Source organism: Aplidium turbinatum, chromosome 14, assembly GCF_918807975.1.
Source record: "Aplidium turbinatum chromosome 14, kaAplTurb1.1, whole genome shotgun sequence".
NCBI classification, from domain to species: domain Eukaryota; kingdom Metazoa; phylum Chordata; class Ascidiacea; order Aplousobranchia; family Polyclinidae; genus Aplidium; species Aplidium turbinatum.
In genome coordinates this window covers 10,896,379-10,957,326 of record NC_137485.1, presented here as the reverse complement: position 1 = coordinate 10,957,326, position 60,948 = coordinate 10,896,379, and the positions used below count along the sequence as shown (strand labels likewise).

At 38.2% G+C, this 60,948-nt stretch overlaps 3 protein-coding genes across 4 annotated transcripts in view; 2 read left to right on the top strand and 1 right to left on the bottom strand.

The window, feature by feature from the left end:
- The first annotated feature begins 295 nt into the window (after positions 1 to 295).
- LOC145783701 (uncharacterized) lies at positions 296 to 40,563 on the top strand. Its single transcript, XM_082595590.1, has 15 exons — positions 296 to 413; positions 7,264 to 7,355; positions 13,765 to 13,868; positions 28,075 to 28,139; positions 28,882 to 29,072; positions 30,000 to 30,065; positions 30,725 to 30,910; positions 31,343 to 31,460; positions 32,410 to 32,561; positions 32,979 to 33,326; positions 33,770 to 33,995; positions 35,126 to 35,243; positions 35,673 to 35,892; positions 36,284 to 37,397; positions 37,743 to 40,563. The coding sequence occupies exons 1-15, from the start codon at positions 351 to 353 to the stop codon at positions 38,880 to 38,882; spliced, it is 4,203 nt and encodes a 1,400-aa protein (XP_082451716.1). The 5' UTR covers positions 296 to 350; the 3' UTR covers positions 38,883 to 40,563.
- Positions 40,564 to 53,377: 12,814 nt separating this feature from the next.
- Positions 53,378 to 56,996, top strand: LOC145782718 (peroxisomal carnitine O-octanoyltransferase-like). Its single transcript, XM_082594473.1, has 2 exons — positions 53,378 to 55,657; positions 56,583 to 56,996. Exon 1 carries the CDS (start codon positions 53,398 to 53,400, stop codon positions 55,261 to 55,263), a length of 1,866 nt encoding a protein of 621 aa, XP_082450599.1. The 5' UTR covers positions 53,378 to 53,397; the 3' UTR covers positions 55,264 to 55,657; positions 56,583 to 56,996.
- A 214-nt stretch (positions 56,997 to 57,210) lies between these two features.
- LOC145782719 (testin-like) overlaps positions 57,211 to 60,948 on the bottom strand; it is an 8,132-nt gene continuing 4,394 nt past the window's right edge. For both annotated transcript variants that reach the window (XM_082594474.1, XM_082594475.1), the window contains exons 5-8: positions 60,307 to 60,537; positions 59,818 to 60,033; positions 59,212 to 59,391; positions 57,211 to 58,557 (exon numbers count right to left, since the gene is read on the bottom strand). In XM_082594474.1, coding sequence (XP_082450600.1) covers positions 58,372 to 58,557; positions 59,212 to 59,391; positions 59,818 to 60,033; positions 60,307 to 60,537 — 813 coding nt within the window. In that variant the 3' untranslated portion in view covers positions 57,211 to 58,371. The remainder of the gene's footprint in view (positions 58,558 to 59,211; positions 59,392 to 59,817; positions 60,034 to 60,306; positions 60,538 to 60,948) is intronic.

The following is a 60,948-nucleotide window of genomic DNA, read 5'->3' as shown; positions in this document are numbered from 1 at the left end:
GAGAAGATTGACACACTTAAGCAGGAAATTAAACGAGCAACATTTCCAACATTATGAACACTCAGCTAATCTTATTTGTGGAAAATATAATAGTTAGCCTATTTAATAATATATATATCTTATCTAATATACTTAATAGGCTAACTTAATAATAACATACAAGTGGAAAAAAATTTCAGCCCCTGGCATCAATTATCTAAAAAGGTAAAAGAAGACCCTTGCCCCCAAAGCTCATCGACAACAGATAATTAAAGTCTGCTAGCTATTTGTTTGTATTTGCAGGATGATAACATACCATAGATTAGATGTAAGTTATATGCATGCTAGCTCACCAAATTGATTTTTGAGATATGGCACTTGCAACTGTTGAACAAAACTCAACACCAACTTCATCCGTTCCGCCTTCTATGTTGGTAAGTCATCACATATCTTTTTGTTGCAACTAGGCTGCCATGTCAGAAGATTGACATTTTATGTACAAAAGTTATTCTTACAATGCACTATTGGATCATGAACATTTGTTTCAATTGTCTCATGTACTAATGTACTTGCTTGTAAAATGAAGTTTTGAATGTTTCTATGTCATGCTGTTTATTTATTTATTTTTTGTGAATTGGAATTCATCTGTGTGTATACAGTACCGTACATCCTATTCCTTACCGGTGCTGTCGACTATTAGGAATATTAAAATGATTCAACTTTATATTGAATTCAACTCTTTCGGTAAATTGTATTTTGAAGTTTTGTATAAAGGTTTTAGCAAAGTTTTCTAAAATGAAAAGGTTGGTGCCTTTTGGTGGATAGGCTACAGCAGATTTTTCCTTGGTTTCAAAACGCTCAGATAATAGATAACAACAATAGCAAGTATCAGAGGTGACTGTGACAGTACTTGCTACTTTGGTTACCATACCAAAAAAATAATGAAGAATTAATACAATACAAAATATAAAGCAAATAGCAAACTTTCTAATAACAATTTTGCTGCAATCTATTTGATGTTTAATCAACCTTCCAAAGATTAATTATTTTTGTTACACTTTTAAGACTATCTCACAAAACACACAAGTTATCCAGGTGATGTTAACTTAGCAATTAAACTATTTGAGTTTGTCAGCTGTCTAAATTACCTAGGCCAGATTGGTTGCTAAAATAATGTAGAGTTATTCTTAAACGAAACTTTTTTACCGAAAAAGTTGTGGTGGAAGTTTATATGAGCTTCGTTTTTGCAGTTGTATTTTTGCGTGAATGTGGAAAACACTAAAATAAAATAAAAATGTTATGCTTTTGTTTAGAGATGTACCGATATATCGGTATCGGTGATATCGGCCATTTTTTGAGTATCGGCATCGGTATCGGCAAAATTTGACCGATACTGTGGCCGATACTAAACATGTAAAAAAAGGCGTTTGCTGCGGATTTTCTGCGGAAGCAAAGATATAGATTTTTAAAGTAGTAACTAACGTCACATTGAAGTAGAAAAATAACAACCTGTTCAAATTTTTGATACCTCACAGTCCCATGATTCCCATCATGCAGTCCCATCATGCGCGCACCTTTTGGCATTGTTTGCTTACAGTGATTCTTTCACTCAAACAAAACGTTTTGTTTCAGCAGTTTTGCGTTGTTCGATTCTTAAGTTGTGAAGGAGACTCAATTTCTCTAATATTTATCATTTGTGTTTTTTTTTCTTACTCTCAGCAGAGGATAAAACCAGGCCAAGACTACCCAGGTGGCGGGAATGTGTAGTTTTGCATCGTTTTTGCGTTGCTGGACGTTTGAGGGACTCGTGTGGCTTGGTTGTTTTTTGGTGGGCTAGTTCTGTCAGTTTGTGATTTGGTTTCCGCCTTTCGTTGTGGTGAACTCACCAGGCTTGAACAATGTTGTGGCGGAGTGGATGGGCTCGGGGTGGGGCGGTGGGACTGCAAATCCTCACTGAACTAATCAATAAGTAGTCTTGTTGCGCCTGGGATGACGGCCTCATTGTGGGGGGGGAGTGTCCTTCCCTGCTGTCGGCACGGGGCTGGGCGCTCACTGGTGCGGCGGGCTGTTGCGATTCGCTGGCCATAACGGTGTAGCTTCCACTCTAGCCATTTAGACCATCCAATCAACTATATGTTTCTCGGCAGCTGTTTTGTAGCAAGAATTGAAATGGCTAGTGTGGAAGCTGCACCGTTGTGGTTGGCGGGTCGCGGCAGCTCACTGTGCTGGTGAGTGCTCAGCCTTGTGCTGGTGGCCGGGGGGGGACGCTCCTTTCTTCGCAATGAGGTTGTCATCTTGGGCGCAACAAGACCATTTTGATTGGTTTGGTGAGGATTCGTGGTCCCATTGCTTTCTTTTTGGGCCTACTCATTCTGCCGTGACATTGTTTTGGCTTGGTGAGTTTATTGCGGCTAAGGGTGGAAGTTGAATCGCCGACTGGTGGAGCCGGCTTGCTGGGGGCAGCCGAGTTGCACGGGTTTTTAGAGCATTTGGCGGGGTGGGAGCGATGCAGAATTGTGCATTTTTGCTACCTGGGTAGTCTTGGCCTGGCAAAAGCTTTTCAACCAAACGACAAGCGCCCTTAGGTTGCACATTACTTGTCGAATAGTTTTTTGTGCGACTACACAAATCACTTGGTTTACATTTTACATCTTATTATTAATTATGATAGCCTATTTGGAGAGTTTGCGCAAACACTTTATTAATTTTTCAGAAACCCCAATTATGATGTAATGTTTCTTTCCTTATACCCCAATCATCAATTACGGTGGCCTTTCATTACTAAAACCTACTATTATGACACAACAATGCGGTTGAGATTGGATTCTTGAATCTTTAATAAATTATGCCAATTCAAAGCTTTTTTTAATAGTTTTATGCAAATAAGGTAAAACTTAGCATTTGATATAATTCCTTGCAAATACCAAAATTGCTTCTTTTTGTAACATCAAAGTATCGGCCAAAATATCGGTATCAGTATCGGTATCGGCCTAAAAAAGTGATATCGGTATCGGCCAAAATATTGGTATCGATACACCTCTACTTTTGTTTCATGCTCATCTTTATTTAAACATTTGAATAATGTTCTTTCTGACTGAACTCACTGGATTTTCCCACTAACAGCATTCATATAATTTTTAATGCAAACAAAACTGGATAATGGTATAAAATATCTACTGGTAGTCATTTTGTGAAGCTGTTTTATGCGTTCGAGTGATATATGATAGACGTGTTTAGTGTTTAGGCTACTGTTGATTCGAATCAGATTATCTTATGGTTTGGCACTTTGTTATCTTAATAATCAATCAATCAACCGTTTATTTATCAAAACACAAAAGCGACATAAAAAATGATAATACATGTACATATTACATACAATGTTTAGGTTTTGTTATTGATAGGGAAACAACGAAATAACCATACAGTCTACTAGTCAGTTGCCACCCTGGAAAGAATAATTTGAGTTATGAAACTTATCAACAATTTAACCAAAACGGTTACAATCAAAAAAGAAAACACAAACAAGACTAATACTTTGATTAGTAGCTTACATTGTCAGCTTCATAGAATTGTATATATATTATACGAGATTTTCCAACGAACAGTAATCATGAAAATCAGTGGACACTGGCTGGGTTTTTTTTCGGTCATTTATCGGTCATTGACCGATTTTTTAGCAAAATGACCGAAAAAAATATAGTCAATTCGGTCAAAATGTCCGACAAAATATATAGTCAATTGACTATATATGACCAAAAATGACTAAAAATGACCGAAAAAAATAAAAAATGACCGAATTTTTTCAAGTCATTTCGGACAAATGACCGAAAAGTCTAAGCGAAAAAATAAACCCAGGACACTGGACACCACGACAATAGACATTGTTGAATATTAGAGCTTCTAAAGACCAAATGAAGACCCGCTTATGAAGTATCATAACTTTGCAGAACTGATGCTTTGCTATGTTTTTTGAAATCATAAAAAGATAACTTTTTGAGATTGCTAGGCACCTCTGACCACACCACTGGTCCAAATGCTTGTATGGATTTTTTGCCAGATTCTGTATTAGTGCGATTAACAAAATAAGTATTGTTTGATTGATATCTAGTGTTATGGTTAGGGATGAGTGAAGAACTTGTGAACAATATATAATACAGTAGCCTAGGCAGACAGGTACAGGTTCATGCAGACTCTGAACATGTGTTTTTTTTATTTCTAGTGTGTCTTCCAGCTTTAAGATATTCATTTAAAAAAATAATAGACTGGTATGAGCTTTATAATCGCTTTTTGTAATTATTCTTATTATTTTTTTTTGCATTTTTCTGAGAGGGTCTGAGAGACAATAATGTGAAAAAGTAGCCTATTTATTTGTTTGGTACAATATTTGATTAGCTGATTCCGTCTGCATTGTACTGTACCATACACAGCCTTTACACTAGGATTAAATTACTGTATCTGAGTTTATGTTGTGATAGATTGTCTTCTGTATAAAATCTGTCATGAATATAAAAGTATTTAATTATTTTTTAAGCTCATAATACATGATATATAACTAAATGATTCATACATAAAAAAAAGTTAAGCTGGCTCCAAAGAATCTGAGGAAATGTTTGGTCAACTCTTGCAATTGCATACATTGGAAAATATCTAATAATTAACCATTCAAAATTGTATAAGATTTGAAAACTTTTACAATTCTGTAAAAGGTGTTTCTAATTGTTGCACTACAGCTCGCGTATCTGATCATATGTACCGATTTAGTCATGAAGGCTTGATTTGTCAATGACCAATTAACAATAAAGGACATTGTTTCTGAAAATACCTACTACTCATGCTGCTTCTTTATTTAAACTGATAAATTACTTGCATGAAATGGTGTGGAATGGAGTAGAAAAGATTGTTTGCTTTAAATTGTATTAGGTGTACGGTAACACTAGAAAAGATAGTTGGGCTGCATCAGTCAACGTATGTCTTGTGAGGTCAGGTCTAAACATATTTTGAAGATGAATCAAATATGTGTGTAATACTGTATATTATATTGAACATGTACACCTCGCCTTGTTGAAAAATAGAGTTGTTAAATAATGCAATAATACCAACCTAATATCTAATCGAAAGTACAGTACCTCATTTAGTTAAGTGCTCCCAACCTTTTTCAGATCGCGACCCACTTTTAATGCAACCCACCATGAGATATGACATCTTTATTATGGCTTCTTTACTACTGCCATATGTACTGAAATAGTTAATGTGACACAACACATCTAATTGTTACATTGTTGCATAATTGTTACGTAATGATAATACAATAATTTACCGATCTAATAGAAAACAGGGTGCACAACTGCACAATTCATGAAAATAGAAAGTCAATGAATGAAGCGAAGATAAGAGTAGCAATGACGAAGGCGCAGTACTGTTCAAAACCAAACTGTGGCTTGTGTGGTCCATAGTAATATCGGTATTTTTTAGAAAATTTTAACGTTCAGTAACATTCAGAAATGCTTCGCGACCACCAATAGGTCGCGACCCTTCGGTTGGTAAGCACTGATTTAGTTAGTGATCCACTTAGAAATAGTTCTATTCATATTTTCTGCCAGCTGGATCTTGCAGTTTGTTGTGATCTGCTCACAGTACTTCCATAATTATAACAAAGATTTTTTTTAATAGGCTAATCACAACTTATCAAGAAGGTAGTTCGTGCTGAGTGGTGACCTAATCGTCAAAAAATTTGCAGAATGTTGAATATTTTAGTTGCTGTATTCTGTGCAGATTTTAACTTGCCGTTTTAGATATACATACTTTGCTGTGTCAAGGGTGGATTGGGTGGTGTGTAGAAAAAAAATGTGCCACCATAGTTTTTTAACTTGGTAAATACTAATTTGTGGCAGAGCATATTATACACATAAACGATTGTCTAGTTTTTTACGCTGTAGAAACTGTTTTCTTGCCACCCATTTACGTGCATGCTGATTCATCACATTATATCCCAAGCTATAACACCTTCTCAATCCACTACTCAGGAAACTACAGTGTGGATATACTTTCCGCTCTTTCATGGCAAGGCCGACGTTCAATTATGAAGCAACTTAGGTGTCAATGTAGCAAATATTATACAGCTTGAACGTGCTTTGCCAAACCGAAGGCTAAAACTGTGAATCACATTCATGAAACCTAACACAATCACATCCATGGTTAAATATTACCATTGCTTTTCTAGTAGACTTGTTTTTATGTCAACTCGGTTTTCAACTGCTAGAATTTTTATTGGTTTACTACTGCCGTTGTTGAGATACAATGCGCATTACTACAGGCCTCTAAGCTCCATTATTTTCCCCGGCAACCAAGTATGGCCTACCAGAGCTTCTTCCCGACGGCCAAATTCTTGCGCACGGCAGCCAAAGTAAAAATCCGTTAAAAGTTCGTGTTTTTAAATGCCAGTTAACATCGTGTTTTTGCGTTCACTTGGGTAAGAACAATGCAAACAAGCCCTGAAACATACAATTTCCAGTTGTAGCTTATTTGAATGCACTGCTTCCGAAGTAAGTGTAGGTTACAGCTCATCTTCCAGTTTTTATTGGTCAACTCTCAGAATTTTTGCTCAATTATCAGCAATATTTCTCGTCGGCGTGTGGAGACTTTGCCTTGTTTGTGAAAGAAGGTTGCCAATGCGAGTAAAGTGTAAAAGTTTCATGTATAAACGCGAGTTGGGAGAATAGTTTGATTGTATTGTTGTAAAGATGTGCAATTGTGCATATAGTAATAATGAGTTACTGACTGAATGATGAAAGCAGCTGAATAGCTTTTGCCTGAAAACTTAAATTCGTGCCTGACAGAGCTCTATTATTTGGTCACATTTTGCTTATTTTTTTGTTGTGCTGAGTTTTCAGCAGTATGTTTACACTGAAGATATCAGAGACAAGTCGCAAACTATCCAGAAATGCAAGCTGTGCATTGATCGTTGCATATTTAAGTTGTACTATCAAATATATGTATTTTCATGCTAAATTTTGTAAGTACATAGCATTAACCAGCGAATTTCAACATTGTTAATGTTACAACGTTTTTGACATTCGAAAATGTCTTCGGTCGCTCAAGAATGTTTTCTTGCAATAAGTGTTGACAGTTTGCTACTGCGTTGTCTGGTTTGAAGGTATTACAAACCATGTGATAAATCAGATACCTTACGTGACGATCATAAAGTTTCTTCAAGCAAAGCGTGCTGTCCGATCATAAATCTTTTTGCAATTCAGCATTTCATTTGCTCGTTTTGTTATGTTTCAGGAAGACGATTTTGAAGATGAAAGAAGGGAAGAAATTTCAGATTTACCACTCTCACCCACAAAATCCAATGAAAAGAAGCTTGTCAGACAAGGGTAAGAGGTTCAGTTCAAGTGCTAGTCATGTTTCACACAACATTACATCTCTGTCAGCCACGTCACCGTAATATTGACATACCAAACATAAAGTGATAGTACAAACTTAGTGGACGTCAACGGATGTACTCGGTGGCTGCATCACACTGCAAAGACTATTAAGCAGTCAGTCTTTTCAAAGTGCAGAGGTTGAGGCTGCTTTAATTGCGTGTCACCAGTGTCCATGTAACTTTTGATAGTATGAACCTGCACTGACTTTGTGATCATGATGCATTCTTGACATTTTGTATTGAAGAACCGACACCGGTATTAAAGTCAGAGACAAACTAAACAAAGCAGATACTAAAGTGCATTGTAGACAAACCAGCTTTGTCTCGCACCCTGTCACAAACATAATGAAGCTTTCTGCAGGAAGTCTACTTTCTTTGCACGTTATATTATTCATATCAATGCGCTTCATACGCAGTGCGCCTTTACAACACTTCATAACGATATAGATATATCGTGGTGCTTCGCTGTTTTGTTTCAACATAAAAAATATTGATATCACAATGAGGAGAAAATGGAGAAGACATTCTCGTGTATCTTTTCCTAACTTTTTTTGAAGCAAACGCTTTTACGCTTAAGCATTGGAATGATTTGTAGAAGATTTATCAACTTGCCTTGATGTTTATTTGGAAAGCTTATCCATATAACCTCATTTCACGTTCGTAAAACTTGGCAAAACCATGAACTCAGACAAGGATGATTGAAATGAGCAGGTTAAAGTTAATGAAAAGTTGCTTTTGACTGTCCAATAACGACGCACAATCGCACATACACATTGAACCTTGTCGCATGATTGCATTTTTAATTCACACAGACTGATACATCTCTGTTGAGCTATACTGTTATCATAGGACAAATGCTGCTGCTTAAACCAAAGCATTAGACCAGTGCTAAACGACAGTTGTGTCAGGTCACAAGATGCCTTAGGCCAACCAATACCAACAACTTTCATGTTCTTGCTGGTAAAGCCTCCCCAGATATTTGTAAAAAAGACAGCAAGCAAACAGGAACGCCTGAGACAAACTTATGACGTACACCATATGCTGTATCAACTCCAACCAGCATCTGCGCGACTAACATCACTAGAATCCTTTTTGTTCACTTAGTTTCTGGAAGGCCCAGTTCGGTCGTGAAGGTTTTAAGTTTTGGAGAAAACGCCTGAATAATCTCCTTTCAAACAGTAGATGTTGATTGAGCCAAGAGTGTCTTTTATAGATCTGGTAGTAAATCAAATTAGAAACTTGAAGGTGCCTAAATCGTTTCCAACCTTGTGTTTTTCATAGCAAAAGCTGCTCTCATACTGCTTGCATCATCTGTGAATCCGTGAAGACAGTACCGATGTAAGTGTCTTCTTTAGAAAAGACCTTGTCACAAACTGACGTTGCGTCGTATACTGAAAGGGCTCAGAGATGTATTCTGGTTGAAGTAAGGAAAAACTTGGACTAGACCACTTGACTCCGCTGTATGATTATGTTGTTGTTGCTGAAGTCAAAATATTTTTTGTGTCTACAAAATTTCATTATCAGTTCCTGGTTTGCGACTTCCGTTATGAAGTGATTCCAGAAGGTTGTTTTATCTTGACTGGCAGAGCGATGCGGCTTTGCTTTGCCCATCACTGTGTTAGCATTCGTTTTTGGAAACTAAAGCTACAACAGGCTTTGAATAGATGCAAACTAAAAAAACGTGCGAACATTTACTCGGTGGAAAACTGTAGCATACTAAATACACCATGTTTATTTTAACCCATGCTACTGGATTGTTCGAATCATACAAAAACGTGATGTTACTCATAGTACGCTTAACGCTTGGAATACACATTGTACTGAAATGTGCGTTATTTTGACCAGACGATGACATGTAAAATTCACATTGAATGGTTTTTTTCAGGCCTGTGGAGTCGGAGGGATTTTGGCACGTCCGGAGTCGGAGTTGCCAAGAAAGGCCGACTCCGAATCCGGCTTCATACAAAATGACGAACAATAAAAAAAAAAAAACGCTAACACGCTTGCCTAAGACATTGCTTGAGCTTTAAACTGCTTGCAATGTGATAAATAACAGTATTGAAGAGTCGGAGTCGATATTTTTCGCCATTCTCCGTAGCCTTTTTTACTCAATGGAGATGTGTCGATCGGGTGTACAAAAAAGTACAACGATGTAAGGAAGTCTATTTGAACACTGAAACGCTTTGAATGCCCGTTTTAACTATTTTCTCATGTAGCAGGCCTTATCTGATAAAATAATACAAATAATAAACGGTTACATTTTAATGCTGCTCTCACACCAGTTCAATGAATCAATGCATAATTATGATATGTGGTTATGTTAATTTGATTGGGAAGCCATTTTTTTGAATGACTAACTACATTTGTTATCGATGTGGAGGCAGAGTGTACAGACGATTGCGGCACGTGGAGGTGGATGCGGCCACTCTCGGTAATAAGAACACCACCGAATTAAAACTAGACTACTACTACCACTACTCAACTTTTAATGTTCCTTTGCGTGGCTGATTTAGTGGTGGGACGTTTTTATTTTTTCAGACCAATACTTGCGTTACTGTTTTGGGTGTGTTGTTTCACGCTTGACAGTGCACCTTTCTTTGCATTGTCATCACACTTATAATGTTTTTGGGTCAACCAGGCAATTTCAATATCAAGTTTTCGATTTATCTTCGGCAAGTTGGGCACCTAATCTTGATTGAGCACGCTTTGAAGCTCATCTTTGAAAATGTGTGACCTATCATCATAGTAAACGAATTTCAGCCAACAATGTCGTGGCTGAATCCACTTGTCATTACTTTATCAACTTCATGTTGAAACTGCTCTTGTAAAAGAAAACGTTCCATTTCTTGACATGGATGCTTGTCACAGCGATCACTGAGTGCAACTTCGCTTCAATAAACTTAACGTGAGGTTAAATTACTTTCACCGGGCGAAAGTTTGGTCAATACATTTTCGCATTGGCGTTGTTGATCTTGCTTGCCTTAATAGAAAATCTATTAGTTGAACGAGCTTAATTCTTGTTCAAACTCTTTTCCCTTGATATTTACACAAAGTTTTAAATCGTCATTGGAAGGATGGTTTTCTAAAATGTATACCAGACATTTGTTTCAATCACTCAGGCGGTTTCAATCAATCTCAAGTTGTGGAAATCCTCTGGTGCCAGTAGTGATGACACGACCTCCGGCTCCGGCCAAACTCCGGTCTTTTTTTCAACTCCGGTTACAGGCCGGGCCGGAGGTGATAGTGGCTCCGGGCCCGAACCGGAGGTGTATGTTAAGTTGTGTGTGTGGCTGTGGTCAGATTCTTGCCCTTGGATAAATCTATTTTTTGTATCATTGTGGTACTGCAGCAATGCCAGAATAATAGGCTACAGAGGTTGCCCGTAGCATTGGTCAACCCGTAGCGCCGAGAAAAATTTTCAAAATGTTTTTTCAACAAACGTGTAGTACAACCAACACAGAATATTTCGGAATGGCCCGATTCGGTGAGTCCGATCCCTTAACGGGAGATTTTTTCAATTTTTTTTTTTAATTATCGGGTACCGTGGCCTAATTATCATTGCCGTTTTAGGGTTAGGGGTTAGAGGTTAGGAACTCACCGAATCAGACTCACCGAATCGGACTCACCGAATAGTAGCAGACCCGAATATTTAGCAGTACAGCGCTGCAAATTTGCAACATTGAGCTATAAAAGATCAATTGAAAGTATTTTTTGTTTAACTTTTGTCACAAATATTCATTGTATTCTCCCAAAATCATGTATATACTAAATACTTCCCAAAAATCTTTGTTGCATATATGTGAGCTAAGGCGCTATGGGAATATAAGATTGAAAACGAGATCAAGGAAGTCAATCACAGATCTACAATATCTCAAAAACAATTCTATATCGGGTGGATAGAAAACATTGCCAAATTTGAAATCTACATCAAAGTTTACTTCTGATTGGATGTTTTTAAACTCAGCTGGGTTTTTTTTTTTTTGCTGAGACTTTTCGGTCATTTGTCCGAAATGGCTTGAAAAAATTCGGTCATTTTTTATTTATTTCGGTCATTTTTAGTCATTTTTGGTCATATTTTTTCTTTTTTTCATATTTTGTGCTCATTTTCACATTTTCTGGTCACATTTTTTCGGACATTTTGACCGAATTGACTATATTTTTTTCGGACATTTTGCTAAAAAATCGGTCAATGACCGAAAAAAAAAACCCAGTTTTAAAGGACCACCAAAGTCCTGCCTCCGGCCAGAGTTGCAATTCTCTGTTCTGACCATCCGGCCTCCGGCCAAAAAATTGTCTCCTGTGCATCGCTAGGTGCCAGTTTAATCATATTTCTCAAAAGTGCTCCACTAAAACAAGTCAACATTTAACTTCAAATGCACATAACAGAACATTAGCTGTTTACATATATTTTACAGCAACATCAAGTTGCGTCAGTATATAATATAAGTGCAGTGTCCTAAAAAAGACCATTATACCCATTCTAAGCAGTACAAATTAAGTAACTGGGGTTACATAGCTTTTCATATTATTTCACCTTAAAACTATCACAAGTTTTGATAGGTTTAAATAATTTGTAACATTTTATTTTTTTGTAGTGAAATGCATAGGCGCCGACTTCGGAGGGGCGGCGCCCCCCCCCGTGAATTTAGCTCGGGGTGGCTGCCCCCCCCCGCAAATTTTTTTAAAAAAATCCTAAAGTAAATGTTTGTAAGTTCAAATTTGCGTTAGTTTGACCTTCATTGCGGATCGATCTCAATTTTAAAAGGTCTACTTGTTGCAACAAGAGCGCTGCTCCTAAGATAACAAAAGAAACAGAAGTACGGTAGCTGATAAACGCCAGCATGGTGCCATTGAAGCATAGTAACAATGATTGAAAAACGTTTTTCTTGATTTCTTCCGCTTTGTTTTTTCTTGGGAGTGTCAATAACGAGGTGCAGTTTGCTCAGTTTAGTATCTACGCGTATTAAGAGCTAAAGTTCAAAGTGACTGGCATATAATTCGAAGTAGCCTACAGGCCTCAAAATTCGTTTTTGTTGACGGCGGACAAACGTGTCCGGTCTGAGCAGCTATCTCGGCGGACAAATCAAGCCTCACGGCGGACACACCAGTTTTAGCCGTCGATCGTTATGCTTTATCACTTTATCTTGATAATAATTTTTTGCCATTTCAGAAGTATAACTACAGTTTTAGAAGGCTTTTTAAAAAATCAGTAAAGTCACACTGAAAGGCTTTCATCAGACCAACGACTTGCGCTTGAAGAGTCAAAGCGCCATGTAGCTGGTCAATACGTCACATAACTGATTAACTTCCCCCGAACGAGGTCGTGTGGCTTATTGCGTCACAATACTCTGAGCAGGAGTCGGAAAATTTCTACATCAACGGCTAACGCTACTATTTTCTGCTGTGCAAAGTTTCACAGGCTTTTTTCTTTAAGTTTATTTTTGCGTGTCATGTGAGCGAAAGTGAATTTTCCTTGGGTCTTTTCTTTCTTACTGTAACACCAAAACTTAACAAATTTTGTTGCATCTTGCTGTAATAGCTTATACTCGTATAATCTAATTTAGTAACCAACCTTGCCGTATCATTATTACTCGAAGATCAAAGCCAGACATTGCGATTCAAAACTTGAACTAAATTGCGCGTGATTAGTGTAGAAGTACCTGTACTCCTGTCGATTCTTAGCGAAGAATTCACCTTTGTTACGCTGATTCAATGTCATCAATCGTTGAAGCAACGTAACAATCGAAAGTTTTCCTCCTTGAATGGAAGCTAAGGGATACAGTATTCACATTTTCTAGATGCGCGCTAGAATGCGCTGGAAAATATATTGTTGCAACAATTGTTTGTGCTATGCAATGACGATTTGTATCGCTCCTGTGTTATTTCTCGGCGGACAAATATGACCGATCTAGATGGTACTTCCCGCGGACACCACATGCTGTGACGGCGGACATGTCCGCCGTGAATTTCGAGGCCTGAGCCTACATATAAAGCTCGGCGATATACAATGGCAGATAGACGCAAACAAACATCAATGCTGACAAACAAACAACAACATTTTGTATGTAAGCGATCAGTCGGCTAGAAAGTTTGCCCCCCCGACAATTTTCAAAACCCGGCGCCTATGGTGAAATGTATTTAGAATGTTCTTGTTTACATTTTGATTTGTTAAACAATTTAGGGTACGATATCTGGTTGAACATTTCTAATTGGCATTAATGCATAAAAGGAGTTAATTTTTCTCGTAAAAAAACAGTCTGTTAAAGTTACTATTAGTAACTTTATATGCTTACATGCATATTTTGCTTGAAACGTGTTACTGCCAACTTTGGCTTAACAGAAATACGTTATATTTTCAGGAGTGTAAGTGACAACTTTTTTGCTGTCAAAGGAGCAGCCTTGATCCTTCCACGACAGACCAGTCTAGCTACAAACAACCTGCAAATAGTTAAAAAGTTTGGCGGTAAGTGTGACAAGACGAGCTTACTGAACGTGAAAGCGGCATTAATGTGAAAAGCTAAACACCGGCTTTTGCTTGTTAAACGCTTTACTCAGACAGCAAATCATCCAGACTGCAGATGTTGAATTAATGTAAAAAACGGTTGATTTGCTCTCTGGGTACATTAAAATCAATCATCATTTAAAAGTTTACTGGACACCACTCAACACTCATGTTATCGTTTAGCAATAAAAACCCATGTACATTATTGTTAATTTGAAGTCACGCTTTTTAGTTGCCTTTTTGTCCCTGGGCATTCTTCTTCGTTGGGGTGTGAAGCTTAATTTTTTTTCCACCCCATGTTGTTGCTGTTTCCTGTAATACATTGAAAGGCTGTCTGAGAGCAACCAGTCTTTGTTCTTATTATTGGCAGTCCTCAGTGTGATTGTTTATCCGCTTGGTGGCAGCAAGGTTCCATATATATATATATATATATATATATATATATATATCTTGTTGCTGAGATTGAGGATATCGGGTCGAATGCGTCGCTCAATGGTGATTGGTGAAAGCGCCTACACACTCCTTTGAATGTGGGTTCGATGGCAAGTGCTTGTATCTCTGAAAGCGATGAATGGTACTGTATAGTTGTAAATTCATACGAAGGTTGACTTTCTTACCTCACCGTCTTCTTTATCTCAATATTCAAATCCAAACAAAACAGGCAGTTGTCCACTAATTTTCAGCAATGTAAGGTTTTCGAGAAATCTGCTTCTGACTAAACAATATTATTGCTGCATGTGTGATTAATTATTCAAACTTGTAAATTTTTCCACTCTATTGAATTGACATATAACAAAACTTGAAGAACTGTATTCTTGATTAATTAGCTCGTTTTTGCCAATAGAATTGTGGCGGCAGAGGTATTATGCCTTTCACATAACAAATAAGTTGTTTATCCTGTTGAAATTTACATGTCATGCAATCCACATTGTGGTTGTGCAACGTGTGCGTGTTGTAACTGCACGGAAAAGCTTGTGCTTGATTACCACATTTTTTGTTTTCCGCCGTAGACCCATCAGTTGATGCAATTAATCATGTCAACTAATATCGGAAAAGGTGTACTGATGTTATCAAGGTGAAAGTGAATGAAGATTTAGTTTTCTACTTTTGCAGAGCCTGTAATGAATTCACTAATTCATGCATATTTGTGTTTACATTTTTAAAAACAATTAGTAGTGCAGTGATATTTAACGCGTTTTTTTTTCTTACCTTATGTAACGTTTTCGTGGCGTAAACAACTCGAACTCTTGATGCAACCCATGTGCAACCTTTACCAAAGTTTGCAAACTGCAAGCAGTGGTGCAGGTCTAGAGGACAATGTTATCTATTCGGGTTAAAGAAAAGCACAACAGCAGCTTGAGTCTGTCTTGTTTTAGGTGTGAGTACTACTGCACATTTTTTCACCTTTTCATAAACGGCATAAAAGATGCAATTACGAAAGGTACGAAGTAGTTACATCAAGCAAGTGGTGCGTTGATCAAACTTACGTTGTTTCAGTTGCTTGGGTTGCAACTTGCGGTTGCCTATCAATGTTTACCAAACTACAGTACTTATTTTGATATTTTCGATTTCATTGATCTTTAACTAAGGTGGTGTTCCAAGGGAGAATTTTTAGATAAATACAATTGCAACACTTCTTTTTAATTACTGCTCAATGTGCAGAAGCGATAGATCGACATCAACAATTCGCACAAACAACGATCACTGTCTTGTTCATGTTGCTAACCACCGAATATTGGTTTTTTTCAATCATAGCCACGAGCCATGCATGAGCAGACAAGTTTGCATTCTTTCTTTTTATGGAACTATGAATGAGTGCAAGGTCCACCGTGAAAAGAAAACGTGATTCGCTACCCAATGCGTTACTTATTTTGGTGCAGTGTGCGTGAAGAGTATAGTTTTTCTGCTTGTTTTTGTGATCATGTTTCGAAAGGCAGTCCTCGAAATTAGCGGCGGCACACGGCAAATGCCGTGGTAAATGCTGCCGCAAACGTCATAATGGCCATTCTGCTACGGCAATAAAAATGCCGTCGCAAAATGAGCATTTAATTCGGACAAAAATTGTTCAAAATTTCTTCCTGTTTGATTTACTCGCAGCGTGAGTAATCAGCAGAAACATCGCACCAAGACCTCACCTCGGACTATTTTACTTGCTGTGAACACTCGCACAGTCTTCAAAATTAGCATATTTTTACTTCGCAAAAACATTGACGAGGCCAAACGGAAAAGGTTGAAATTGCCTCGGCAATTGCTGTGAACGTTTATTACGAAAAACATTGTACCAAAACATGCAAAACGAGAAGAGAAAAAAATAATCGAATAGTCTATCACGACCGCACTGTTTGATTTGTTGTGATGTAATAATACCAAAAGTAGCGATAAAGCGATCAACGCGATACGCACGCTGTTACGGTGATTCACGTTGTAACTCATTGGGGGGAAAGTAAGTTAATTTTGGGTTGATTCAACGTTCGAGTCAGCACAAATCGATTTAATTTTCCCGGCGAGTTATATCGCGTAACAACAATGCCCAATAAGATATTTACGTTTGTTTTACATTAATTCGACTTCTAGCGACGTTAAATTATCATGAAATAACGTTAATTGCTCAATCAGGTACCGATAACAAATCAATAGCTCCCTGCGAGAAGATTGCCTCGATTTACGTATACAGTACACTAACATAATTTCGGCACAATTAGGATACTGCGAGCAACACAAAGTCTGTTAGATAAAGAACTAGTTAGAATCGGAATCATCGGATGATGAGGTTGTCGCGTCGTCACTGGAATACTTGAAGACGCAAAACTGCCCGTTCATGAACGCGCGATGCCATATAATCGGCAGCATTATTTTTCTTTACTGCCAAAGAACCATTTATCCAATTTTGTACCACTTTTTATATTCGCAACGACACCGGTCAAAAATAAGCATTCGATGAAAGAATAACTTTTGCGTAACAATTAAGCCAGTATTTATAAGGTTGCAAACTTTTTACAGTTTACAAGAGCATTGTCAGCGTATAAAATAGCGTGCGTGATGCTCTGGGCTACCGCCGTGTGACACACGATGAAGAAGAAGCGCATAAAATTTCTTTTGATTAAAGTATACGGCAATTGCCGCCGCAACCCAAGGTTTGTTGATTTGGCGACGGCAATGTTTTTGCCGTCGTAGATGGAAGCTAATTTCGAGGGTTGAAAGGCATCTTATGTCAGCTTGCAAATAAATGAGTTGAGCGCTGCGGAAGTTCAGAAAAAGACTTTAAAGTTGATTGAGAACTTGCAACAAACCGCTTCATTAATTTCAGCTTATCGACTGGTCAGAATATCTTACTTCTAGCAATGGTTGCAGTATTCGTTTGATTAGGGGGAGAGGTAATTTTGATTTCAAGTTTAGCCCTGATTTTAGGATACAACAACAGGACATTTCAAGACCTCTAGAATTTTTTTTTAAACTTCCGTCCAAAACTGTTGAGAAGCTTGTTGAGCAGCAGTTGTCAGCCTGAGGTTTTCGATTGGTTGTTGCAGTGGAAGCATATCAAAGGCAAGTCAATCTACGTGATTAAACAGACGCCAACAGATAAAATAGACAAGTAGATGGAAGGGGATTGAGCGGATAATCTCAGAATGAGGGCTTGAGTCAATAATGTAGCGTAAATTTTTGCAGACAAAAGCCAAAGACATTTTATCAGTTAAATTAGTTATCATAACAAAACAAGCTAATGAAACGAAACCTAAACCAGAAAAATGTTTGCGGCTATCTTTCAACATATTTAATGTAGTTTAGTACAGTAGCAAATAGTATTTTAACTTTAAATGCCATAAACAAAAAGTGTATACAAAAAGCCTGTATTGTATACGTAATATATTGTATACGTTAATACAATATAGGCATTAGGCAACTCAACGCAAAAAGTAATCTTCAATGGGTGGGAGGAGGGTTTTTTGGATGGAAGTTTTAAAATGTTTTTTCAGAATGTCCTGTTGTATTCTGAAACCAGGGCTAAAGTTGAATAAAAAAAGAAGCCAATTAACACCCCCTAATCTGATGAGAAAGTGAAAGCAGACATGTATATAATATATACATTGTTTTATTGCTACACTAACGCTTCTAGCAGCATAATAATGCGCATTCTCAAAAACGAATAAGATACAATATGAAATTGGAAAAAAGGTAAAATAGTTTAACTCTCGTGACGATGTAACATTGTGAACAAGAGATGCTAAGATAATTCCTTTTACGTTGGATGACATGAAAGATGCAATTGCAAAAGGCCCGAAGAAGTTAAATCAAGCATGTGCAGATATAACCAAGAGAAAGTTCCAAACTGTGATATGTTATGTTCTACTCTTCTGTTTCCTTCCACACGTGATTGTGCGAAAGTTTTATGTTATCCGACGTAAAAGTAACACCATATAACTATGTGTACCTCTCGCTTACCATTTGTTAAAATTAAGCTTTTTTTCCATCACTGCTACTACAATTTTTGTTTTCAAATTTTGTATTAATGTGTATTATTTTCTGTGAGGATGCGAATTGTTATAGTGCGCGAAACGTCAGTGAAACACTAAAACGACTCATTTAATTTGTCCTTTTATTTCATCACTTATGTTGCGGACATCCAAACTTTTTCAGTGTTCAAAGCGATCTTACATGAGGCAAAAGCACTAACTGTAGGTGAATAGAAACAAATGATTACAGAAAGTTGATGTACCTATTGTCACCTCTTTAAGTTATGATGATTTTGTGCCGGCTCTGATGCACAGTCTGCGGACAGTCACACACAATTGTGTGAAATGTATATAAGCATCGTGAATGGTGAAATTGAGTGTCTCAGCAAGGTTTTTCTCGCAATATTTCCGGTGTAGTGTAACGTCAGTCCTTTAAGGAGAAGTCAACCTTTGTTTTGCTTTATAAACAGGAAAGTGAAATGCTGGTGTCGTCATACTTTCGTCATTTGATTGATATTTGCTTGAACTGGTCGTGTACCACATTAACGTTGTCTCGCATTGAGATTTTAGTCATGGCAGCAAAGGTTGGGACCGCGGTCTTTTCAGCGTTTGTTTTTGTCAGCATTTAGCAGTAATTCAGCTTGATATTTCCGATTCCTACCGTTACGCAACTCTCCATACAAAAATATGATTGGACCCCGGCAGCTGCGCTGTCGTGGCCGCTGGAACCGTCAGTCATTTGCATGAAATACAGAAAATTAACGTCAATCAAAACTGGCTTAACCAATTTCAATTATTTTTTTCTGCTGTTAATTGCTTGGAGTGATTTGTCGTATCCGTATGTGCAGTTCAGGAGCTCAGTTTTTACTGTAGCTAAACTCCAGTAAGCAAGTAAAGTCCGGGGGTTTTCAACTTGAGGTCTACTTTATCACAGAATAAATATACTGAAGCAAAAGAGACAGACCACGCAAGAAATGTTCAAATCTAATCTAAAAAAATCTGTTGACGTAAATTTTATCTTTATACAGTGGGTCAGGTGTAAACTAGAGTAGATTTAAACACCTCCGCTATAGTAAAAATATGTTGTGTTTACTATTATTTTGTGCTCACAATATCTCATGAATTCTTAGCCTCGTCTGACTTGATGGTGTGAGCTTCCTTCACTGGCTCTTATCTGGATCAAAGTAATTGCAAAATTTCTGTACGGTGTGCTTTATCGAATGCTGATTGCTTTTTGAAAACTTTTGTGACTTTCTAAAAAAATTTGGTGAAAGGAAGTTTGGTATTCTATTAGCACTCACGGTTGTGTGCGGTCTCGTTGTGTGGAAAAAATTCAAAAGTTGATTTGTCATCGGGAAGGACTTATTCCAATAAAATCTTGATTCGGGTAATTGTTTTAGATGAGCTAAGTGTAATGAAACTTAAATCACCTTGATTGATTGTAGTAGTTTTTTTTCATGGTTGTATACAACATTTCAACAGCATTTATGTAACATTGTTTCAGTTGCAAGAAATTGTTACTGTGTGTTTTGTTTCAGGGTTAATTTATAGCTAACAAATGTGTATGAAACGTTTTGTTTTTCAGTGTCACTTACGTCATATCCCTGGAAGCAAAATCCGTCATTTTTGCATTGATTCAACGACTGCAGACGTTGAATCAATGTAAAAATGATGGATTTTGGTGTCAGGAATTAGGTACAGTAACGTTTTCTGCTTTGAAATGTTACGTCGTAGGATGATAGTAAATTACAGCCTAAGTTTTGGTAGTTTTGGAAATGTATAGTGACTAGGTGCTTTTTTTATGTGAACAAAAATACATTACTTCTTCTAAACTTACTAAATACGTTATTATGACCTATCTGTCACAACTACAGACAATGAAAATGGCAATATACAGAGCTTAACATAAAGTAATAAAGGCATTACTGCTGTGTGGAAGACTGTTCAGTGCTCAGATAGGTCGTGATTCTTGAATGAAATGGCTGGTGAATGAAAAGTTTTGGTTGTAATTTATATTTTGCTGTTTTATCGTCGGTGAAGTGCTGGTTATGTCAAAAAGAAACTCTCGTTTGTACTAAACAATAGAGCAAATTTGATGCGTAATTCACTGTTGAATGTACAGTATAACGCTATTCGAAATAGATCATAGCTAGAGAGAAAACTGATGCTTTGCAGAACGTTAAAGTTTAACTGCTTGATGCAATACATTTTATGCGAAATCAGCTTGAAAAGAATGCAAGAGTAGGTGACATAGGCCAACGCCATAAAAATGTGATTGCACAAAGCTATAAAAATATGTTTATTTTCTATGTCAGAAAGATGGAAGAGGCGATTGCTTACTGGTTGCAACATATCATGTGTCATCTACAAAACAATCGTAGCTTTTTTTATTTTAGATCTTGCTCATGCTTTGTTTATCTCAATATCCCACCTAAAGTTTATAACCCGAATTGTAGGTCGCTCACGTGTCGTGACGTCACACGTGATGCACTGACGCAACCAATTTAAAACCAACAGTAAGCTCGCCTCGTTCACGCATTGGTGTGTAATCTCAAGTGGCAGTCAAACAACTATGAAAGTGAGACACTAAACACTGTAGACATCGGTTGAACAAGTGCTCGCAGACAACAGTACAGTTCTTGCATAGACTGGGTTTTTGTGTTGGTTTGAGACAAGTAGAAAAATCTTCAATAACCAGGACAAGCGGCACTAAACCGGCAATACATTGTACAAGGAAGTGAAAAACATTGAAACCATTGTTTAGTCATATGAAAATTTGAACAAATCACTTAATAGGCTGAAAAATAGAATCGCGTGCTATAGTGATAGTTTCAATAGCTAGCTGTAAAACGACACGTTAGCAAGTAAGTGTCGCCAATGCTCCCAAGCCAACAGTAGCTCGGCCAGTTTTGTTTTTAAAGACTAACAAAACGATATAAAGTGGAAGACCACTCAAGGGCTTTTTATGAAGTGATTTGATTATGAATACATTTTAATACAGGAAATCCTTATTCAGCGATCGTCAGGGTTGTTCGTTGACAGCTAGTTTGGAAATCAAATTAAAGTTATTGAAAGGGCAATTGTTCAGTCTCAAAAATGATGCAATTTTCTTTGATCACTTTTTTAAAATGTTGATTATGTGTAAACGAATAGACTTTTAAACCAAAAAGTTTCTTTCCTGAATAAACACTAGAAAGTGCTTGAGTTTTACGTCGCGTGCACTTGATTCAAGAATCATTTACTGTAGATTCGTTCGGGAAGTCCTCAGACCCACTATTAAGGCAAATATATAGCCGTTCAGCATCAGCTTAACTCTCGTATTGGCTTCAATTGCTGTTTGTTTGCTCAAACGTACCATTTCTCTTCAATAGAGTAGGCAACATGCATGGTCAAGACAACGAATAAACAGTGAATAACAAAAAAACGAGTATTGTACAATCTGTTGATAGATTTTCCTGAGACTCAAGGTTTATGAAAGGGTGTCGATTGTATTTGTAGCAAGCTTGATAGTGAAATCGTAAAATAGACAATATGTACACAAGATATATACTAATTATACTATCATTACTCTCAGAAATATACTTGAAAACGTAACTATTTGATTTGAAAACTTCTTGTTTGTGATTCCGTTTCTTCGTAACCGCGCCTTTTGTGATATTTGCCTAATGTGGCAAGGAAAAATACATTCGCTATGACATCAGCTTTGTTTGTTCCCGTAAACCGCTGTATCCAACACATCGACGCAGTACTCAGCCGTGTTGCCAATTGCATTGACAGTGGAGACGCACAGAGCGCGTTGTTACCTGAAATTTATTTTTTCTGTGAGTGATGTAGGCACATGTAGTGCTAATTTGAAGCGATTTTTAATTTTGAAGCTACAGTTGCTGCGTCACTTACTATGCATCTTATACTTTGAAGCGATTTTTGGCTTACTGCAGAATACGAGACTAGCGTCTGCTGATTAGTCTTAACCACCAATCAGTTAATTAATAGGAATGTGGGTAGTGATATAATAGCAGAGTTTTACTGGAACTTTATGAGTTGCTTTACAAAGTTTATTTATATGCTCTTCTCATCCAGCCTTGACAAATGACAAAGGAATTGCGGTTTTGGCTAATCTTGAGGATTTCACGCTAATTTGCTGGGATGAGGAAAGCATGCCCGATAGTTATGCTGAAAGTTTGCCTTTAAACTTCTCAACCGACCGTGAAATATGCCCTGAAACATTTGAAGTATGTGCATGTGTCAGCCGATATTGTTGTTTGGTGACAAACCGCTATCTTATGTTTGTTATTTCAACGCAACAAGATGTTCAGTTGCTGTTAAAATTAAAAACAGATTAGCCTTGTAATTCTATCCTCAGTCATTACTGCAAATAACTTTTTTAAGAAAAAATTTTGCAGCGGGCGGTCGAATTCAACTGCCCGGAGGAATTTATAACTGAGAAGCCATCCAGCAAATCTGCCATTTTTACATTTTTGTATCGAATCAATGTAAAACAAAAGCACTGATCTGCTGACTGCTAAGTCGTCCTACAGTAGACTCATTTGATGACGCGTTTTGCCAGTTTAAAAATCTCTTTTCAGTTTTCACTTCATGCTCGGCGAATTTCCCCGCACAAAGTAGTCTCTTTATTAAGCAGGTCAGTTTTATGAAATCGCGTTCGAAACTATTGGCAGTTAGAGTATTAGCGCAAATCAGTGACAGCTTTCATGCCTGCATATTCAGTTCGTGACTCAGAGTCGTGACTATAAGAAATAATATTTGTTGACAAAGTCAAGTATGTTCAATAGTGGCATTTTCACTTGTCTAATCTGTTTCAAACCAGCAAAATTTTCTTGGTGGCTTCTTCTAATTGAGATTGAGTTAGTGTTAGAAGATTGAAATTGTTTTAGTCTGAAGTCAGTTTAACTAAGTTGTTGTTGTTGTCATACATGACCAAAAAAGTGGAAAGTACAACAAATGGTTTACAAATCATCTTGTATTGCAAGCAACTTTCTTTTGTTAAGCTTTTTTTTCTAATTAGTGTGCTATTTTTTTTTCACATCCTGAATTATTCATCGCTGCACACAGCATTTCCAAGCGCTGCAGACTATAGACCTTCCAATGCCATCGTAAACTGTACTTTTCATACAAGCGTCAGCGTATGTAAGAAAAATAACAAGCGGTTGAAGATACCTAATTTAACCGAACTATATTTGCAATGAATGAATCGATTAAATTGAAACGAAAGCACTTGGAAAGCTTTGTTGGTTTGTTAATTCAGAGATCTTCGTGTTGTTGTTCTCCCATGGTAAATAGTAATCGGCAAAAACTTTTTCCTTTAATCAGCTGTTAGAGCAGCAAAAATTGTCACAGCTGAGGTTACATAAAGTTTTAACTGTTGTAGAGAACAACTAGCAACACTCAAGCCGGAATATTTGTCTTTACTTAGGCAGTGCTCAATGCGAAATACTTTGTTTGACAAAAGGTGCAGTGCTTGTCAATACTTTTGGTGAAAATATGTTTATCTATCTTTGTGGCATAATCAGAGACAGATTAACGTCCATTGAGGCTTTGTAAGTCAACCTTAAGGTTCCATTTTGCATTTCCAAATAGGTCCACAGCTGAGCTACCCAGTTGTTCTTGTGATACCAGAAAGCAGGCAGCGTGCGCAGCCGCGCCTTATACGGGTGAAAGCAAAAACCAGCACAAAGCAGCTTGTAACAAGACAAATCAATATTTAAAGCTAAACTGTAGATTTCCTGCAGACATTTGTTTTGCATGGGCAGTCAGAGTGACCTCGCGTTATGGCTATTTTTGGAAATAGACTTTCATACACTCTGCGTTGCATTAAGATTATTGAAATAAGTCATGTCGCTTGATTGGGAAGTTGAAGGCAGTTGCAACGATAGTGATTATGCATTAGAACTAGTCTGTATGTACTATGCAGTTAGCTATATTTGGCTGTAATGTTTCTCTCATAGCTATTCTCTCATATCATTCGAATGTAAAACCTTGTTGACTGTGAAAGTCACTTGAATTCGACTTATTGCTTATGCTGTTTATGTATTTGAAAGTGCTTAGAGTTACAAAGATTTTTTTAAAAAGTGCTTTAGTTAAGCGGAAAAATGAAAGGTATAGATCAGTGAGTTATTGACAACCTTTTGGCGTTGCTGCAGTAGTAGCTTGTTATTTCCACTATTAGGCAGTACAGCAGTTCTATAGCGAATGAACAATTTGTCACACACAGTGACGTAAAATCTTCGGCTCGCATCTATCGTCGGGATTCATTACACTTTTGTCATTGTCACATAAGTTAGCTGTCACCAGCACTGTTAACTGCTGCCTTGTAGCCTATTTGAGAGATTAAACACAGAGAATAATGCAATTGAAAGGAAAGACCTTTCTAATCAGAAAGTTCGGCCAAAAACATTGGGCTTGCATAGATAGTAATTGATGTCGTTTTTCACATTTTTGCATTTTCGCCTGAAGCAGCTATTAGGATTGTTTATTGAACAAGCTGTTTAACGACGACATGATATGCCAACAAGTATGAAATTGTCATAGAAGCACAAAATATTTTTGTGTTTTTTTTTCATTGACCCTCAGGTGCTTGTACCTTTTCGGTATTAGTCATGATCACATAACACATTATTCTCTACCTTAAGGTACAAAGAATTCTTCGTTTATTGATTGTTAGTCTATTTGCTATCAAACAAAGCCTCAGGGATCACATGCTTTGACAGCTTTAATATACTGAATTGGAATGGTGTTAATCAATCTGAAACCTGAACAGTGTCTTAGTTATTACATGAGACTTGTTTATCCTTGTCATCTTTTGTTTGATCTGTCCCGTACCCACTTTGTCATGAATGGAAAATTTGTTTAGTTTTTCGACGCAAAGGAAGCGCTCTGTCTGTCCACTAGCCTTCTTGTTGCAAGAGCGCCACGCTTCCTGGTTCCACAGTCAGCGTTCTTTGAACGATTTTTATTCCACGTGTAGGAACGTGATTTAAAGTTGTGGAAAGGTTTTGCTGCTTACTTGATATTGGAGGTATTTGTGGTGAAATGTAAACATTATATACATTAAAGCCAACGCTCAGTTACACCATATTGTGTGTAGACCGTGTCTCACGGTGTCTGTTTCCTTGTCTCCATATGGCAACGTGTGAACTGCTATACATTGTGCTAAGGCTAGGCTAAGACAATCTAAGTTCTTCGAAATGGACTTACAGGTGTTCTGTTGCTTCAGCTTTCGCTTGTTCGGTTAGGAGAAAAGTTAATCTATTTTTGGAAATCACAGGCGTTCTGTAGATCTCGTTCTAAGTCGAATATGCTATAAGTAGATTTATTATCACTTGTTTTGGTCGTGCGACGATGTGTTCATGTGCTGTTGTGATGCCTAGCCTTCCAACTTCGAAACAATTTATCCAGCAGCCTTTAATTGGCCGAAGATACTTCACGGACTCTGACCTTAAGCATGCTCGGGATAGCCCGAAAGAGAGATTAATCACCACTGCTGCCTCGGCACCCCCTTCCTTGGGTACTGCTCCACCTTATCCCAATCCCATCCCACAGTCCCAATCTGAATCGTCATGGGGATCGCGATCACATAAGCGATATGATGTCGCTGTTCGCGTTATGATGAAAAAACACGAGATCCAGTTCAAGCTGCCTCCAGGTACAAAAGTACATGTTATGCATATGTCTCATTGTCTCAAGAACTTCATTTGATACCGAACAATGCTAATTTTGTAATTCACTGAATCTCAGCAGATTTGCGAAACTCTGTAAGTCAACTCGAAGCAGAAACTGTTGTATATTTTTGGTTCTCTTCTATTTTGGTAATGACTAATGAATATGTTTCGGAAGAAGCTACCCACGTATAATTTTCAGATAATACCTATTTTGATTAATCAGCCAGTTTAATGCAACTATTCATTTTTCTAAATCACACGTCTGTGTTTCAGTGTTGCAAAGTTGTCGGATGCTGTGCAGCATTTAGGATTCGCCACTAATTCCAGCAAATTTATAACTTTCCTAATTTTTGTCAGTATAATTTTTAAGCCTTCGGCCAATACTTTCTGCGATGGGCAAGCCAAATAGTTTTGGCAGTGGGCACATGTAAAAGCGGTGTGGCGCCTTAGAGTGGCAGCACCTACTTACATTGTCTGGCGCCACAGTATGGGCGCCTACCATGCATATTACATATGCCTAGATTGCCTACCCAGTACCCACTTACGTGTCTACGCCTACAAGTCGCGGACCCAAAAGTCCGTATTTGTTATATAAAGAGAAAAGGGTTCTCTTTTTCAAAAAGGAAGAATCAACGGCTGTTTAGTGAAGCGGCTCAGCTCACAAAAGTTAACAAATGTATGACTACGAGCAGACGTTGAAACGATGCAAAAAGACAATTTGCTGGCTAGGAGTAAAATCCTAATCTCCCTGCAGATGCGATAGTTGTAAATTCAATCGTCGCCATGAAAAAATACAAAACACCGGAGACATACCGTTTGTCAACTCCCGCGAATGGATGACAGCAACCAAACTGTGTAACTTTGTGTTAACTCGGCCAAGTTTTGTGTTGGTTATTTTGTGTTCATTCAACGTCTAGCTTTTTGCAAGTCAAAAAATTGTCGGTCTTGTCGGCGAAGATTACAGTGTTTAGTGTTTGTTGCGTCGTGGCTTGACAAATTGGAAAGACGCTTATTCAGTGACGGATATATTAAAACGCCTTTGTGTAAACATTCCGAAGAGGTTACAAGCCAAATCATACACTGCTGTGCAGTTGTTGCTAAAACAAAGAAAAGGCGAATTCTATGTCTGGTAAATATTTGGCTTGTAGCTTAATTCAAACGATGGTTTTCCACTGAGCTACCACATCTTCGGAGTCTTCAATCGCTGGGTTTTTATTGCGTTTCTATCCAACAGCAGTTTTTGACAAAGAATATTGTTTTGTATTTTACGTTAAATCGATTCAAAGTGATCTATTGCGTCCACTGGAGCTATATTACTTCTTATTAACTCTTCGTCTCCACAACATCTAATTAAGACTTACCTGATATTCGGTTCTAGTTGTGTATTTTCAATTGTGTACCATTTCCTGTGCTATTACAATCTCAGGCAGCAAATTAACTGTTTTTTACATTGATTCAACGTCTATAGACATTAAATCGATGTAAAAGTGGTTGATTTGCTGTTTGGTTGTTATTTCACTCTTAACGATGACGTGTTGTTTATATTTTAATAGGAAGTGTTGAACATGATTAATATGTTAAAGCTATTGCATTGCGCACCCTTTTCCTTTTTTTGGAAGTTTGCTGTTGGCCAACTTGCAAATCAGTTTTTTATTGCATTGATTCAACACCTTTAGACGTTGAATCAATGTAAAAAAGGTTGATTTGCTGTTACAGATCCGTTCCGGTAGATCCTCCGTGACGTATCAACGCTCATATGACGTTTTCTGAAAGCATTGTCACTTTTGACGTAACGGAATTGCGAACGACATTTTCATAAAAATGATTCATATAGGGACGCTTAACTATTTTTTGTCAATAAACGACTTTTCATAAAAGTGAAACTGCTTTCTTCAATTCAAACGACTGTTTACATAATTGCGAGATCTTTCTTCGTCCGTCAATTACATCAAGCATCAACATGCAACGATGTTTAATTATTTTTGTCATTACACATGCAGTCGAACCATTAGAAATATCATTCAATTTATATTTCAGGTGAATTACAAACTCACCTTCGTGCAATATTTCATCATCTGCGCCCGCAAGACAACATCAAATTGGTGGGTAAAGGCTCCAAGCGTAATCAGTTACAAACTGATGAACAAATGATTTGTGAATACAGTATGTCTCTCAATTTTTTTCCAACATCAACACTGCAGAAATGTGTCCTTTTCTTCTTCTGACTTTATGCTCACTTCAAGTTGGGTCGCCGGTGTAGTTTGCAGTCCACCGCATCACTCTGTCAGCAACATTTTTTTTCACTTCTATTATTTTCATATCTTCTGCCAAACAGTCTCTCCATCTTCTTTACGGCCCCACTTGAAGTAGGAATAATAAAAGAACACTGCAGAAATATGCATTGTTATTTTCCAAGTAGAACAAGGAATGCTGTAGGTTTACGCCATATAGTTCTGCCACAATAATTTGTCCAGGCAAAATACAGGTCTCAGATAAATCTTCTTAACCATGGCTTATCTTTTGAGTTGCATTTGTCACAGTAAGGTAGTATCTGAGGCACCCGGCGCCACAGTGAGTGCGGCTACCTGACACACGTTCCCGTCTCTGCACCTAAATGTCATAATTCTCTTTTTGCCTCTGAAGAAGTGACTTTTCTTGTACTTATTTGATATGGACGGCATGGTCACTACTCCTTAATTTTTTTTTCTGCTAGTTTAGACAAAATGAACACATTGAGCTTTATGGTTGTTATTCTTGCAATGTTAGTTTGCTATATCTTCATGTGTGAAATCATTTTAGCATGTGGTGGCATTGACTTTGATTTCACTTTCCCTTTGTATTCAGGCTGTCCGTTTGGAAAGCTGGGATCAGGACCACAGACGTTACCTCGTGATCGTCAGCACGACAGGAAGGCAAGACACTGATGAAAGCATCATAGTTGGCTGCGACTTTGAAACGAAGGAAAGCAAAACATGTACCATTGGATTGGTCTTGCCAATTTGGACTGACACTAGCATTCGCTTGGACGGTGACGGGTAAGCAGTGGCAAGTCCTTGTAAACATATTTGATTTTGAAGGGGGTGGGCAGGCATGCGCCAATTGGTCGACCGTGATGTTCCTAGATAAAGACCAGGCTTCTTTAAAGCAAAATGGAGAGAGGGAGAATGCAGTTTGATCCATGATTGTTATATTTCTAAAGGTCTATCAAAAAACTGTCAGCACCTATATAAGATCATGACTTGAATGATAGCTAAAGAACCGTTTTTATTGTGCAGTGAAATGTTTGTGTTCACTAAGCATCACCCCGAGCAGTATCTTCTTGCTCAATGCAATTGTTTCTGGTTAACCTCATGACATATCAATCTCTCCTTTTGAAAGGTGCACTTCTAGGTTCAGTCGTGTCATTACTCTTAACGTCAGCTCTAACATCGGCAGTTGGCATACGCGTTTGTTCCGCAGAAGACCACACGTGCCATTATAACGTGCTAGTCCAAAAACGTTCTCACGCAAAAAGTTGCTTGGTGGCTTTACAGCTTGTTGCACCCAGCCAGCAAAAATTGCCGTTTCTACATCATTTCAACGTCGAGAAACGTTTAGACGATATGAAAGACCATATTTGCTGGCTAGGCAATTATCGTGACAAATTATACGTTGCTTTCCACATCTCCAACAGTTTTACGTGTGTTTTAAAGTTGATTCACGTATTTGTGAATTGTTGTAATGTCTATTGTGAGCATTTTAATGCGTTATCTTGATTTTCTTTTCGGATAATTATCTTCAGCTATTTGCGATTTTTTGCACAAGATGTATTAACCACGACGCAACTATCAACAAAACAGCTTATTTCTTGAAGAACATCGCCCGTAGGTTATTGTCCAAATAAAATTCTCAGAAAAAATATGGTTTGTTGAAGTATGGTTTCGTGCCGGATAAATTTATATGAAAGTCGATTTTTTGTCCAGGGGTTTTCACATCGAACGCCATGATGTCGTTCACTCATTCAAGCCAGTGTCGGTCCAAGCGATGTGGTAAGATACTATTGATCCTAGTTTCTTGGTGACGTCTCAGCTAACAAAACCCTGTTTTTACAACGTCTACAGGCGTTGGATACATGCAAAAAGAATGGGTTTTGGTAGCTGGGATTGAAATCGCTGAAGTTTTGAACATAGATTATCAATAATATTCGGTTTTACTTGGTGTTGGATTGCACTTGAAGTAGCTTTGAGGTTACTGCAATGTGCCAACGGGCAATCATTAACCGTTGTCTACAACCAGTTTTGCGCAGCCTTTCGTAATGTTTATACAAAAACCACGTAGCCTAACTATAAATCTTAACTCAACCTAAAAGTTTTTTACTTTATTGAGGCCTGTAGATTATAGTAGGATATTGGAACCAACACGTTGCATCATGTGAGTTGACAACGAACACCGTATTCAGCGTGATATTAGGGACGAAGAAAAACCAGAAAGTAATGTTATATTACTTTTGAACATCCCCTCGATTATTCAAAACCTAGCTTATTAGTCACTATTCACATTTTCACAACTTTTCACAGAAAACGGAATTTCACAATTAAATGGATTCCATGACCTAATATGGTCATGGCGATAGTCTGTTACAATGTTGAAATACGTTGGAACTTCTGCATGACTTCTCAACCAGTCACATTTCTCTATCTTGCTGCAGGTCCGCACTGCAGTCACTGCATCGGTGCGCGGACGTCGCGTTGAGAAATAACTATTACGAAGGGAGTCTGTACTTGACTTGGATGGGCTACTACAGCAGCAAGATCTCATCCGATTTGCTCTACATCAAAGAATGGCAGTTCAGGGAACATCTGTTTTCAACCAATGAACATTTGTTTATACATCAGTAAGTCATTTCGTCAGTTACCTGACCTTTGTTAACGTGGTACCCTGTCATCAAAACTCACCACTCTTACATCGTTTTTACGTCGCTAGACATTAAGCGACGTTAAAGTGATGACTGCTCCACTAGGTTGATCATTTGTTTCATAATAATATGTTATTATCGGCAACATATCCTGTATTTTTATTCTAAATTTCATGCGACTTTATTTATAAGCACCCCAAGCACATTTGTATTACACAATTACACATACTTCCCAAAGATTTCAATGAAGTATTTACCCATTTTGATGATGCATTTTCTCCATTGCCGTAATCCCACCTAGCAAACTCGGTCTTCTTTGTATTGGATCAACGTGTGTAGACGTTGAATCAATGTGAATAGGACAAAGTTTGCTACCTGGAAGAATTATGTTTAAACAACGCGTCGTTTCAGTGACCCCGGGCGCCATGATGTTGAAAAGCTCATTCGCAACAAGTTGAAAGAAGTCATGATGAACATGGATTTAGATGATTGTACGTCCAAGGACATCCGGCTTGCACTCGAGAACGTGGTATGCATTTAGCTTGTTTTTTTCGCTTTTACCTGTCAGCTTCAAAGTTAGTGAAATAGACAGCGTGCCAGCAATGAATGGTTGACATGGCACGAGACAGGCACACAACATCTTTCTCCCGTGTCAAAAGATGATCTAGCTCAGTGGTTCTCAACCTTTTTGTCTTGGCGGACTCCTTTTGGTGTCCTCAAAACGGTTGCGGACCCTAAAAATCCTATCTGAAACTTTAGTAGGTAGGCTAGTATATGGCGTCTGCTAATGGAAACAAAATGTTTTAAAAGTTTTAAACCGACGCACTTAGAAGAATTTTCTGAGCTCGCAACGCACTTGACGATTGGTGACATTGACGGAGTTGTGTGATGAGCTATGTGTTGAGATACAGGACAAACAATCAGTAATCTATATGCTGATTTGGTCTTTTTCTATGAATTTCATCGAAAAACAATAGAATTTTGCTACTTTACAAAGAATTCCCCTCCTTTTCATTTGTAATCAATGTTTCGTCGTTATTACAGTCAATGCTGATAGCCTGCTGACTAAAGTTTGCATTTCCAAGTTAATCATCGTTCAACAATCTGCTATCTCAAAAGAATTATGTTGAACACACATGGCCTTACAAAAAGATTTAACATTTTGTATGAAATTTTTTGGTCAGGACGACGTGACGACAAAGCTTTTTACGACGCCCTTTAAAATTTCAAAAGCCGCACCAGGGCGTCGCGACACACGGTTTGGAAATCACTGTAATGCAGAAATAAAATAAAACATAACCAATTTTTGACTGTTGTATTATCAATCATACTGAAAATTTTGAAACTTTTGCGTACTCCCGGTTGCGAACCGCTGATCTAGCTGCTAGCAGATCGAAATCAATTTTTAGCTTTTTGTGATTGAGCTGACTGGTTTGAAAATAAATTCTTTTGTATTACCATGCTTCATCGTTGTCCAGGTCGACATGGATTTGCGTGGTTACAAGGAATACATTGACAGTGAAATGATGACAGTGATGGGCCAGATGGAATGCCCGTCGAAGATTCTAGACTATTTATATTTGGGCTCGGAATGGAATGCTTGCAATCTTGAAGAACTTGAAGAATTAGGGTAAGTCCCGTTTCAAACTGTGAGAAACGTCACTGGAGTGGTAACGTTACCGGTTACCATGTGACGTAAACGACCACTTGTTTGTTTCTTTTTTAATTTGGTGAAGCTGTGGGAAAATTCTGTGACGAAAATACACCGAGGTTGTCGGTAATGAGCCAGTACTTTGATGAATTTTGTCGTTTTCAAAACACTAGTTCAAATTCTTGTCTTTCATTAAAAAGTGAACAGATGTTTTTCAACAAAAGATATTTTTCAATACCACAATTACAATGTTCCATTTTTAAAAAGGGATGGTATGTATTTTGTAGTTGGTTATAACGTGGTAATCAATTGAACTTAAGGGTTATGTTTCAAACAAACTTATTCACAGAAAGTGTTACTTTTTCCAGACGGAAATTCAAGATTTTCTATTTTCAGGATCACGCACATCCTTAATGTTACCATCGAGATCGACAGCTTTTTCCCAAAGGATTTCCGTTACAAAAAAATCCCACTTTACGATGTTGAAGAGTCAGAACTTCTTCCTCACTGGAACCACACCTGGAAGTTCATAGCGGAGGCAAAAAAATCCGGAGGAAAATGCCTCGTCCACTGCAGGATGGGGATCAGCCGTTCATCTGCGACCGTCTGTGCTTACCTTATGAAGGAGAAGCAATGGAGCAAGCAATGCGCCTTGGAGTATGTCAAGTCCTGCCGCTCAATAATTTGTCCGAATCCTTCCTTTCAAAAACAACTGAACGAATACGAGGGTATTTTATTTGCAAGGTAATCTTTCTTCTGTTGCGCACAAACTGCGTTTGCGATGTTGAACCAAAACTCTGAAAACGTGAGATACAAAAGTGACAGGTCTTGCTACTTTCCTCAAATTAAAGACTGAATCTTTTGTCAATCGCTCACTCCAGTTTCAACTTACAAAGAAACGAGTATGTTACAAGTATCGTATTGGCTCTTTAATTTTAGAGATATGAATTTGATATGTTGATAAGAGCTCATAAAAGCAACACTGTATTTTGTTTCTGGTTTGAGGTAAGCAATTTTAGGTAACAGTGTTCTCGGCTCGTTACTGCACCGCTTTTTTAAGTACCCCGTAATCGTATAGTAAAGAATCGTATAATCGTAAATATAATTGTAATATTATACAATCGTAAATATTGATATGTCCGCGCTGCATAAAATATGGACATTAGACACAAACTTTTTCTTTTCAGCGCTCAAAGACACAATAAACTCTTTCGCTCGCGATCTGAGAGTAGTTTAGTAGAACCCAACGTGAACGAAGAAAAAAACACTTCTGTCACATCTCCGGTGAAGAATATAACTCCTCAAGCCCCTCTCATTAATCTTCCGCAAGATGAGGTGGATGCAGCCATGGACACGGAAGAGTTTGACTTAAATCGTCACCTTTTGGACGTTGCAACCATTTCTGCTCCCAAAGTAAGTTATTGATATACTGCAAGTTTGTTTGACGGTTGGCCTTGGTTATCGTTTATCTCTGTGTCTTTTGTTCATTTTCACTTGGATTTTTTTGACTACTTAAAAGATGCCACTGTGTTCTATAGTGCAGTTGCATCCTGTCCATTCTATGTCGGAGACTACTGCTTTTTAGAGAAACTTACCTCTTTCCTCGATGATTTACCTAGTAGGCTATTTCTCTTCTGTAGGTTTTTTTAAGAAGTGATTTTTTAGCTGTGCCTTGTTTTATGGGTCCGGAAATGTCATAGGTATTGGACCAAAGTTGGCCTCTCAACGGATCTAGTTTCGAGTTAATAACTCAACCAGGAACGTCTGTAAATGTTGAATCAAGACATGAGTTTAAAGCAACTTGACATGGGTTACAGCAGGAAAAGAAGTACTGTATCAATTTAAGGACTTTGGAAGTTGCTAAATTAAAAAGTGCAGGAAACTTCATGTTTAACGTATTAAGATTAGCTTTGGCATGTCTTCACGTGATCAATAGAATTTCTTGTCGCAAATTGGTACGCAGTATTATGTCTTTTTTAACGAAGATTGCTGTTGTTTTGATGCAACTTATTGATCTTTTATCGTTTGTATGTTCATGCTCTTCTATGTTACGGCTTATTCATATCATACTCTTTACACTATAACGAATTGTATTTTCGTCAGACTCGGTTTTCCTTAAAGTTCTAATTAAAAATCTTCATAGTGGCAGTGCGCTAGCTAGTTTGAATCTTGTTACGTGGTGATACGTTGTAACATTTACTTTAATCTCACCGAGCTTGCATCTGCCTTGCTGAGAGTTTCGCCATTAACTTGCCGCAGCTGACGAAGTGCTGTTTTTACAGAAAAATAGATAAGCTTGCTTCAAACTTCGCCAGTCATGCCTAAGGCGTGGTCCGTTTGAGGCGATGAAAATATACTTCGATCCTTTTAATGCGATTTTGTTGTCTAAAGCCGCAAGCTGTTCTCTCATCCCCCAAGATTTGCTTTTTTGCATCATTTCAACCTGTTGCGACTTTCGGATTTTAACCAAACCAGCAAAAAGTTGCTTTCGTTTTCAGGTTGTTTCAACGTCTTTCTAACCAAGTTGTGTTTTTTTTTTACAGGTTTCCCGTCCAAAGTCTTGGTCGCCGGACGAAGGCCATGCTTGTTATAAACCGAACGATTTCAGCAAAGATTTATTTATTATAGGACAAGCGAACGCCAAGAATGCCGTACATCACCGTTAGTAATTTTATTATGCAATTTGCTGTTGCAAACATATGTCGTTGTCTATTGTCCGAACATTACGTCATGTTTCTTTTTTAATTTAAACTATATCTTTTTCTCAATATAAAATGACAAATAACACAAAATACAGATTTTTGTGGGGTTTTGTTCAATATTATTGTATAGCAATAGAACATTAACGCATTTTCAACGATATAATCGGATATCAGTAACCAGAACTTTAATAATGAGAATTTCCCGCTATCCCACCCAGTTTGCCTAATGGAGTTTTTAAATGCATTTCTCCCGTTTTTAGCGATGCGTGTAATTGGCCAACCCCGCTAAACTGATGTCGTTAAACAAAACTGGGTAGGTCAGATTAACGAAGTCAAACTGTATACGATCTTGGGTAACGTAAACTAATACTAAATTACCAATTTTCAGCTGACTTTCGGCATCAAAATCTCTCTGAACCTGTCGAACTTCTGACGCCAGCCACCGTCGATCCTGAGCGGAGCGCCAAAGTGGAGGAAATGCGAAAAAACTTTGCAAACAAACGCGCCCACTTCCGTCGCCACACCGAAGCTGTCGCTCCCGTTGGGAGTGATGCATTGCAGCTCGAAGATCTTGCCCACAGCGAAGACAGCGTGTTTGTACACGACGGGTAAGCAAGTCTTGTACATTAACATGTTTAGCGTGAGACAGTTTAACTCTTTGTTATATCGAATAAGCAAAACCAAACTCGAACTTTTATTAAGTGACTGGTTGTCTGAGTTTGACAGTGGTTCAACGTCTTTACAAAATGTACGAACTGTCTAAATTAACTGCAGAAGAGGTTTTCTAGTATGTGGATAAATGCTCCCTCAAGTCAAGAAATGATTGGTGTGCATCAAAAACAATCTAGAAAAACCCTTTTCTAGAAAAAACTTTTTAATCTTTGTACTTCGTACGAATATATTCTTATGACCGTCATCTGAATGTTTACGATGTCTGTACTGACCCATTGATAATGAAAATCGCACAATTTCTCTCGTTAATTCATTGTTTTTGAACAGGAGTGGACAGCATCTCATTCGCCAAGTTGAATTACGGGAGAAAAATTTGACGCAAACAAATAGACCTGCGGCCCGCACCTCTTCTCCTGCCACTTTAAGCTGCGAGCTCCAACCACGCCCTGATTCGCTCACGGTTCATGAAAGTCCACTGCATACTTCCTCATTCCTGCCAATGAACAGCCCTTCGTATCAGAATGCAAAGAACATTGACATCGGGTTGCTCAAATCCAAGTTCTCAGATCCTGCACCCGATTCTGATACGTCACAACTTGCGCTTGAAGACGTCACAGACCGCGCTGCCAGTCGAGAAGATCATGAATCACCTGATCTGTCTCGACAAATCAAGACCTCGGTGCCCGTGCGGGAGATAGTTGCCGTCATAGAGTCCCCGTCTGACACAACAAACAAACTAAGCAAGCTCGCTTCTGGCATCGACATGCAAGCAACGAACACGTCTGATACCTTCACAAAGGGTCACTACAAAACCGCATCACTTCCACCAGCCAATATCGAAACTACGTCACAGCAAGATGGCTGCTGGCAAGGTGAAAGCGACTGTGAAGACCGCATGGCCAGAAGTCGGTCGTACTCGGAAGCACAGGTTTTTTCTGTCAAGAAAATCGTGACTGAGATTGAAAGTCGACATGTTTCTGCTGTCACTTCTGAAGACAAAAGCTGTGAGGACGGTGAAATGCACCGAAGCATGTCCATGCCTTGCAGTCGAAAAATAGCTGCAGCGGCGTCTCCACCGATGCCGGTTTGCAGCTTTCGTCCAGTCGCAGAATCGCCTACAGAAGACGACAACCTTTCCGACGCTTCAAGCTCTCAAAAATCCGGCTTCTACATTGGTGACGCAGAAGCGAGCGCGTCTGAAATCCCTGACGACGCGTCGGCTTGCGAGACAAACAACAGCAACAATAATAACAATATCGGCCCCGAAGTTTTAACAATCAGTCAAACCAACCCACCGACTGTAGACAATTGTTCTTACATGCTAATCCCCCTTGCCGAAGCAGTCACCGCGTCACCTGACCTCACTACGCATAGCAACTCGCAAGAGGATAAAGGGAGAATTTGCCATCTTTCACCTGAAGTTTTGCACGTCATACGAGAGGTAAGCAACGTTTTTCTTTTGAGAGGCATTCTTTACCCGTTCAGTATTTTTATAGTAAAAGTTTTTAAAGCTATGTTTATTAGCTCAGTTAATAATGTCGTTTGAAAGGGGTTTATTAGCATTTCAAACAAACAAGCAACTTTTATCTACAAAAGTCGTGCAGGCGTTTGTTGAGAGCTAACAAAGCTGTATTGTTAAAAACTTTGTGCTACTCCAAATTCTTCATGGTCTATATCGAAAAGGTTTGAATCTTACACAGATGCGTACGGTCATTTGCATTTTAATTTTCTGTTTAATCACACTTGGTCAAGATGGAACTGACAGGATTTGTTCGCGTCTCCGCAGGTTGGAATTCAACTGATGAGCGATTCAGATGACAGTAGCTTTTCCTCATCTACCCCGCGCTATAGTGAGGATTCTTTGAAGAGTAAATTGACCGAGAAATCGCATCTAGAACAATTCACGAATCAATCCGCTCCAGTGAAAAGACGAGGTATTGTCCGGCAAATGGCGCGAGAGATTGAAAAGAGTGTGAGAAGGCTTACTGGAAAATCGTCTAAGTCAAAACCGGCTAAACCCAAAACTCCACGTGCGACTGTAGACCAACCCGCATCACCCTTGAATACCGTCATCAACAAGCTCCTGATGGGTGGTCGGAACCTGGAAGAAAAAGCTCCCCCAACCTCTTCTACGGAATGTCTTGAGGAGGGTGCTTCAGCGATCAGCACACGGTTACCGGATGCTAGAGTGCGAAATTTAGTAGATAAATTCGACTGCTCCAATCAACTTTCACCGTCTTCACCAACAAAGAGATTTTCTGGCGACATTTCCTCACAAAACTTTTCAGCAGAATCCGAATTTTTCACACCCCGCAAAACTACCAAAGACATCACCACCTCCTTGATCACTCCTCCTCCGTACCGTCCTCCAGACAGCAGCAAGTTTTCACCGTCATCACTTGATTGCATCACCAAGTTCAATCTCGACAAGACCTCACGCGTTCGTCGCACGCAATCAGAGCGAGTTGGAGCAAGACCCCAGGTTTCGAAACGGGTCGGGGTTTTTCGTTCGTTTCGGCTCACCGACAGACATCGTTCTTATGTGGACCGGTACAAATCCGAATCCAGTATCAGCTCAGCAGACGGTGAACTGTCAAAATGTGGTCGCAAACAACCGTTAACATCGTCAGTCTCTCTCGATTTCTCTCAACAAGAAAGTCTCCAGTCAACCAATACTTTGTCTCCGTGTCCTGTTCGGGACATGGTCCGCAATATCGAGAAAGAGTTTTCTTCCAGCTCCTCCGTGCATCGTAGTTCTTCCATGCCTTCCTCTTCTCCGCCTCGTGTCGTCCCACGTTCCAACAACCAATCTCCAATGAAGGCACTGCGCAAAACAAAATCAACTCCTCTTTTTGGCATCATACGTGCTGCGTATTCTACGAAAAAAGCGGTCAAAAATGACAAAACGAAACGCAATTCGAAATAACGTTTTTGCTTTAGTTTTATTTGGTATTTTTCCTCACAGTCGAGGGACCACGCCTGTTATTTCATCACTTCTTCATTCACGATATTTTCCACTGCGTTGATTTTGTTGTTTCTTTGTGTGTTTTTGTTGTTTTCGGACGCTAACACAATAATTACTTACAAAATCGAACTGATTCAGTGTTTTTTTCAATTTGTTAACCCGCAGTAAGTTTGCTTTATTTACTCAGAATGATCAAATGTTTTTTGTTTTAATTTCTGCCAGCTTTGCCGCTGTTTGTTTTTATGATATCTGTTTCATTTTTGCTCATTTACTGTGCTTTTAACGTCAAGTTTTAGCAATGACACACATATTGAGCTTCACCAATTAACCGCTGATTAAAGAATTCGTTCATGCTTATGGTTCTCATCCAGGAGGCTTACTTCCACTGGTGACGTTAAACAGGATTTTACAACTACGATTGCAAAGGTAGTTGATTTTCTTCTGCCCTCTGTGAGCCTTTTGGTAATGTAATGCTTTTTTTATGATGCGGGATGGAACAAAAGGACAGACAATTTCCTTCAAAGTAAAATAGAACACCGGTGTTCCTCACGAAGGACGTAATTCACTTTTGAGGGGTTTTGTGTTTTGTTGCGACTATTGTGAGCTCCAGAAGGCAGAGAACAACTTCAGGCTGGGTGGATACTGGATTTTTTTTTCATAATAAAGTCGACCACTGGCTTGCACGGCTTGGGATTCCTTAAGCTGGCTTGGGATAGTAATGGCCGAGCTAACCAAATCGCCATTGTTCGTACAAGATGATGTTACCACAACACCACCATCATCATTGAGTGACGTTGTTAAGATGCGCACTATGGAAATGAGCCCTTGAAGTATGTTGATTGATGATGCTACAACGTTTTGTTCTAATTTATTTGTCTACCTATGTGTTTCACAAGAACCTCTTCCTTTCGGGTAGATGAGTGTGCTTTGCATCTTGTGTATCCTACTTAGTACTTGTGTAATGTGTACACATAAACGATTGTACGTAAATGCTCTTAGAAATGTATAGGAATAGAAACCTTCTGAATTTTAATTTTCTTTTCATTTTCTTACCCTGCGATTTTGTTTGACCGACCTTGCATATGCCAATGTTTTATTATTACGCTGCTTGATGTTTTCGATTAGCTACGTTAGAACAACGAAAAAAAGCGTAGAAAATTCCGTTCATATGAAATAGATGGATTTCGACTCATTCCAAGTCTTGATCCACATATTTCTTTTTCAACACGTAGATTTTCGATTATGCTGTCAGCAAAAGGTAGTTCGAAAGGTATAGCATAGTTCAATATTTCTAAAAGATCTCTTTCATATTATACGTATCAAGTTTTTCACCATCATAAATTAACCTATTTTATCGCATTCTCACTTAAATTTATGGATCAGAAAACTGAAAAAAATAGGTGTGACCGAATATACGCACATTTACTGTACGTAACGAAAATCATCAACAGCCTTCCTTGAACGTCATGTAACTGACGGATTTCGTTCCGACTGTGTAGTTTTGTACCATTTAATGTCTGACGAGATTGCAAAACTTGATTATTGCCGTAACGTGTCAGGCAATGCTGCTTGTTGCTGACTTGGAGAGACACTTTTGCACAACCTTATGATGTTTATATTGAAATAAATTCCTTAAGGCGAAGCGGTGGAGTCGTTAATCCGTTGCTGTTATGGTTGCAAGGTTTGTACTGAAAATGTGTCAAAGAAACTTTATGATAGTGACTTGGGCATTTGATTTACTGCAAGACAGCAACAAAAATATTACATTTACTTAAATCTCGATTACTGGCAATGCGGGATAGGGCTTCAAGATAATGTACCACCGGCATAGGCGCCTAAGCCGTGGGGGTCTGGCCCCCACGCATATTTTTGTGTGGGGGCAACTTTTTATGCTGTATTGATCTATAAAACAATAGATGAACTTGCGATCGGCAGCAGGACAACATTTTTGAATGCAAACCGCAACAGCTTCGCGATAAATAATCACTTCAGTCCTCGAAATTATCGACGGCACGCGGCAATTGCCGTGGTAAATGCTGCCGCAAACGTCATAATGGCCATTCTGCTACGGCAATAAAAATGCCGTCGCAAAATGGACACTTAATTAGGACACAAATTGTTCAAAATTTCTTCCTGTGTTATTTACTCGCAGCGGGAGTTTAATCAAAAGAAACATCGCACTAAGACCTCACCTCGGGCTATTTTACTTGCTGTGAACACTCGCGCAGTGTTTGAAATTACCATATTTTTACTTGGCAAAAACGTTGCCGAGGCCAAACGGCAAAGGTTGAAATTGCCTCAGCAATTGCTGTGAACGTTTATTATGAAAAATTGTACCAAAACATGTAAAACGAAAAATATACTAGAGTAGTCTATCACGACTGCACTGTTTGATTTGTTATGATGTGATAATACCAAAAGTAGCGATAAAGCGAGCAACGCTGTTGCGGTAATTCACATTAAATAACTTACCGGGGGAAAGTAGGCTGAGTTAATTTTGGGTTGATTCAACGTTCGAGTCAGCACAAATCGATTTAATTTTCCCGGCGGGTAATATTGCGTTACAACAATGCCCAATAAAAAATTTACGTTTGTTTTACATTAATTCGACATCTAGCGACTTTGAAATATCATGAAATAACGTTAATTGCTCAACCAGGTACCGGTAACAAATTAGTAGCTCCCTGCGAGAAGATTGCCTCGATTTACGTATGAGCTAAAATAATTTCGGCACAATTGGGATACTGCGAGCAACACAAAGTCTGTTGGATAAAGAACTAGTCAGAATCGGAATCATCAGAGGCTGTATCGGAGGATGAGGTTGACGCGTCGTCACTGGAATACTTGAAGACGCAAAACTGCCCGTTCATGAACGCGCGATGCCATATGATCGGAAGTATTACTTTTCTTTACTACCGAAGAACCATTTATCCAATTTTGTACTACTTTTTTAACTTGACCCCGTAGCTTTTCTAATTCCGATTTGTTTCCGTCATAAAATTCTTTCCAAATTTTGCAAAATACCACATTAAATCTTCCTTCCGACCTTCACCATGATTTATATTCGCAACGACACCAGTAAACAATAAGCATTCGATGAAAGAATAACTTTTGCGAAACAATTAAGCTAGTATTTATAAGGTTGCAAACTTTTTACAGTTCACAAGAGCATTGTCAGCGCATGAAATAGCTTGCACGATGCTCTGGGCTACCGCCGTGACACAAGATGAAAAAGAAGCGCATAAAATTTCGTTTGATTAAAGTATACGGCAATTGCCGCTGCAATCCAAGGTTTGTTGATTTGGCGACAGCAGTGTTTTTGCTGTCGTAGATGGAAGCTAATTTCGAGGGCCTATCACTAGAACGAGTAGGATGCTACATCCCACACCAGACAACAAAATCTGTCATTTTTACATCGACTTCACAGACGTTGAATCAATGACGTCTGTAGACGTTAAATCAATGTAAAAATGACTGATTTTGCTGCCTGAGACATAGCAAAAATCTACCATTTTGTGTCGATTCAATGTCATCAGATGTTGAATGCACCCAAAAACAACATAATTTGCTACGTAGACGGAGCGTGCGTTTAGCGTTATGCGCTTACAAACAGACTCGATGTCGCTTTCGAAAGTCGAAACCTCTGCAGTGAATTGTCGCGGCAGTGAATCGCTCGCTGTGAAAATGAACTTGAAGTCTCGGCCCGAGGTAACCACTAACCAACGCAACAAGGGCTGGTACAATCCGCATTGCCCACACGCGGCATAATCAACGCAGCAACGGACTCGCGCAAATTGCATGGCGCACACACGACCGTTGCCATAGAAACCCGATCAAAGGCGGGAATATGTGCATCTTTTGTTTCATCTGCAACACGAAAACGGGCGTTTTACAGCGAATTGAAAGCAGGTCAGTCATAAGTTGCGATATTGTAGTGAAAAGGGAGCAATGTCAAGTGGAAAACTCAATCAAACGTCTCTCCGTAACTATTTTTCAAGGGCTGTTTAGTGTTCACGGATGTCAGCAACTTTTAAATTTATTCAAGGTGACGTGCTGTTGAATTGATGTAAACATGAATGATTTTACTTTCAACAGGTATATTTTCAAGCGTATGATCATTTTAGATCAAGTTAGTATTTGCATTCCATTTTCAAAACATTGTCATTCCATTTACAGTATACCTTTTAGTAAACCTTTTCGTCTCTTGTTTCATGCTTATAAATCTAGTTCGTTGCTAAACTTTATGTTGTGCTTAGCTTAAAGAGTCGCAGTCCATCAACCGCTAGCCAACGCAGACGCATGGCATGTGTTTGCTGAGCCGAAGTGGTCGAGTTTTGTTTATAATAATTAAGGGTAGGTCGAACGTAGCGGTAACTCCGAGTGTGGCAATAAAAGCAATCCTATTGTGACGACATAATTGCGTCATCCATCTGCGTGACATTTTCCTGAATTTACGTTGCTGCTGATGAAACACGCTTTCGCCCCCACGGCCAAAAAAATAGTTAGGCGCCTATGACCACCGGCATGGGCGAGTCTGATGGGGGGCCGGGGCAATTTTAGATCGGAGGGCCCCGGTACAAAAACTTAAAAAGGTAAATTGAAAGTCACCCACACCGTTGCTAATGCTTACGCCAAGCTCAGTCGCAACCTTGTGACTAAAAATTAACCTGGAAAGAAAAAGTAGGCATTTTGCAGAAACTTTAAAGGCTGATAGAAATAATAACACAAAATCACACTTTTCCACGTTGGGGGGGGGGGGGCGTGGCAACTGGTCTCGGGGTGTGCGCTTGAGCAACGCATTTCAGGACTGCTCTCCAATCATTCAGCGGATGGATTAATTTGCAAAGAGCAACACTTCAACAACAGAAGGAAACTTCGTCACTCTGTCAATCCCTGCGTGCGTCAGTGGTTTAAAGCCTCGATCTACAAGTAACCGAAACTGCCAGGAATAACTGATCAAAGGCTTTGCTAGTCCAAGCCTCCAAGGATAAAGATTCAAACCAATATTGCCTCAGTGTTAACAGATTTGCCCATTTGAAAAAATTTAAGACCGTTGGAAAACTGAAATTGCGATGGATGAAATTTGACTGTTTTGTAAAGTAGAGCTTATTATCTTTTCTCAGTGAAAACCGTCCTTTCAATCATGTCAAATTTTTTTTTAGAAATGTACGAAGTTTCAATTGACAAAATCGCCATTGAACCAGAGTCACTATATACATAGTCTGGAAAGTCAATGGCAAATCTGCCTGAGGTTGTTGTTTACAGCGCCACCTAGGAGAGCTATGGTTAAATCACAGAATCTGCTTGGAAGGTATGCAAATACAGGCATATTGTCTACTATCAACGGTGAAACTGTGCATGATATTGTGGTTGCAGACTTGTTTTAACTATTGCAGAATGTTTAGGATGTTAGTTACAGTTATTATCTAGAAAAATTCGTTTGGTCTACTTTTCTGAGGCTTAGGTTAGCATGACTACAAGTAGTTAAAAGATGATGTGACTTTTCAAATTACTAAGGAATTGATTAGTTTATAGTTTGAAGTAGTGGTCTTTAAAGTTAATAAGTTTCAATGTACAAAGTATATACATCAGCTTACTAATTGAAGGGATTAATTACTAAATATTTGTGGAAGCTTTAAGCTAAAGTAGGCTTGAAATTAGTACCGTAATTGGCAGATGCTACTTAGCCAGCATCATTTCCAAAAATATTGATTGATCGATTAATTCAGTTGACAGTTATTTTAAAAAGGTCTATAAAGTTGTTTTATTTAGTGATACAACAAAACGGTGATAGGTTTCAATCTGTGATACTCAAAATAGCCACTCCCAAAAATAATTTATAAACAAAGAGCATTAGCAAGACAAATTTGAGTACCGGTAAGTATGTAGGTTCAGTAATTTAATGCAACAATGTCACAAATATTAAAAGTCCTGAGATTTAACTTAAAACTAGTTAGGCTGAAGGAAGATACAGCAGAATCAGATACTTACCGTAACTTGTTCCATATTTGGGGAACCTGGTTTGCGACATATATAGCATCTTAAATTAATTGGTTATGTACAGACTGGAAATTTGATTGAATGGACCAGTTAAGGCAGTTATGCTGACAAAGGTTATGTTTTGTTTATTTCCTTTGTGTTGTAATTTCCTATTTTTTATTAGCATGCCGTTTTTTTGTAGGTCATCAGTCTACTTTGAGACTACTAGCAAACACTGGTTTAATGCAGTAACCGGTTAACCACTACTTTGCTTTGTATCATCTTCTTTTCGCCCTTTTTCACATCACAGAAAACATAGCTTATGACTGCTTGAGGTTTCAGTGGCATGGCTGAAGTTTTTCTTGTTGAAGTGGCTACCATTACTAATTGCTTGTGATCTGCTTGACATATGTTACAAAATACCTATAGGCTATCATAACGTGTCAAAATCAACAACTTGGCATGAGGTTGCATCCCAATTTCTTAACTAATTCACATATTTAAAATGAACTGCCAAGTTGTTGATTTTGACAATTTGAATATTTCGGATATGTTACATTTTAGCATGTTACTTGTGGGCCTGTCATTCCTGATTTTGAAAACAATTTATGCTTATTATTATGCTGATCTTACCTGATGAAACTGTTTTTCCCACTGTGCTGTTGAAACTGAAAACCTTTTCTTTTCATCACTTGGAACTTTGTACAAGTAACAAAATCCCATAGTTGTAGTGTTGTTACATTGTGGTAAACAGCAGTTTATTCCACTCCATTTACGCGTAACTTGGGACATTATCAAACTAAATAATCATAACTAAGATAATTCACAACCCTACATAGAGTACAGCATTTGATTATAACTGTAATGCTAATAACAACAAAAGATAATTGCTAACAAAGGTAGTGGTTAACCGGTTAATGCATTAGTGTCTGCTAGTAGTCTCAAAGTAGACTAATTGATCTTCAAAGAACGGCATGCTTAAGATAATAGGAAATTACAACACAAAGGAAATAAACAAAACATAACCTTTGTCAGCATAACTGCCTTAACTGGTCCATTCAATCAAATTTCCAGTTTGTACGTAATCAATTAAGATGCTATATACGTCGCAAACCAGGTTCTTCAAATATGGAACACGTTACGGTATCGGATTCTGCTGTATCTTCCCTCAGCCTAACTAGTTTTAAGTTAAATCTCAGGACTTGTAACCTTTGTGACATTGTTGCTTTAAATTACTGAACCTGCATAGTTACCGATACAGTAGCCTACTCAAAATTGTCTTGCTAATGCTCTTTGTTTACAAATTATTTTTGGGAGTGGCTATTTTGAGTGTCACAGATTGAAACCTATCAACTTTTTGTTGTATCTTTATAGACCTTTTTTAAATAACTGTCAACTGAATTAGTTGATCAATCAATGTTTTTGGAAATGATGCTGGCTAAGTAGCATCTGCCAATTACGGTACTAATTTCAAGCCTACTTCAGCTTAAAGGTTCCACAAATATTTACTAATTAAACCCTTCCATTAGTAAGCTGCTGTATATACTTTGTACATTGAAACTTATGAACTTTAAAGACCACTACTTCAAACTATAAACTAATCAATTCCTTAGTAATTTGAAAAGTCACATCATCTTTTAACTACTTGTAGTCATGCTTAACTAAACCTCAGAAAAGTAAACCAAACGAATTTTTCTAAATAATAACTGTAACTAACATCCTAAACGTTCTACAATAGTTTAAAACAAGTCTGCAACCACAATATCATCCACAGTTTCACTGTTGATAGTAGACAATATGCCTGTATTTGCATACCTTCCAAGCAGATTCTGTGATTTAACCATAGCTCTCCTAGGTGGCGCTGTAAACAACAACCTCAAAACATGACTTTCCAGACTATGTATATAGTGGCTCTGATTGAACTGTTGAGAGCATGGCGACTTTCATACTCATGCCAACGTGCAACTTCAAATTTGACTGGAGGCCGATCTGTTAGTGAAAAAATTAGCAACTATGTTATAACCAAAGTTGATAGTTTGAGTAGCAGTAAATAAATATTGTCTTTTGGCATATTTTGTGTCATTTTGAGCCACTTTTCATGCTATCGTTCCTATACAAGTGATAATCCACCACAAAATTTGACACAGGTGCTGAAAGTCTAAAAAGCGCCTGGCAACACTGGTAAGAGGTGAAGATATGTCATTTTTTAAATCAAACCCAGGGAGCAGGGACCAAGGTGTTACGAGTTTTGCAGTTATTTGAGATACAGTAACAGTTATCACACTTTGGCAATTTGAATTTTCAATATTATCATTTCAAAAAGTTTAAAAAATTTAAAGTGAAAAAAATACTCGTTTTTTGGCAACGCATGGCTACAGTTTCTGCACTATGTTTCCACGGATGATGCTGACACACTGCAAGAAAAGTCAAGACAAATGTAATTCGACTGACATCAAGCCAGGTTGATACCGAGAAGAGTGACACCAACACCAGTCACCACTCCAAGGATGAATTTTTTAGTGTGTTTGCGCCATCCGTGAAATGTCGGTGCAGAAGGAAACAGCAATTGTGAATGCCTTTTTTCAGACAGGAGCAAGCCCTTGAGCTTTTCGAATACCGAGTTAAAACATCTGTTCATTAAATACAACACCCCCATTCCTTCCAGTGCTGCTGTGGAGAGACTTTTCTCTGTTGGAAAAGATGTGCTTAAGCCAAAGCGGCAGTACTTAGTGACTCTCATTTTGAAATGCTCGTGTTTTTGAAAGATGCGTAACAATAAATTTTCCTTAGAATGTGTTTTCTATAACGACGTTAAAATGACAAGTGTAAACGAATAATAACATTCGTTTTCAAGGTCATTTTTGCATCACTATCATCATCATTACGTTCCTTCCTCATATTGAGGGTTGGATACAATGCGCCATTGTTCTCGACCATGAGCTGTTCGGGCTATAGGGACTTGAAAAGTGTTTCCTAGTGTCACTTTAGACAAAAGTAGCAGTAGCGCGCACTTTGGTCCAAGTAGCAGTAGCGCGCGCTATTTTGGTCCAAGTACCGGTAGCGGGTAGTGCGCTACTTTAAAGGCTGTGGCTATATTTACACTATATAGTGTGATAGTAGCCTCAATAGTGTTGTCAGATAAGGAATTCTGCCCTAATTTGAAAAAAGTTTAAGGCTGTTGAAAACAAAAACTTGTATCTTGGAAATTTTTTTTAGCCTTAGGCAAAGATCAAAACCCTAATCTTATTCCTAACTCTAACCCTTACCTTAATCCTTCCTAACTTTAATCCTAACTCTGGCAACACCTGATTGTAACCATGGCATTAAGTGTGGAAAAATAGCCACTTCCTACTTTGAAAATAGCAGGTCCCCACCTCTGGCGATCTGCGTACATACACAGACCTTGCACACTGTAGGTCAATGTAATTTTGAATTCTAAGATAAGTTTACTTTATATAGGCTAATTCAGGGTAATTGTATAAGTTAACGATAAAACTGAAGGAAACGTTAGTCTTGTGTTACAAGTGATCAAACCTTGCCCTATTAAATTTATTTCAATCTTAATATTCAAAAGTTATTTTCTCAAAGTTTGTGCTCAAAACTTTGTGACTTCATTTGTTGCTTATAATTTTTTGGAGCTGGTATACAAGTCCCCCCCCCTCCCTTGGTAACTCATGACAAAGAAAGGACTCAACCAAACATATAGGGTGAAACCTGGGTTTTTTTTCGCTCAGACTTTTTGGTCATTTGTCCGAAATGACTTGAAAAAATTTGGTCATTTTTTATTTATTTTGGTCATTTTTCTGATGAAAAAAATTTCCTTTCAAGTAGCTGATACAAACCAAAATTTGCACTTCCTGACTAGCTACAACATTAAGTTTCGCTGAGAAATGTTGTCGTGTTTTATCTGAGAAAAGTTAGAACAGAGATTTTGACCGAATTGACCGTATATTTTTTTGAACATTTTGACCTAATTGGCTATATTTTTTTCGGACGATTTGCTAAAAAATCGGTCAATGACCAATAAATGACCGAAAAAAAAACCAGGGTGAAACTACTTTACCTTTGCTTTACTGTTCACACACTTCAATCCACATGTTTTGGTCAATTCCTCTTTGTCATGAGTTGCCAAGGGGGGGGGGGGGACTTGTATACCAGCTCCAATTTTTTTACAGTGGTTCTGAAAATTACAAAACAAAACAGATCATGTATATAGAAAATCAGTGGTGTACCGGTACACAGGGCTGCGATTTTTGCCTTTTTCGGTGACGAGGTCACTCGACACGCGCCATCACTATTCGACAAACGTCGTGCCTTACGGAAAAAAAAACGAAAAAAACGAAAAAAAAATAAAAAGGAAAAAAAAACTGAGAGAGGACTAAACATCGTCAGGTCGAGGAACAATCGGGGGGGGGGGGGCATCACGTGATGCAATCATAAAAGTGCTGACTTACGTAAACTTTCTTGCGCCAGGTACTTCAAAGCAAGGTCTAAAAGCGACGCTTCACACGAGAAACTCCCAAGGCGTCAGCGCCGCCATTTTGAACACTGCGGGAGAATGCTTTGATCGAAGTTACAACGCCCGGCATCAAACATTTCGCAACCACACTTTTCGTGCTATTCGACACAACGGGTTTCTTTTATAGATGAAATAACCTAGGCTACGTTGAGTTGTCAACGTCTATGCCTGTTTGTATTTCGCCGTTTGAGCCAATTAACAATATTGCTCTGGTAAAATGACTGTTGGGTACTAGCTATGAAAGTTTTTCACATGTAGAAAACACCCTAGTTTCCGACCAGATGTTCAGAAATACAGATGAAAAAAGCCGCTATTTTTATGGAAAGGAGTTCGCTTCCAGAACATTTTGAACACTGCGGGAAAATGCTTTGTTCGAAGTTCTAACGCCTGCCATCAAACATTTCGCCACACACGTTTCGTGCTATTCGACACAACGGGTTTCTTTTATAGATAAAATAACCGAAGTAGGCTACTTTTAATTGTCAACGTGTTTGCAAGTTTGTATTTATGTCTGACTTATGCACTTGTTGTTCCAAGATTGCAGAAATGTTTGCAATGTGAATAAAGAATAGTAGACAGCTCAACACGGTTGCAACTCGACTTCCTTCCACTAAAAGAGTTTCTGTGATTACGTAATGGACGATTTTGCACATTCACAAAAGCACACAACCCAGCTAGCAAAACCCGTCGTTTTTACATTGTAGCCAGTATGTAGCCTATCACAATGCATGACATGTATAAACAAGTTTGCTGGCTGGGAAGTCTGGACATCTGCAGGAAATTTGTCTCGCACCAGGCGAGATGTCATTCTTTGAAAGATTTAACAATGATGGATTTATGTAGCCAGTGCATGATGACGAAAACAAATTTAAGATTTCCTTTCCATTATATAACTTAAAGCAGGCGATTGATACAGGAGAAAATAATCGCAGAAGCACACAATAAAAGAACACAGTATAAAGCCTACTTATTACGCAAGTTTTTTACATCAAAAAAATAGCCTAGTTTCTGACCAGATGTTCAGAATCAGAAACACAGATAAGAAAGGTCGCTGTATATTAGAGTTCGCTTCTAGAAGAATAGTAGGTACCGTAGTCACTGGGAGTGGACAAGGCAAGGTAATAGGCAAGTTGTAAAAACAGCATAGCTTTGCCCAACTATAGATAGGATAGCCTTCAGTTAGTCAGTATCCTATAATGACTAAAAAACGAAAGAATCCTGCGACAACACGGATGGCAAAAGCTTCGGTCGGTCTCACCGGAAAGCGGTTAAGGTTCAGCAAACAGCGAGTGAAGTGCGGGATCTGTTCGAAGGAGCTATCGTGAGAAGCATTGCCACGTCACTTTGGAACTTATCATTCAGATAAACTTCCAGCTAATAGCGTTTAGTAGCCTAACATCGCAAAGCATTCTCAATTTTGTACATGTTTAATTTAATAGTGGTATAAGCAAAAGCATGCTTAGTAAAATGCGTCTAATCTGTTTTCACTTTTCAACAATAAAATTTTATAAATAAACCCGTTCACAGTGGCGTAACTACCCATTGGATCTTGTGGATAAATCCAGGGGCGGCACGTTGCTAGAGGGCGGCAAAATGGGATAACGTTTTAAAGTTTAAACGAACAAAGACAGTCACATTAATTTATTCTCGGAGAGACTCAGATTTAAACGACATAAGTTAACCCTGATCTAAGTGAAGCCAAAAAATTAAACAAGTTATGCCTATAAACTAATTTGCAACTTTTTTAGATTGAGCCTCACCATGTGGTAGCCTATTTGTGATGGTTTAATGATACGGTACTCATGCTGTTGAAGTAATGATAAAATGTCCGTTGTAACTTGTAAGCTATAGCATTGTTCAGCCAATTTAGCTTTGGTACGGTAGTTAAGTTCAGATTAGTTTTAAGTTTATTTCACTTTCGGGAGGAGACAGGAATGGACCGTGAGGTCATCGAGTCAACTGCCACCTTTACTATCTGTCAGAGGTAGATAGACGGGATTCCTCCATTTCATGTGTGAAGATGGGTTAGGTTAATGAAATGTTTAAAGTTTCAGGTCTGAAATAGATCATTTAGCTTAACTCAGCAAATTTGCAATTATATGGTTGTTGTTTTTAACAAATGTGCTGCAGGATCCAGAACAAGATTTAAGTTGCAATTTTTTTAAGTTATGTTTTGCCTATGACGAGAGTAAAAGAAAGTGAAGATTTTTTTTACAGAAAAAGAAAGCTAGAAGAGGGGCTAAAAAGAATGAAGAAGTCATTTTGAAGTTCGTAAAAATTGCCTCTGCTAAAAAAAAAACAGAAAAGATTAGCACAGTAAATCTTTAATACGGTACGGTACCTCAAGTTGAGACGGAAGAAGAATATGTAGGCTACCTCTAGCAAAACAATAACAAAGTGATCATTGCAAGCCTGTGAATGAAACACTGTCAGATAAAGTTAAACAGATGCTATCTATTATTCTTATAACGATGTGGCTTGGCCAGAAAGCGATAACGATAGCAAATAAGCAATAACTACTCGGCCAGAAACATTAACTCATAACATGAGAGTTGAGACAATCAAATTATGGCCCGAAAGGTTTCAGAATAAACAAGGGCCATTCAAGCCAAGGGATTAGAGTAAATAAAGGAGACAAAGAATCCTTCAGCTGTCAGAGTAAGAAGTGGTTTTATTTTGAACTTTCAATAAAATTAAACAAAACTGATTTAATTCTTCTGTTGTGTGGAATTTTAATCAGCTTTTACGACGGTGTCACAGGGGGGGGGGGGGTGGGGTAGGGGCGGCGTTTCGTGCAAAAATCCAAGGGCGGCATATTGCGTTGCTACGCCACTGCCCGTTCAAGTGCATAAAGAACAACGCATCGATAGCCTACATTCTTTTCTCGACGAGATAGTGATGACGTTTCTGAGTTTGCACAAGCAGTTCGGTCGGTGAGCTACCATCTGCAAATATAAGGTCAGGCCCTGGCGATAGCACGGCTTCACTAGACGTTCAAACTCATCAGGAAGTTGAAACGACCTCTCATGTTGAAGTACCACCAACAATGGAAAGATCTGGGTTTCGGTCTGAAGTTGCAATGTTGTACGAAGGGGCTTGTTTGCCATCTTCGATCTCGGCACACCTTAAACGCTGTAACATTACGCCGTTGTTTCGTATTATCGTAGTATTGTTCCGTTTTCTTTTATCTGCAGTTCATTTTTCGCTATATATATCTTCGCTGTGTTTCTTGGTAACTTGCATATTTCGCACCTAACTGTGTTTGCGTGCGGGTACGTGCCTAACCATTTACGTACTAAGCGAGACTAAAGAGATGCCAAAGGAAAAATTCTCACAGTAGGCTACGCTAGGTGTATAGCCTAAGGGATTTTTTCTTTTGCGATCCTCAGTTTCGCGTTTACAACAGTTCTCCATGGAGCAAAACAAATAATATACATGTCCGGTAGATACATAACTTAGCGCTTGATACTCCTTTGCAATCACTCAACCAGCGTGCGATTAAAACTTAAGTGACTCTGATACCACACAACTTGTGCAGTAATTCGCGGCCAAACGCTTATAATCTGACTCTTATGGCGTCATATTACTATTCGACAAACAAACGCAGAATTTTTGGTCGTTCGACAAGAAAGAAAAAATCGCAGCCCTGCCGGTACACATATATTTTAATGGGGTGAAGGTGTACAAAACAAATTGCATGAGAGCATGTTCAACTGTGGACACCATACCTCATGGCTGAGACTCCGGCTCTAATCCAGTTTCTATATTTGCATTAGCTTTTTTGACATGGTGTGTCTCATCATATTTTTGTGAATCTTTATTTTCACACCTGAATTTTATACAATCAAACAGAAGAGATCACATTGAATAGAAATAAAACTTAAATAGGCTGAATTGTTGCTGATGTTTTTAATTTAAACTTATGTTGCTTAACAGAATCGACAAGATAAGATCGAATAGAAGTATTTGTGTAGAATCATGGCTGCGATGCTATTAGTTAAAGATGCAAAGCCAGAAAACAGAACCTTTTACAATGATGACAAGCTACCATCACTTCCAGTTCCAACAGTAACCCAAACTGTAGAAAAGTATCTTGATTCATGCAAAGCAATTTTATCTGCAGAAGACTATGAAAAAACAAAAACAATTTGTGAAAATTTTGTTAAAAAAGATGCTAAAGTTTTACAAGAAAAGCTTCTCCAAAGAGCCTCTGAGCATAAAAATTGGTTAGAAAAATGGTGGTTGGAGAAGGCTTACCTTGAAACTAGAGCACCACTCCCACTTCAAAACTTTTCTGGTCCTGGCACTTACCTTGAACATGTATGGCCTATTCAACCTGGAAAGCAACTGGAGCGCCTTGCCCTGGGTCACCATCTATTTTTACAGTTTTGGAAAATTATTAAAGAGGAAAAGATGGCTGCCCATTCTGTGGAAAAGGGAAAATATTTATCTATGCATCAATTCAGATATTTGTTCAACACTTGCCGAATTCCACACAGAGGACAGGATGAAATTTACCACGGGTTTCGTACTGAGTCAGAAGGTTCATCTCCTTCTCACATCATTGTTCTATGTCAAGGTTACATATTCAAAATTGATGCTCTCTCATCTGACGGTGAAGTGCTTAGTCCAGCCCAATTCTATGGTATGCACAAGAAAATAAAGGACATATGTCAGCAGAAGAAAAAACCAGGTCCTGGGATTCCTGCACTGACAACCATGCATCGTGATCAATGGGCTGATCTCAGAGAACATCTGTTAAGTTTAAGCTCCAAAAATCAACAAGCAATGAGCGACATTGAAACATCTCTTTTTGTTGCCTCTATGGATGAATCTTCTCCTAGAAATTATACAGAGATAACTTATGAATCAATGGTAGGAGATGCAAACTTGAGATGGTATGACAAGTCATATAATTGTGCTTATGGAGAAAATGGCACTTGCTCAGTTGTGTGTGAACACACACCTTATGATGCAATGGTGATTATTGCCTTGGTTGAGTTTATGACTTTTTCTTTGAAACAACTAAATGGTGTTTGGCCACACTCTTTAGAAACAGATGACTTTCCTTCTCCTGTCGAGATTACATTTGATCTTGATCAAAAGATAGTTGATGCCATTTCAGAAGCCAAAGAAGGATTAAGCAAGTTGAGACAAAATCTCGACCTCCTTCAGAATGTGTTTTGCAAGTTTGGAAAGTCAGCATTGAAAGAATTTAAAATTCATCCTGATTTCATGGTGCAGTTGTGTCTTCAGCTGGCGTACATGCACATACATGGAAAACCTGGTCCAACATACGAGACTGCCATGACAAGACAGTTTTATCATGGAAGAACGGAAACCTGTCGCACTTGTACTCCAGAAGTTGTCAGGTTTTGCAATGCCATGCTGGAGCATCCTCAAGTTTGTTCTACAGAGTATCAAGAGCTGCACCCACTTCTATACAAAGCTCACAAAAAGTTTATGTCTTTAATGAGCGATTGTTCACAAAACAAGGGGTGTGATCGACATTTGATGGGCTTGCTGATGATAGCAGTTGAGAATGGTTTAGAAATACCAGAGCTGTACATGGATAAAGCTTTTTCTGCAACTGGTGGCAATGGGAATTTTGTTTTGTCTACCAGCTGTGTGGGATATATGAGTGGCCAGGGCTCAGTTCCGCCTATGCTAGAAAATGGCTATGGGTGTTTCTACAGAATCAACAACCATAAGATGATATATTCTATATCAGCATACAAGTCCTGTCCTGAAACCAATGCTCAGAAGTTTGCAGATTGTTTTGAATATTACTTATCAGATGTTCTGTTTTTGTTGAAAACTACAAATTCCACTGCTAAACTGTAGTATTTATCCAGACCAATGGCTCTAAACTCGACCAATTTGGGAGATTTATTGAATAGACTTAAAGATGTATTTATGCTGCAAAATTGTGATACGTTTTCTTGCAATTATTAAACTTTTTTTTAATCTTCTCCTGCAGTGAAATCAATTTTTACCAGATCCAGATCCGTTTTTCTGTGAGATCAGCTAAAATGTCATTGAATAGTTTTCAGGCAAATAGAGTCGGTCGAGAGTCAAAGCATGACTTTTAAACATAGATCCATGACTTCTATATGAATTGGAATCACTTCTGTGGATTGATAGAATTTTTGTTGCAAATACTTCGTGTCAACTTGTTTGCAATACTGTACCATCCACTGCTTTTACCAACCATGCCTCTTACCAACTGAATATACCGGTACTGTAAAAGATGTTTTTATTAAATGAGTTATAGTTGAGATTTTGAGCTGTGATAATATTGTAATAATTTTTGCATGTTCCAGTACCGTAACCACTTGACAATTTTATGCATTTTAATGCAAGTGTGACAGTCGTATAAACGTTTTGTATGTGATTACTTTTTCTCTACTTGATTTATATACTTTGTGCTATCACGTTATCAAGTCGAATGAACAAACCCAGTTGAAGCCATCAAAAGTAAATTTGTAGGTGGTTATGGGCAAAAAGCTCAAGCTAACAATAAGGATTCAAAGTCCATAGGGTTGGTGTCAACCGCATTATGTGGTTTTGTGATGTCAAATAGTTAATCTACGCTGTGTCATGTTTCGCCAATGATTAACTTACGTTGTGTTCGGCTGTTAGCCTAGTTTATAAAAGGTTAAGCACAATACTTACATCGTGGTAGGCTTGAATTGGATGCTCTGTTCGAGCTCTATCAAATCCCTTTCTCATCACTTGTATAACACTAGCTTTGCTTTCGGCACTCACGGTGAAGCGTGCATTTTGTGCTGAATTCAATTTGCTGCTATGTGCTAATTTAAGATTTTGTAAAAATCCACAGCATTAGTAATTTTTTTACAATTAACCTGTATAGGCCTACTCATTTCTTTTTGACTAGTGTGTCTCATTGTGTACATATTGTAAGCCAAAGTGTTTCTATTATTTTAATAAATCATATGAAAATCAATCATTGACTTAATTTTGTAAGAACGCTCACTTGCACAGTAGCAGAATTATTATTGGATAGCCTAATCATGGCATGTATTGGTTACGAAAGTCTGATTTTGGATTCACACCTCATGCGGATTTTAACTTCTTAAAAGTGTTCTGCGTTTGCACACAAGTGAAAATGCCTATGTAACACATTATTTCATGCTGTTCAGATATATGACTCCCTGGCGTGGGGAGCTGGAGAAAACCAAGAAAATGTACGATATTCAAGCAGATCCTTTCACCAGATGACAGTTTTTTTTCAATTTTTGCTTATGTGTTTGTGGAAATCGTCGATTTTTTGACAAAAAAAGGCAATGTTTATTTCAATTTTAGTCTAAATACATTTTGAAAAGTAGATTGATTGAACACGGTGTGACGAATGATGTGAAGCATTTTTAAAACTTTTTAGTACCTCGATGTTATTCTGTTTTCACCACCCAGACAGCAAATCAACCGTTTTTTACATTTGTCAAATCAAACGATTTGTGACGATGAATAATGAACATGTCGATTTGTGGTAATTTGACATTTGAAAAGTCTAGTGCCATAATCTAAGCAACAGTTTGTACAATGCATTATTTTGACAATTTTATTTGTTCTGCTTGTTTGTTTGTATATGGCGCTATCGAAACAAAAATTTGCGTGAATGCATTAATATATAAGGACTGCATTAATCAGGTCGTTGTCCCTTTGGACGTTAAAAATATTTAATTTGATGCAGTTACGTTGTTCGTTTCATTCATGCTAGCCTAGCAGCTAACCTATAGGCATACCAGACAAGGTATGTAGAAGTCAGTGTGACAAGAAAAAGTTTATCAGAACGTATCAATAGTTCAATAAATAAATCTAAAGGTGAGAAATATCATCCAAATAAAAGGCCACTCAAGTAATTTGTTGCACAAATAAGATAACACGACGGAAGCGTACTTCGTTCAACCGGCAGCAAACTTCTGCCTCTCCCCGTTGCCGGCAATTCTAAACTAATGCATTAAATATTTCACTTCATCAATTGGCAACACTGCTACAGGACAATATTTTTTAATCGTTACAACAATACAAAAAACACATTGGAAAGATATAGTTCATAGTTACAGTGTCCTTGGGCGATCACAGCTCCATTCCAAATATATGCGCCACAGTTACAACATAAGTTTCTTCGAAGAATAATATTACAAAATAAATATCTACGACGAATAGGTCATTTCATTCAACAGGGCAAGAGAAAATAAACTCACTTTACGATGTGACATTGCAAACATTATCTGCCACACTGTTATTATTTCCCCGACTACGATACAGTGTACAATCAATCTTGATTACCATGCAATACATTTTACTTAGCATAATTCACGTGAGAAAGTACATATTTCTAATAAACGGTACAGTAGGCTACTTTTTGTTATACGCAAGCTGATAAGATTGTGTGGGCTTAAGGCTATAGGAATCCGCATGACGTGCCTTTACAAGCATACAAATAAGTTTCATGCGTTAAATCGATAACTTTGGCAAATATTTCGTCATGATGGCAAATGTCGAAGAAAAGTTCAATACTCAGAAAATACACGGAGGCAATGCTTCATTTGCACAATGCATACTTGGCATTGTCTCGGATGGCAAGCTTAGTAAAAGTTTGGTGATGCTGATGTGCATAGAATGAAAGCGTTGTTGAAATATATTGAAGTAACAAAGGGTATGTTTCTACGAATGATAATATCAAGGCTGTAATACAGTAGTGAACGGAACGTTTAAAAACAATCGGATAAAAAACAACAACATGATTCGAAGTAATTTCATTAAAACTGTATGAAATTTGATTTTTTTTAGGTAGCACAGTCTCCAGAATTTAACTTACTATTTCTTTATATTCGCATTCTTAACATCCAAGAAGCAAAAAATATTGTCCTTCAACACGAATGCTAGCTGAAAAGAAAATCGGAACTAGCTGAAGTTATGGATTAGCTAGTTTGGCGTGGACGACGAAAACTTTTCTTTCTTGCATTTACTGGAACAGAACACCATATCATCTTTTGGTATGCATGGTTGGCCAACAAGAGACCGACCGCACTGTGTGCAAAGAAAGCAATCGGAATTGGCATGCCAGTGGTAACTCTCGAATGTCACCCATTCCGTATCGGGAGCAATTACCTGAAGAAACCAAAGCATTGGCCATTAACATGCAGAAAACGCAAGGAGTCTTGGCATAGTCTACTCATGTAATAAGCAACTGGTGCCGCAGTGAAACCACACGAAGAATCCAGGTGTGCAAAAACTAAAGAGGAAGCAGAACTCACATATAACAAATACGGTACCGCATGTATAAAACAGTGTTTATCGGGTGCAAATTCTAGTCCAAATGAAATTTCGGGTCCCGCTCTACTGTGTTCCATATCGTTTGGCAGTTTAACCTATAAGAAGACCGTATTGCAGTCGGTCTACAGTATATACACAAGAAGAACATAACATGCTTGAAATTAAATGCCTGGTGAGAGGCATTATTATTCAATACCACAGTGAAGATGATGCTTCACGTGCTATGCAACAAGGGCCGTTGACAAAATAATTTGGGCCCGGGCCCCTTAAACAAGACACTTAAAAAAAACAGTAGGACTCCAAAGAGCATGTGGTGTTTTATTTGTTCTTGTCCGTTCTGGAAAGATTACGGGCCTCTAAAATTAGTCTGAATCCAAACGTACCCCTTGGCAATAACATCTGCTTTGAAAAAGCTTTTGTAGAAACTGCGCGTGAGTAGATTAGGTGCGTTTGCGCATAGAAATTAAATATTGAAAAGTATAAACCTACCTTTTTACAAGTGGAACAAGCGTTGGCGAACGACTTTTCATAGCATGGTATGCAAACGGGTTGGTTGTTGTGTGGTACGTAATTCGTCCCACCGAGAGTCGCGTCACAATGCCAACAGCAAAAGTGCTTCAAGTGCCAATACGATTCCTCTGCTTGGGTGTACTCAGGAGCAAAAATAAGCTGAGTATATTTAAATCTGTTTAAAAGTGTACCTTACCTCAGAAGAAAAGATGAAATAATAATTAAAAGCGTTAAGCCAAGTGGTTATTTTGAAACGAGACAAGTAATATAAAATAGTAGGCAGAACACAACTGCTCTAAGGTGATCTACAACGTTTTGGTGTTGTTTTGTCGTATCCAGGCTTACGCCTGATAGTTGAAAATTTAGATTAAGCGTACAGTTTTTTTTTTATGCCACATAACCGCAAACAATGTAGAGTTTACCACCACAAAATAGTAAAGCAATGTTTCGCTAAATTACATCTGTCAAGATTTTAGAAATGAATATTTACGCATAACTTGCATCTTTTCATACATACTGCACAGTGTACACTTGTGTACTGTACATAAAACCAGCCAATAAATCCACTACATTGAAGGCGCTTACTTCATCGCAAGCAGCACACCGTGGTTTGTGGTTTTCGCAATAGTGCCTTCCGCAGTAAATGCTATCTTGATCGTAGAAATATATGAGGTCGACCAATAATTCTCTGCAATCTGCACATACGAAACATCCGGGATGCCAACGTTTGTCGTTTCCAGCTCTTTCTGCTGCAACAGCTGGGTCCCCGATTTTTATCTCCATTCTACAATCTGCACAGGGCTAAAGAAACGTACCGGTATAGGTTATAATTGAAAAGCACCACAAACCATAATTACGTCTTTTTTCATTTAAACAAGCTTGAGTCTTGCGGAAGTAACCTGAGGTATCGCTAAAATTAGCTATAACTCATGTCATTTTTTCTGTTATACAAAGAAAAATGTATGATACTTGATACCGGAATTGTCTTAATAATTCGGGTGTTTTCTTTCTATACGCAGTCAAACTTTTAGTCGATAAGCTCAACGTATGACGAAAATGCTCAACAATCTATACCTTTGTCTTGCTATTTTCTTCGACCTTGGCCTCTCCCAAAGATTTCTCCCGATATTGTTCAACAAAAACTTCCATTTCGTCGATTTCTTTTGGTGTGAGGTCATGGCAGTCTCTTGGCGTCTGATCGTGCGTGGGGAGTTGTCGCATTAGTTGTTTCTTTCGATATTTGGACCCTTCAGTCCCTGCGATTGGTCTCTTTTCTTTAGGCAAAGCTTCAATGTATTGCTGGACCTAACAATATACAAATGCGATGATTTCCCAGCTAGCAAAATTCGTGTTTTTTTTTACCTTGGTTCAATGTGAAAAGTGGAGGACTTTTTTAGCTGGGTGAAAATATGCTACTTCATCTTTAATCAGTAATGGGCATGATATTTTTCATTGATGCATATCATGTTTTCGACAGGACACAAACAAAAAACGGTGTCCTACTTGCCATGGCTGAGTAGCTAAAAAAAAACATAGAAGCTGCCATACTATTCGTGTTCACCATCGACCATGTGCATTGAAAAATATATATATTTTTTAGTAAAACAATGAAAACTATTAATACTACAAAAAGTGCTCAATGCCAAGCAAAAAGGCAAAGCAGAGCGAATTAAATCAAATGTAGTTATTACTATCTGAAGCCTTTACAAATTGTTT

Bases quoted from the DNA above. Each gene is read 5' to 3' on its own strand.
- LOC145783701 (XM_082595590.1), top strand. From the start codon at position 351: ATGGCACTTGCAACTGTTGAACAAAACTCAACACCAACTTCATCCGTT. The intron at 30,911-31,342 runs GTAAGTCATTTC...GCGTCGTTTCAG, and splicing joins GAACATTTGTTTATACATCA to TGACCCCGGGCGCCATGATG. The intron at 32,562-32,978 runs GTAAGTCCCGTT...TTCTATTTTCAG, and splicing joins GAAGAACTTGAAGAATTAGG to GATCACGCACATCCTTAATG.
- LOC145782718 (XM_082594473.1), top strand. From the start codon at position 53,398: ATGGCTGCGATGCTATTAGTTAAAGATGCAAAGCCAGAAAACAGAACC.